This window comes from Papaver somniferum, chromosome 7 (assembly GCF_003573695.1).
Source record: "Papaver somniferum cultivar HN1 chromosome 7, ASM357369v1, whole genome shotgun sequence".
Classification (NCBI taxonomy): Eukaryota; Viridiplantae; Streptophyta; class Magnoliopsida; order Ranunculales; family Papaveraceae; genus Papaver; species Papaver somniferum.
Window position 1 is genome coordinate 238994627 of NC_039364.1, and position 72089 is coordinate 239066715.

A 72089-nucleotide genomic window follows, 5' to 3' on the forward strand; every position below is an offset into this window, starting at 1 on the left:
GTAAATCTTAGAGAAGATAAAACTCAATACGATAGAACAAGTAAGATCCTACTAATGAAGCTATTTTGGAAGATGCGGAATGGTACAGATGAATGGGCAAAAAAATTTCAAGCTAAGTTTCGATATAAAAATGGGGAATTGATATATTATTATAATAAATCTTCCATTTGGCCTAGTATAAAATGGATAATAGAAGATATGCAAGAAAATACAAGGTGGTTGGTGGACGATGGAGCTGACATATCAGTTTGGAATGACAAATGGGCGTTGGAGAAGACATTAAAAGAGCTATATCCAGATAATTCTTATCTTCTGCAGTTCCCACAAATGAAAGTATCTGATTTAATACTTGATGGTGAATGGGTGATCCCAGGTGAGATTTTGACAATGATTGAAATAAATGATCTGTCGGTTATCAGTGAAGGGGATGATAGAAGGATATGGACAGGGACAAACTCTGGAGATTTCTCTGTTGCATCTGTTGTAGAAAAAAATAAGAGAAAGATTTCCTACATTGCAATGGGAAAAAAAGGTATGGCATCCCTCAGTGCACCCTAATATTTCAAGTAATGTTTGGAAACTTGCAAGAAACATATGTGCAACAGATGAGAACATGAAAAAAAAAGAAGGAAAGTACAACTAGCTTCTAGATGTATATTTTGTAAAAAGGAGGAGGATACCAAAGAGTATTTGTTATGGTTCTGTAACTTCAGTGAAATCATATGGAGCTGGTTGGGAGGAGTCTTCAATTTTATCAATGCTAGATCTTTTGAAGAACTTCTAACTTTGGCAAAAAAATAAGAGCCCTGCTGTTAAAGAGATTTGGAAAGTGGATTCTTTCATTACAATGAGTGAACTATGGGACATGAGAAATAGATGTGTGTTTGAGGAGGTCACCTGTTGTGCAGATGTTCTAAAGAAAAACATTGCTAAATTTACTGAAGAAAGTCAAGTAAGGGTGAAATCTCCAATGTGGAATACTACTTTTGATTTGTAGGTGCTGAAATTGTTTGGCCTCAAAAGTAGACAAGGAAGAAATGTAAGAATCAAGGAGGTTTTATTTACTCTGCCTAAACCAAATCAAGTGCTTTTATGATGTGATGGAGCATCCAGAGGGAACCCTGGGATTTCAGGATATGGTTTCATTGGAAGAAGAATTACAGGTGAATTCTTAGTTACAGTTTCAGGAGGATTGGGTGTGTCAACCAATTACTATGCAGAAGTCCTTGCAATTATAAATGCAGGTGAATGGGAAGTAAGTCAAGGCTTTCCTCATTTATGTCTTAGAACAGATCCAAATTCAGTGATCACGGCATTCCAATCCAAGAAAATCCCAAGGTTTGCCACGTCTAGATGGCATAAGATCTGTTCCAGTATACATTCCTGGGAATTCACACATAGCTACAGAGAAGTAAATCACTCTGTTGATAAACTTGCAAAGAAGGGGGCAAGTCTGGCTAGGGGAGAGAAGATCATTTTTGATACAAAACCAACCTTTTTAGGTATTCTGGAAAATCCAGATCAACACTACTTTAGATTTTACTAGAATTAAAAAGTAAAAATGTATTCTTGTTTTTCTTGTGTTTAGATTTTTGAGTTAGTTCCTTTGGAACTATAAAATCTTTTGTAAAGATTTTTGTGATTAATAAAAATGATTGTTTAGCAAAAAAAAAGAACAAGTAAGATCAGTATGCGCAACTACAGAGAAAATAGTTGGATCTGGCTTCACGAATCCAAATGAAGTCTTCAAGTCGATAACCTAATAATGGTTTTAGAAAAACCTAGATTAAAGGAGAATCGACTCTAGTACGTAACTAGGAACACACAGAAGTGTGGGGATTATGTTTTCCCATTGCTGGAGTTTTCCCTTATATAGTCTTTCAAAGAAGGGTTGGTTTCAATCAAATCTAAGATAACTTAGTAACAAAGCATTCAATACTCACCGTTAGATGAAAACCTGATTTAAGATTCAAGATAAGTCTGCTTAAACATAAAGCAATCAATCTCCACCGTTAGATGTTCTTAGCTTGTTACACACAAATGAAATATACCTTCATTTAGATAAGGGTTACCGTACCTAAACGTGTATATTTAGTTGGCTCAATAATAGTTAACCGAAGTTAGCCATATGAACATTTTTGTGTTAGATGTATTCATCTAACACTAGATCAAATATGAAGATCAATCAATCATGAAGAATAATCAAATGAATCTAATTGTGTTTCAAATAGAGTTGTTCAATTGTTCACTATCTCATAGAAAAATATAGGAACAAATTAAATCGGAATCGATTTGATTCGTGATCATACAAAGTACTTATACATGAATCAATTCATGAACATTAAGCCACGGTTTGCAAATATTGCATTCCTTAAATCATAAATGCTTTAGTTCATGAGTATGAGAATCATAAATGACCGATTCTAGAACTTCACCACTGTGTTCGCCAACCAGGTACGCGAACAGTAGCTCCAGACCTTGGCCTAGTCAAACCGTTCGCAGACCCGGTTGTTCCCCGGATCCATCTTAGGTAAACCCGTTCGCATACTAGGTACGCAAACAAGAGTTCCATACCTTCTCAAGTAAATCTGTTCGCATACTAGGTACGCAAACAATAGTTCCGGACCTGAATCATTACAATACAGTTCACATACTAGGTACGCATACCATGTTGTATCCAGACATGGGTAATTTTTCTAAACTTTGATTTCAATCATTCAAATATCTTTAGAAGGCGAAAATAGATGTCTCACACAAACTATTAGCTTCAAGTAATTTTCAAGTGATCGAATGACCAATACGAAACTTCTCAAGCTAACATCAAATGACTGTCTCACACAAATCATTTAAGATGTTCAAGGTAATTTTCACATGATCATCTTTTGATATTATATTTAGTTTCCAACAAACAAATTGTTTCCAAATATACTCATCAAGATATGATGAATATAGATAAAGCAAAAATCTTCCAACACATATTTCGAGAAACAGATAAGCGAGTTAAACTCAAGTCGACCAAATGTGTATAATGTAAAAGTCTATATAGCTATACGACTTAGCCTCATTAGAAGATAGAATAGGATAGACTTATGAGTGATGGATAAGTTTTAGTCTCCACATATCTTTGGTTGATGAAGTTCCTCCAAGCTCCTCCGTAGATCTTCGTCTTCAATTGGTGATCGCCGTGAAGTCTAAAGCTCAACTGCACATTCTATCCTAATCTGAGATATAGCTATAAGTAGACTATAATCAAGTATATAGTTCTCAGCTATATAGAGCACGAACTGAAGATAATGACTCAACAGAGAGCAGTAAGAGATAACTAAATCTTCATGTCTTCAATCTTCAATAGTCTTATGTGCCTTCACAATAAGAAACTTGATTCCTGACTTATGATCGATCATGCACAGAACGGAGTCTGTTAACAATGGATGATCATAAGTCACGTGAAGCTCTTGATCTAGTTCGAGTGACCTTATATCATAATTAAGAGAATATTATCAAGAATAAACAAGCTAGGTGCGGTCAAGAGTTAACAACATTTAGTCTATCAAATCAATAATCGAAAACTAAAATATAGAGCTCCTAGTGATTATTTATAAAATCGAAAACTTCACTATTTATAGACCAAGGTAGTTTGGACACCAAGGAATTTCAATAACTGAAGATGTGAAATAAATCACCTATATTCGGTTTTATGAATTCCAATCAATATCCAGCTGTACAACCGAAATCTTAAGGGACAACCTAATATTAGCTAGAAATTAGCTAATATATGTTTCAATAGATATGTTTTGATTTTTTTTAGCCTAGAAAATACTCTTCCATGAAGAACAAAACATATTAATTTCAAAAATCTCAAAAAGACTCTTTACTAATTTTGATTTGGGATCTCACCTTGAGTGTCAAGGAATATCTTTGAACAATTAAGAAATAAGATTTCAACACATTTTCAAATTACTCACTATGTCAAAATCTCGAATTTTCCTATTTTGCAAACCCAATTTCTAAATCGCACAAACCTTAAAGTGTACGTGACTTATTGAAATCGGTTTTTCTTATCGGGATCGGTTCTACCTTGACTCCCAATATGGGTATGGATCCGGTTCTATCTTGACTTCCAACATAAGCTAGGATCGGTTATACATAAAATCTTCAATGAAAACTAGACCATAATCCTTTTGATTTCCTTTTGAGTATGAAACAAGTGCATACATCTATATCCTTAAACTTATGTAATTAAACATAATATCTTAAGGTATGAAATCAAACCTATGCTCACTACACAATCTAGTAACGAGCTAAATATGTTGCCGATGTCGCAATTATGAAGTTCAAATGATAAGCATTATACTTCGTAAATCAATATAGCAATATAAAGTGCTTATTACTTATTGATATTTTGTTCCTTGACACTTTGATCACAATATGAAAATCAAGTCTATTATGCTAGAGTTTCACATATATAACTTCGCATGTTATATTTTCAATCAGAATGACTTGAAAGAAAACTATATAGAAATGGAAGCAAGTCAGGTCTTGTATTACTAACCTTAAGTGGAAGTATGATATTATCTTCGTTGTCGATACGTCTTTGAAATCTTCAAGTCTTCAGAGTAATACTTGTGTGTATCAACATTTCTAGACTTCCTAGTCTAACCTAACGAAGTTGACTCCAGTTATCTATTCAAGCAACTTATGATTTTTGGTACTAAAATATGACAACAAACCTTGACATACCAACGCTTGGTGGGTTCAACCAAGCAGTGCTCTAACAATCTTCCATTTTCTCAATTTTAGTGACAAAACTCTATTACACATGGAGAATACACGAATTAAAAGATACAGATATTACATTACATAATATTCTCTAAACTCACTCTTCATATGCTTGATTCCAAATTTCAACAGCTTTAATAACCTGCACATATTCAAAATAAATGTTGTTGTTGACGCATTTGAATAACAAAACTTTACTCCCCCTAAAGGAAAGCTAGGTAGATATTCAATTTGAACATATTTGTCAATCCTCTTTTGTAGTATGAAATACTACAAAGCAAGATGATTTGCTTCCCCTCCCCCCCCCCCCCCCCCTAGTATGTGTTATACTCTATAGATATATACTTTTCAGCACATATATCCTTTCTTAGTGATTGTAAATCACTCGTATACTCCATATATTTCTCCCCATTTTTGTCACAAAATGACAAAAACATGAAAGAGTAAAAGAGTAAACCGAAAGGATCTCACATGTTCATAAGAACTCATACAACCTATTAGAGTTATGCATGAAGGTCTAACATACCAATTTAGATAAGCAATACTAAAATCGAACCTACCTAAGTAATTTTCTCTAGCACCTTATCAAGTAAACAATTTCCCGAAAGCAATTTTCTCTTTGATTTGATAAGTCAAAAAAGAATAGAAATTAACCATGTTGCTTTTCAGGGTCCAATAATTCACAAATAATTGTACCTCATTTAGACAAGACAAAACTATGATACTAGTTTTCTTATCAAGTATCCTATTGGACTTGAACAATCGTACCTCATTTCAATAAGCCTAAACTAAGATCAAAACTAACTCAATTTTTCTTATCAGGAATCAATTTGACTAAACAATTGAACCTCGTATATCGTTAATAAAAAGCAAGAATAGCCAACTTAATTAGCTATTTTTAACGGGAGAAAACGATTCACAAACATAAATAAATTGTTACCTCTCTCTTCGATATGACAAACTAAGATCCAAATGGATCAAGTTTTCATATCAGGAAAGGATATCAAAAATAACTCTTCCCTCGGTTTCCACAACCACTCTCCCCACAAAGATAAGACACTTAAGCGCCAGATTAGTATATAACTCTCCCCCATGAGTTGTTATTCCATGCACGACAAAAGAATAACAAACAAAACAACCTTTACAGAAAAAGGTCGAAAAAGCCTTAGCTTTTACGTTGCCAATGCAAAAGATTAAAACATGTGAACTATTTAAGAGAGAACCCTCCAACCCACTATTCATGTTGTTGGTCTTCAAGTAGTTGAGCCTCGATCCATGTTGCTTGATGGTCCCTTGGATCTATCGTAGACTGGACTGTGTGCCCGTTGTAATAAAGCATTTGGTATTATAAATCCAACAGTAGGAAACTAGTGATCGGTGCATCTACAAAACGATTAATTAAGATGACAAAAATGAAATATTCAACAGTCATCACTAGTGTTCTTCAACACTTGATCTTATTAGTAAATCTACCTGCTTAATTATTCAACTCCTCAAACTCGAAGTCAATCAAGTCGGTAAAAAGGCTCGAACACAATTCCATCATCAGTAGTAATATCAGTTAGCCAGGAAGATTACGCCATTAAATAACATAACAATTAAACCTGTTCTCCAAAGCAGAATTATAATTTTAAAAATCCGTAGATGAGGAAGATTGATGGTTAAGTTTAGGTTCAAACTGAAAAGAGGATTCAATTAACATAGTCGCATCACAACCTTTTGTCGATGGATCACCAGATTTTAATTCCTTCTTCATCAACTGATCTATTATCTTTGAAATCATACCAAACATGGGCTCTAAACCCTAGCGACTCAGTTTAAAAGTTACCGACATGGGTGGTTTATCGATTTATCAGGGGTATGCAAAATAATTGTTTTTAATAGGGTTGGAAGTTTATCTTAGGGGATAGGCCGATAAAGGGGTATTGTTAGTATTTCCAAGGGTATATAAAGGAATACCCTTTAATAATTAGGTACGAAAAATTTACCGAATTTAAAGAAAGATCTCTAGTTAACAAGTTCTTAGTGGATGGACCTGAGGCCCATTTGCTAAATTTAAAAAAGATCTCCCGTTAATAAGTTTAGAATGATTTTTTTGAGGGGACCATGGTTTTATTAGGCCACCTTCCCTATAGTGATAAGGGGTATCCTAAAACGTTGAAATGACTAACCTACCCTTAACCTAATTTAATTTAAAACCAACCTAATAACCACCTATATATATAACCACCACCTCCTCCCACCACCACCGCCCACCACCGCCGATTATCACCACCACCAACCACCGATTACCACCACCACCACTGCGCACCACCGCCGATTACCACCACCACCTCCTCCCACCGCCACCGCCTATTTAAGAAATGTAACAACATCAATGCAATCACAATTAAGTTCGTTTACATAATAATTTTATCGAGTATAAAAGACACCATCCGCAACCAGATTCTGCCATGGGACCACTCCGGAGGTATTTTCCAACAAACCCTTCACTTTAATTTGATTTTGATTGCTTCAATCGTATAGAAATCATCAAAATAGAGTTTTAATAGGAGTTACAGAGCCATGTTCGGTTAGGCCGATTTTTCAAAAAATCCTAGTTTACTAACCGAACTTCTTGAAAATGAATAAAACGAAGAAAAATTCGGTTCTATTGGATTTAAAACTAAGTCACCGAACTCTCTGTTCGGTTGTTTCGCAAAAAAATTTAAAACTACAAAGTAATCGAACTCCACCCTTAGAACCGAAACAAAACAAATCCAGTCTAACCGAACTGTGTTGTTGTGCTCACTTTGTTGAGTTCCAAAATAACCGAACTTAGCCAATAGAGTTCGCTTTGTTCGCAAAAACTTTTAAAACTACAAAGTAACCAAACTTAGCCAATAGACGCTGAAACTTCACATTTTTTTTGTTTGTTAAGTTCGGTAACTTCACAATTTTATTGCAGAAACCGAACTCAGAGTTCGGTTGGTTAGCTGTTAGGTTCAAGTTTGCGAAATAACCGAACTTTGTAAACTTATATACTCTTATATTACGTAAAGTTCGGTTAGATCAAAAGTGCATGCAGTTTGCGAACCAACCGAACTTTGTACACCAAAGTTCGGTTAGTTGAGAACCAACCGAACATAACGCTGAAACTCCTAGAAATTCTATTATTTGAGAGTTCGGTAACCTGCGTTTTTGGAACAAGTAACCGAACTACACTTTCAGATGAGTTCGGATACTTGTTCATCTAACGGGGCAACCGAACTACAGCTTCAGATGAGTTTTGTTACTTGTTCTTCATATAAAGTAACTGAACTGTTCAAAATCCAGTTCAAATCCGGATCATATTGAAGATTAACAAATATTCTAGGAGAGGATGGAGATGAAGAACCAAATGAGTTTTCATCATTTGAATACTCAAACTTAGTGAATTGGGAAAATAAATTATTTTCCATGTTTTTCTCCTTCATCTTCTCTAACTCTACTCTCTCAATAATTCTACTCAACTAATAATAAATCCATCTTTTAATTTAATCTCACTAATTATTTCTAACTAAATCATTCACTAATCATAACCTAAAATTAATTAAGAGAGTAGATTAGGTATTAAATAAATAACTAGATATGGTATGACCTAAAATTACTTCTAATGCCTTTACCCAAAAAAAAACCATGATCCCCAAAAATCGTTCTAAGTTTAGTGGATGGACCGGACATTAAGTAGGGCCCATAATATTAATACATATTGGTAATTCCCAGTTAATTATTTCCATGTGTTAGCCGAGCATACGGACTCTTCAAATCGCCCCATTGCTAAGTGTTTTGGAACCCGGATTTAGCAACAGGGGCGCAGCAGCCGAGTGTGATTGTGAAGCTGTGTACGTAGTTTATCAATAACTCTATACGTACATCGGGTTTCTCCGGAATTAATCACCGAGTGAGAGTAAAATATGGAGCCCACTTTCCCACGCTACTCCCAATGCTAAGCACCCTAATGGAGACCGTCCGATTATGTTTACGGGAGATTTTCCGGTGAAAAGTCACAGTGCGTGTAGCACCATTTTATCAGATTAGAATTAAAGCACACTGATTTTGCAATAGCATAAAAGGAAGATGAAACTGATGGCAGAATTTGGTCAGGAACTACAAGCACATTACCAAAGCATGAAATATCAAAATCGTAAATGGCCACAATACATAAAGCAAATTATTTTGATAAATCATATCAGAGCAATAATTAGGTCGTCCGGGGTTGAAGACGGATCGGAAGCCCTTTAGCTGGCAACGGAAAGGGGTTGACTTTTATTTTTTCATCACCAGGAAGCAATTTTTCCCATCTGTACCTTCGCACGACGTGGTGCATGAAAATAAGCATTTGTATTCTAGAATACTCTCTTCCAGGACACATTCCAGGTCCTCCTCCGAATGCCACAAACGTGTATGGAGCAGGTCCTTTCCCTTGGAATCTTGAAGGATCAAACTTATCTGGATCTGGAAAATATTCTGGATTCTTGTGCGTCGAAGTTGCGCTCCAATATAACTGTGTAGAGTATGATTTAAAAATAAGTTATCAACCCTATTACTTAATACAAATTACATATGTAATTAATTTATTTTCGTTACCTTCCATCCCTTGGGAATGAAATAGCCTGCGTAAGTAAAGTCGGTCAATGCTTGAGTGAAAGCACCCTGGAGCGGTGGTGCAAGTCTTAATACTTCACATAGCACGTTCCATGAGTATTTCATTTTATGTATGTCACCCAGATTCAGCAGCTCTCCTGGTGCTTTGGAATTCGCGATCTTATTCTGCTCTGTTATCATCAAATGAACAAACTGGCGTTAATGTTTCAATAACAAGTACTATAAACATCACCTAGGACCATGTATATATGGATTATTTGAGGACTTACCACTTAAGACCTTGTCGAGGACATCCGGTAGCTCGACAAGATACTTCATCAGGACTGTAACAACAGCACTTGGGGTGTGATAGCTAGCGACAATCATAGAAAGAATCATATCCGCGATGTATGTTGCATTCATGAATTTCTTGGTTTTCTTAGTATCGCTATTATTATTAGTGTCAGCACAGGTGCCGTGGTCACCTTCATGATAGTTAATCTCATCACTGGATAGAATCATTTGTGACAGCATGTCTTTTATAGGTGGTTGTAGTATTGGAGTCGAGGAGGTTGAATTATTTTCCATCTTCTCCTTGTTCTCCTTGAACAGCTGCATTTGTTCCATCCTCTGCTCAATTATTCTTGTGAATTCCTTCCGGATAACCTTGGAAGCTTTTATAGCACGATTTAATGGTGTTCCCGGTAAATCAATAGGTATACTTAGGATTCCACCCATTACGAGATTAAAAGGCTTTAGTAACTCATCAACACGAGCTTGATCATCAATGCTCAAGAACAACCAGCAAGCCAATGAGAAATTGTGCATCTTCATTAAAGGTTATACATTAACCTCCTCCTTGTTATCCCAATGAGTATCGAAATGTTTAATCGCCATAGAATCCATCACGCCTACATACTTCCGGAGTATGGCAGGTTTAAGGATTAAAGGATACACTTTATTGCGGAGGTTCTTAGATTGTCTCGGTGCCGAGGGTAAGAATGCATCTTCTGAAGTTGGTATGATCTTGCGAATGGATGGTGGCCACCAAACCTTGACGAGTTTGTATTCATTAGAGAACATGAATTTGTTACCAGCGGCACCACTGAGAACAGTTATAGGCACACCAAGTAATGAAGATTTGAAGACTTTAGAAGAGTATTTTCGAACTCTATCATGAAAGAATTTCTCTGGAACACCTTTAAGACTTGTTTGAATAAATTCCAGAGTTTCTCCTATTATCGGCCAACCGGTTGTTCCAGGTGGCTGGACTCCCTTATCATGCTTTTTTTTGTTCGTGATTATGATTTTGAGACCATAAAAAGATAAAAAGAAGACTAATACTAGAAGAATACCCATACATATCCTCAACAAGTGATCACCCATTTTGTTGCTGTTGCTGCTCTAGCTGGGGTAAGTATGTACAAATGGTTTAGATGCCAGTTAAATTTATATACCAAACAAGAGACCAAACACCTAAGCAGAGACGTAGGTCTTGTTTATTTTAAAAAAGAAACTTCCATAGGTAAGATTCCCGTATGGACAATTTGACATTAAATTAATTAGTCAACTTTTTGGTTTACTCAATATCATCGTCAGAAACTGAGATAGGTTGTGATCGTGGAACGTGAAGACAGGGATCTTGCAGAAAATGTCAACTTTCGCTATCACTAGTAATTTTTAACCCTCCAACTTGTTTGCTATGATCAATTTTTATATTTCCCCGCATTTTAGTTTGAAGCTGGAACTTACACTAGTAGTAATTTCTACCTTCCCTTTAACAGTTATGTTTTTCTTTTTTTCCTTTTGCGACTAAGTTATTTCCGCCTGGCCTTTTCTACCTTCCCTGTAACAGTTATGTTTTTCTTTTTTTCCTTTTGCGACTAAGTTATTTCCGCCTGGCCTTTATGTTACATCCAACTCACCGACTCTTCTTCTTTTAACTTTCATACCAGAAAAAAAAGAATCGAACTTGAAATAAACAACATATATTGAACCCCATTTAAGACGTTTGTTCCTGTCGCATCCGCTTTTCATAAGGTGAAAATTACAGGGAGACCCATTTTTCGGATCTTTCCCACTGTGAAACCCACACTCAGAAAAGTTCAGGCGCGCACCCATTTTCTGGGGTGAAATTTCTCCCACACCCAGAATTTCTAAAATTATTTCTTCGCTTATTCTTCCTTGTTTTTCTTTTATTCTTCTAAATTGATTTGGAGATGAAGAAACTGTTTAGAAGCAGAAATCGAAATAGAGCTACATCAACAATCGATCTTAAAAGATAAATCCTCCTCTTGTTTCTTCACTCTACTCATACAACTTTTAGATCTGGTTATTTTTAAACAAAGTTTTGGAAAGAGTTTACAAAACCCATGAATTGATTTCCTCTTCAACGCAAGTTTTAAAACGAGTTTTGAATGCAGATTTGATTTCAGTGAATCGTATTTCACAAACCCATTGGATAAAGTTTGAAAACATTGGATATCAAAGTTTCGATACTGATTTGGGGATTTCTTCCCACGAACAAAATCTAATGGTTTCACTCTTCGTATGGCAGATATTATCAAAAGTTCTGACCTAATTGATTGCTTGCAGCGAAGAAACCAGACAACTTCTACAATCCCAGCTACAGACAGATTAGTTTCAATACTGATATATTTGATTCAGTTTCTGAATGGATTGAAATATGGAACTTATTTGTTCCACAAATACCATTTGCTAGAATTAGTATTTCATCCAGTTATACCATTGCTGAATTTCTACAAATCATTCCCAAATGTTGGATTATTTGTGTTCTTCACTCTTTATCTTGGGATTGTTAGAGACAGGAATTTCAGTAGATTTTTTAGGTTTAATTCATTACAAGTTATGATTATGGATTTCATGTTTGTTGTTCCTGAATTGATTAGGAAAGTGTTGGTGAGTGCGGATACAATGGAAGAGATTGGGTTTAAGTTTGGATTGCTGAAAATTAGTCATGATGTTACCTTTATGCTGACTGTCGCCGCGTTTGTTTACGCGTTTTGAAAATGTGTTCTTGGTAGGATACCTGAATTTCCTAGTGATACCTGATGAAAAATTGGGGAAGGACATTTTGTTTTAGAAGATAATTTCCACGGCAGGTGTTTGATTTTTGTGAAGGGGATCTGCATTATGTCGAGTTCACACTGTTGTGTGCTACCACTATGCTGTGTTATAGAGACCAGGCAGCCACCTTTGGTTACTGCATTATATGGAATTCACATTGCTGCTGCTACTATTGTGACAGAAGAGGACTTGAAGATGGATAAATGCTTTGTCGTTTTTGTTTTTCTAGATCATCGTATGATATCAACTTGCATCTTGGGATATTTAGAGTAAACTTGGGTCTAATTTATGAAGCTAATGGTATAATGAATCACATCTCTAATTTCTAGTCTCTTTGATTTATTTGAACTGTTATCAGACGTTGTTGTTGCATAACACCTACAATAATATCTACATCATGGTATGCAATCATGAAAGTGGATGCATAACCTGTTATGCATCCGAAAATATGACTGCATAATGCATTATGCATCAAGAAAATTGTTGCATAATCTTTTATTCATCGAGAAAATAGATGCATAACCTGATATGCATCATTTAAATATGGTTGCATAACGCATTATGCATCAATTTTTTATGTGCGAACTAAAATCAACCAAAACAATGGTTACATAACTTGTTATAGATGCATAACTTTGTTATGCAGATACATAACTTTTTATGCAGTCGAAAAAATTGTTGCATAATTCGTTATGCATCTGCATAATATGTTATGCATCTTTTTTGGAGGCTGCATAATGAATATGCAGTCAGTTTTCGAAATTTTTCCCTAAAACGATGATCACCTCCGATTTTTTCGTGAAAAACAAAATTTTGATATTGTTGTTTTTACTCGTTGCGTAGCTCTCTTTAAAAGATTTCCAACGATATAAAATTTATAAAATTCCAAGGCGCAGATTTTTAGATATGTTATATCCAAGTTGTGTTGCCAATTATACCCCTGAAAAATTAGGATGCATAACGAGTTATCCCTGAAAAAACAGTATGCATAACACTAGTGCAGATGCATAAATATTAATTATGGGTGTCACGGAAATAATTATGGGTGTCACGGTACCCAAAATTAATTGTGGGCCTGACAATGAAAATATTATTTTGTTTGGGTCTCCCCCTAATTTTCCCTTTCATAAGCCGATAGCATATGGAGACTCTTTTTAGGACAATCCTCATAGAAATTTGTAGGTTTCTATTTGTAGAAACTATCATCCTAGAAATAATATAATGGAGAAATTTTAGTATTGTTGACCTAGTCAATGTTTGGTCCTTTTTAAAAATATATAATATTGTTTGGTCCTAAGGTGGACAATAGCCACGCGGGATGACGTCATGGGTGATGTAATTAACGTTTGGTAGTAGCAGAAATATCCTTTTGGGACCATATATATTCAATTATTAAGAGAGAAGAAAATTATTTTCGGATTTACTTTCTCTCTTTTCTATAGTTTTCAAAAAATCTACTTTCATTTTTCCTTTTTTTTTCTCTGTTTGCGATGAAGACGATGATGATAAAGAGGATACAATGATGTTTTCTTCTTCTGTTGCTGCTGCTGCAATTACAGAAGACGAAGATGATGATTTTGTTTTTTATGGGGTTACGAATTCAGAGATTAAAAAGAGATTACGAAGAAGTTTTATTTTTGAAGATGATGATTTCTGATGTTACAATTACAAACGACGACGAAGATGATGATTTCATTTTCTGTTGATGTCAAAGAAGATTTATTAAAAGACGACAGAGATTACATGAGGAAGGTTGATTTGAAAGAATGAACTGATTTCGTGTAGATCTATGTTTGTTTTCATCATTTTTTTGATCTTCGATCTGATTTTGATGACTTAGGTTTTGTTGTGTGTGTTCATTTTTACGATGGTTGTTTTCAATGATGTTGTAGTTGTTGGAAAACGATTAATAAAATATGATTTTTAAAGTTTTAATAAAAATTATAAATTACAGTTTTCTTTTGTGAATGAAAAACTTATTAGTCCCACACCGTGGAGTTTCCACTTTTTAGTTGTTTTAAGTTGTATTATTCCATTATTTAAAGAAATTCACTACTTTTGTAAAGAAATCTATAGGAAAGGGGTTGCTCTATATTTTAGAGGGACCCTTAAGGGAAAATATTTTATAGCGTTTCTTAAGCGTTCGCGATTGTCCTTAACGGTTTTTTCGGAGTTGACAAGCTCAAGTTGAGCATCTACTACATATGCTAGTAGTAGGTGTAGTAGGGTGTTTTATCCTGGAGATATCCGTCCTGTGAGGGCTATAACATCACTCTTGAGTGTATCCGGGCGCTAATGTCTTAAGGGAAACGTGTTGAACACGTGACTCACTCTGTTTTTCCAAAGTTTTTCCTGGTTGCTTTTGCAGAGATTTTTGGAGCTCGTCCGTTTCATCAAATCGATCACTTCCACTATAAAGGAGCTAAGTATCAATAACTTTTGCTTATTTGATTTTTTCCTTATTTTTAATTATGGCACCCAACAATCTTAAGACATTAAAATTTGTAATAATCAAGAATGGTTGATTGGTTTGTGAATCATGGATGTTAATGATGGAGTGGAAAAACAGAAAACGATTTTTTGGTCAGTAGTAGATTTTCGGGTTTATCTCTTAACCTAGAAGGAATTTCGGTGAACCCTTTTAACCTAATGTATTAAACATCCTGATAGTTATCCACATAAAATTTCAGAATTTTTGGAGTTGTAAAAGTATTTTTTGATATTTTACAAAACAGAGAAACGTTCCTGAAAAATTCTGACGGGCAGAAATTTGTTGTTGAATAAACTAGTTTTTTATGGGATAACCATGAGTTTTTTGAAATGGTGATTCAAACAAAGTTTGTATATATAGATGTTATCTTCAAAAATCATATCTTAATTTCCGATTCAGAATAGTGGTTTGTGAGATGTGGTGTCTGCAAAAACGTCGTGCATATGGCTGAACACAAATCTTCCAAAGCTGACAAAGGTGAGAACCTCAAACGCAATTCTAAGCGTAGTTCTCATAAGAAAGATATGTTTCGTAAACCTAAATATAGCATTATCTTAATTAAGGATGAGTGTTATCTTTGTTAAATTCCCGTCCACGCGGCAGTAAAAGTGTACACAACATAAACCTTAATAAGTAAAAAGTTAATGCTAATTTAGTCGAAACAAACTAGAACGAGTTCAGTGGAATGATGTCGGAAGTTATTTTAATAACCAATGTGAGAGACTGATGGGTGGACTCTGGAGCCACTAAGAATGTTTGTTGAAACAGAGACCTGTTCACCTCCTATCAGAGGATAGGGGATGTCGAGAAACTCTTTCTGAGTAACTCATCTGCGACAGAGGTTGCATAAAAGGAAAAGGTCGAGCAGAAGCTCATATCTGTAATATTCTCACATTGGATGAAGTTTTCATGTTCCGGGCATATGCAAGAATCATGTATCTTGTTCTCTTGTAGATGGTAAAAGATTTAAGATTTTAATTGAATCTACAAAACTTGTTGTAACTAGGCAGTGATTTCTTAGGCAAGGGTTATAAGACTTTGGGTCTATATAAGCTTAACGGAAAAAACTGATGAAGTGAACATAGTTGATTCTTGTGCTTTCTTTGTGTAATTGAATGTTTTGCATGATATACTTGGAACCGTAAACTTAAAAGTCAATGCTTAGACTGGCCAGCATAGGCTGCGTACCCAAATTTAATTTGGATTTTGAACACAAAAGGGAAATCTGTGTAGAATCAAAATATGTTATAAAACCTTTTAGCACAAATGTTTAGAGTAATTCTAAGCCCTTAGAATTAATTCAGTTAGGCCTAGTTGACATGAGTTCAACCCAAAACCACTGTGGTAAAAGATGGTTTGTAACTTTCGTAGATGATTGTACGAGGTATTATCTTGTATACTTGCTTAGGGATAAGGATGATGCCTTAGAAGCCTTAAGATGTATAAACTTGAAATTGAAAACCAATCAGAAGCCTTGAACATAACAACTGCATCCTTAAGGAGATGAAATTGCCATATTGGTTAGTTCAGGATTACCTGCGGCCTTGTGGGGGGAGGAAGTCCTTTAACTAGTATATCCTGAATAGAGTACCCTTTAAGGATCAGATGAAACTCCATATGATTTATGGAAAGGTAGATGACCTTCTTATGAATGCGTCAAAGTGTGGGGTGTTTGACTAAGATTGTAATTCCTCTTCCTAAAAGAACTAGATTGAAACCAAAAATGTTGATTGTGTCTTCATATAGGGTATGCTGAGTATACTTCTACATATAGATTTTTGGTTGTGTTTCTATTTCACTTTGTGTGATTTTTCTGACTTTGTGTGAATATTATTACATCTAGGGATGCTGAGTTCTTTGAACATGTTTATTCTAAACCTGTACCTCATTAGAGATGTGTTGTTGATCCCCTAGATTTATTTTCAAATAGTCAGAACTTATCTTAAAGGAAGATGAAGTTGATGTTGAGCCTAAGAGAAGTAAAACAATTAGACTTGAGACTTCTTATGAAACCGACTTCATAACATGCCTAGCTTAGTCTAGCCCAGACTTGTAAAGAAGCCTTGATATCTACTGAAACCCCATTCTGGTAAGAAGCTTCATTTAGTGAAATGGACTCAGTCCGTCGGAACCTGACTTGGGAGCTTGCTAGTTTACCTCCAGAGTAAGACCATGGATGTAAATGAGTCTTTAAGAGGAAACGAGGTAGATGGAACTGTGGAAAAATATTAGCTAAGTTGGTAGCTAAAGGCTATAAACTAAAGAAGGTGTAGATTTCCTTGATTCTTATTCACTTGTGACGAGAATTACTTCGTTGAGATGCTAATTGATATTGCTTCATAAACAACTTGGAGATACATCAGATGGATGTTAAGACAGCTTTTCTAAAACGTGAATTAGATAAAGAAATTTACATAGACCAACCTGAGGACTTTGTAGTGAAAGGTTATGAAGACAAAGTTTGTAAGTTGAACAATTTTGTATGGTTTTAAATAAGCACGTAAACAATGACATGGAAAATTTGATCATGTGATAATGTGTAGTGGATTTAAGTTAATGAATCTTACAAGTATATTTACAAGTAACTTGTTAAGGATGCCTGTGTGATTGTATGCTTGTATGTTGATGATATGCTTATACTTGATACAAACATAGATGTGATTAATTCCACTAAAAACATGCACTGAATGAGAACGTTGACTTGAAAGACTTAGGCCTTTGATGTAATCTTAGGGATGAGGATTAGAAGATAATCAACATTTAGTCTTAGTCGTTCTCATTATGTTGAATTTGTGCTTAAGAGATACAATCAGTGTGATTGTAAGCCTGCTGTACTCCATACGATTCTTGTAGTAGACTCAGAAAAATAAGGGTAATGGAGTATCTTAACTTGAATACTCAAGAGTTATAGGATGTCTGATGAATTTAATGAACTGTAAGAGTCCAGACATTGCCTATATGTGAGTAAGTTAAGTATATATACTTGTAGTCCAGAGCAAGAGCTTGGGATGCACTTAGTAGAGTATTATGGTACCTAAAATACTCTATTACCTTTTGTTGATTTATGAAAGGTATCTTGTTGTCCTTGAGGGACTTTGTGATGCAAACTGGATAGTTGACTCAGAGGAGTCTAAGTCTACGAGTGGATATGTTTTCACTCTAGCAGAGGGTTTGTTTTTGGAAGATTTCAACAAACATATATTGCTCAATTCATTATGGAATCTGAGAGTATTGCGTTAGATAAAGCACGAGAGGGGGCCGAGTGCCTAAGATGCTTTTTAGAAGACATTCCTCTCTGGCATAGGCCTGTGCCAGCTATATCTATACATTGTGTTAGCCAAGCTATAATAGCTAAAGCTAAAATAACTAATCTCAATCGGCGTTATTTCCATTGATTGGATAAAGTCCAAGGAGAATATCGCGCAACCTTTGACGAAAGGTTTATCCAAGAGATAGTTAGAAATGCATCGAGGGGGATGGGGCTTAAGCTCATAAATTAAACTTGCCATGAAGGATACTCAACCTTGCTGACTGGAGATCCCAAGATCAAGGTTTCGAATGAGACAACTAATTTGTGGTGGGTAAAGGTAAACACTATCAGAGAATTTTATTCTCTGTCCCTTCCCTATGGTGTAGACGTGATAGTGTGACTGCATGTGAAGGATGACTTTTAAGAAGTCTTAATGAGTTCTATAGTTTCAATTTAAGATTGAAGTGGGGTGTAGCAGTAACACTCTTTATGGAAACTCACCTATCTGAATGAGGAAGTGGGCCGCTTCCTATGAGAATATGAGCTTTGATTCTCTAGAGCATTCTGAGAAACAGGATGTCCAGGGCCAAATTGGACAAAACGGCACGAGCTTGGCAGCAACTTGGAGATATCACCGTGGTTGTTATCGCGAATTACATCAAATGCTAGCAGTTCAAGACATAGTTCACGGTCTCTAGCAAGTAATTCCGGTAATATCTCACTAAGCAAAGGTTCAAGGCCTCATGGACACCTCTGCCTAAAATGGTATTTCCTTCGCTTTTTATGTGATTTTCGTTTTGATGGTTTTGGTATTACTGGAACTTAGGACCTAAGGGTCACTAAGGGTTCACTAGTTCATGCTTTTTCACTTTAGTGAAAGGAACCTTTAGTCTCACTTGTGAGGAACTAAAGATGAAAGCTCTCTATACTATATGATTTTTGCAATCCATAGTATGACCCTGGGGTCAACACACTGTTGTGTGAGGGAGATGACGTTGGAATGGATAGTATGACTTCAACATGCACGATCTATCTGTCTGTGCAGTCAGTTCGGGTCGTGACATTGGGTTGTTGATTTACCAAGATCTATCTGTGTTTTCGTGTTTTATTGAGTTTTCATTCATGTGGGGATTGTTGGAAAACGATTAATAAAATATCATTTTTAAAGTTTTAATAAAAATTATAAATTATTGTTTTATTTTGTGAATGAAAAACTTATTAGTCCCACACCGTGGAGTTTCCACTTTTGAGTTGTTTTAAGAGACTATATAAGCTTTTTAGTCCCACATCGGGGAGTTCATATTTTTAAGTTGTATTATTCCATTATTTAAAGAAATTCACTACTTTTGTAAAAAAATCTATGGGAAAGGGGTTGCTCTATATTTTAGAGGGACCCTTAAGGGAAATATTTTATAGCGTTTCTTAAGCGTTCGCGATTTTCCTTAACGGTTTTTCGGAGTTGCCAAGATCAAGTTGAGCATCTACTACATATGCTAGTAGTAGGTGTAGTAGGGTGTTTTATCCTGGAGATACCCGTCCTGTGAGGGCTATATCATCACTCTTGAGTGTAGCCGGGCGATAATGTCTTAAGGGCAATGTGTTGAACACGTGACTCACTCTGTTTTTCCAAAGTTTTGCCTGGTTGCCTTTGCGGAGATTTGGGGAGCTCGTCCGTTTCATCAAATCGATCACTTCCACTATAAAGGAGCTAAGTATCAATAACTTTTGCTTATTTGATTTTTTTTTCCTTATTTTTGATTATTGCACTCAAAAGTAGTAACATGGTTCGTTGAAGACTTGGGAAAGCAGATTTTTAGACTTAATTTTAAAGCAAAAATATAACAAACTCAAAATTAAAAGTGTCGTGAAAATTATGGAGAGATTGGGGCTAGGATTCCGCTATTTGCCAATTCCAAAGTGATACTAATTATAATCATGCAATTTCACACGTTCAATTTGATTCTCAACTATTGCAAAATTAGATTTTTAGAAACAACAAATGTTAATCCAAAGCATGGGACATCAAAACCCTGGGCTAAGCATGTTCCATCAATAGAAAATACAATTGTTTAACAAAAAGCATTAAATATATTTTAAATCTAGGAAAATAATCATAAATAAAAATTGCACAAATTAAATAATTAAGAGTTACCACTTTTCATTGGCAAGATAGCTTCCTCTGTCGCCCCAAGGATTGGGTTTAGCCCATCATTTTTTAAACTTTCTCAAAATATTAATTCATGCTTAAAAAAGTGTTTACAAAGATGAAATGGAGAGAAAATGATGAAAATCGGGTGTTTGCAACTTTTATAATTGTTCCAAAACACTGTTACAAAGAACGATAACAAATATGCGTCACTGGCACTGTAGCGGTACGACCCTAACAGATCTGTCGTTGACGCTGTTGAAGAACGACGGTTTTTGGCTGTCTGTTCTTCGTCTTCCACAGGAGTAGACAAATATTCTCTGCAACTCGATCAATCTCCTCTCTGCAGCTCTCTATTCTCTTCTCAACTCTATGTACCCCCTTCTCTGATCACAGGCACCCTTTTTATACTCTACAGCTACAAAATATCCCCTCATAACTCCTCCAAATCTTCTCTTTTATTTCTTTGCAAAATACGGGAATAATTTCCCTTTTTAATCTCTTCGCGCGTCTGTTGGAAGCTCCGATCATGCAAACATGAAATACGCACGTAATAGATTGAGCAGAACACTCTCAGGACACATGCAAACTCCAAATATAACTCGAAGAAAATCCCCGAGAATATTTATCCTCTTTGTTTCTTATGTTCGCACATTTTATTCCTTCTTTCTCGAAACAAACCTCGTTACCAAATCTATTTTGCTGCAGTAACTCGATATCTATCCAAATCAAAGAGAAAATCTGACAATATCTTTTCAAAATTTTGACCCAAAAATCACGCAGGAGAATAACTACTTTCCCGCCAAAATCTGCTTTTCAAACGAACAAGGTGAACTTCCCCTTATCCCGTGATGGGTGCCGATAGCATCTGGTAGTGAATAGTAAAGAGGGTTTCCCTTAGCAAATGGGTTGCCCCTTATCCAAAACTGAGAGTCCCAATAACATGTATCCTCTGGGTGCCTTTATCAACTTTTCGAGCCGAATTTCCACACAAGTTTATTTCTCCAAAAACACCTACACATACACAAGAATACCAAAATAAGTACAAAATCGAGCACTAGCATATGGACCATTGAGGACAACTTAGACACAAAAATGTGTCTATCAGACACCACTGTATTAAGTCGTTATAAACACTAGGAAACTATATTGACTTTGGTCTGGAATGTGGTTGAGACAGAATAAACCTTCCAATCTACTCTATTGCAGTTGTGTCCTTATATTGTCTTTTGATCCTCTGAGCAACTTATGCACTTGATTCCCCTAGATAACGTCCTTTATATGCATATGTGTATGAGTTGCATTACAGTACTTTATGTAGACTAGTGCTACCTTACCTCAAACATGCGCCTAAGGTGACATAAATATTTCATTTGATTTCGATGAATCTGATTCACAAGATTATGATTTATATTCGTCAAAACACATAGAGATACATAATCAATCTATAAAACAATATATCAAACTAAATATTTATCTAAGATGATTTCTTGTAGAAAAATTCAATACCGGATTCAAACATAAGCGTTATACTTAATCGAGATTGAAGTTTTCTATCAAATCTAAATTTGATCTATAATTCTTGATTGGCTTTATAGTTGAAGAGAATGAACTTTGAATAAAAAGTTAATAATTATAAATAGGTCAAACTGAGATACATGTTAGAAAACTATCTTAGAAAGATAGGTTGACCTGCTTTTCACGGATCCCTAAGTGAAGTCTTTTTAAAGTCTTACCTTAGATATCGAGGAACCTTTGGTATTTGAGGAAAAAATTCTAAAAAGAGACACCATGTAGAGGATTAAATTTTCTTTGTTGTAGATATGTCCACTATATATGTAACTAGAAACCGATCAAGGTTAGGTTGTTTTAGATGTAAATAATATTCTCTTGCAACCCAAACTTCTAAGTCTAGGATCTTTCCTACGATACAAAATACATTTTTTTGTAGTTAGACCTTGACTTACATTTGAGTTTCTTTCCATAGTTTGAAGTAGTAGAAATATTTAGCATCAAGTAAATTTTATATGAGAATTACTTCCAAAGATATCATCAAACTAATAATAGTATACAATGTTCAAACAATGTTGCAATTGCTTAAAAAAAGATCTAATAACTTGGCTCACAAGTCAAATCAATCCTTGGTAAGAGCTAAAACTTTTCCCGTAAAAAAATTAATTAAGAATGGAAATAGTGTGGACCCAAAAATATAAATTGGTTCATTGTACGCAATTTTAGGTTTGCAAACTCTCAAAGGTAGGTTCGCGAACTCAAGTGAGTTTAGGGTTCAAGAACTTTAAAATCTTATTAAGGTCGTGAACTTACAAAGTAGGTTCACGAGCAAAATGATTCTCGGGTTCAGGAAATTTTAATTTTAATTAGGTTCTCCAAATCAAAATGAAATTAATTATAGTTTAGGAAGTTTGGATTTCAATTAGGTTCTCGAACTCACAAAAATAGGTTCGCAAACTCAAGTGTACTTTAGAGTTTAGAAACTTGCAGCACTAAATAGGTTCATGGACTGATCAATTAGGTATACAAACTCAATTACGCCGTGTTCATAGAACGTTTCTTACTTGGTTGGTTATTCGAAAAGTTTCAAGTCAAGACTCGAATTCAAAACATCACAGGATATTTTCCATTGGCTAGTCTATGATATGATGTATCCTTATTTACAATTAGATGATTTACTAAAAGTTCTCGACTTTTCTACGTAAGATAAATAGATAAGCAGATAGACAAAAAGGAAAAATTTCGGAAACAAATACAGTCTTCGTTATTAAATTTCAATGAAGTTATTCAAAATGATATTTTCGTGTGATCTTTAATGTTCCATTTTCAAGAGTAACTTGGATAATTCTAAGACTTTATCACCTAAAATAATCTAGTAGAAACAGGCTTTAGTATGCTACAAATCAAAAAATGGTGTTGGCATCCAAATTTGATAACAAACTTGATATACCAATACATGTGGGTTACCCCAAGAATTTTATCTCACACATATATTTGAACTAAAGGCAGTAAAAAATACTTCATATTTGAATATTAATGCAAACTTGATTCGTCAACTCTAATAGGCTATTTTAAACCTAAAAAAAGTTCAGGGTATCACCTCAAGTTACTCTTCCAACACCCTAATATGGTTCTTTAGGTTAAATCATCGATCAGTCGGTCAAACTCACAAGTTTTGGTATGTCAAGCTTATTGTTATATTTAGTTGAGCAAAACTATATCATGATTTATAGTCTAGATGAAGACTAATTATCATATTTACTCATATTATGTACCATTCTATCTACTGAGACGTATCTTATGACTTTAGTATTATATATGATGAACATTGCAAAGAAGAATTCAAGCAATAAGGAGAAAACAAGTTAGTTCTTATGTTCACAAACTGATTTAATCAATTCACCAACTTGAACTTATAAAAATAAAGACTTTATAAAGAAACCTCAACTAATTAACTCGCATACACGAACTGATTTGCTTATTTCACGCTGGTCGATTTTGAGATAAACCTAGATATTAAATCTTTCAATATATACATTTCACGAAGGTTGATTTTGAAGGTTTCTTGGATACCTTTTTGCATTAAGATACACAAACTATTTTGGAAAGTTTGCGAACTTGTCAAATACAAACGGCTCTTGAGTTACGAAACTACTATTTGTTCGCAAACTGATTTGGACAGTTCACAAACTGATTTGGTCTTGTTATAGTTACACTCCAATTTAATCTTGTCGGCTCCAGAATTGCTTAACCATTTTCCTTGGCAAACCATTTGGAGCATAACATATAGTTGTGGTTAAACATATCTTCTTTGTGATTCAAATCAAACTTCTTACATGCTTACATGTACAATCTATATGGAGAAATTAAAATTTCTTGGTTACAAAAAAAATCGTAGAAAACACCAATACCATTGTCACAAGAATCATCTTCAACGATGAATTCCTTAAAAAAAATCAGCAAGTGCTAGGACTTGTTTTCTATTTGTTGCTAGTTGAAGTTGTTAAATGCAGAACACCATTAAAATAAATTCTTATTCATAAGGTTTGTGAGAGGTATTTGATGAGGCCAAAATTCTTAACAAACTTTCTATAATAAATTTTGAGGCATAAAACACCAGGTAACTCCTTTAAAGTAGTTGGAAGAGGTTATTCATTCATGCCACAGTTTTAGCAGGATCACAAGTCACTCCATCAAAAGTTATAATATGTCCCAAATTTTTGTATTCTGTTTGACCAAAACAACATATGGAGACTCTGCAGACAGCTTATGTTGTCTCAGCAAAAATGTTGGAATTTCAGCATCTTAACTATCATTTATTATACCAAAACATGATAGAGAGTAACCATATGCCGAAAATAGAACTTAACACTAGTATTGGCATACAACAACACACAAAACAACACCATATGCAGCAAGAACACTACATATAGTCCATACATAATCAGGTTGAGAACAAGGAAATAGACACACACACAAGACACTTAAACTTTCATGACTTATTATCTGAAAAAGCGGGGGTCTAACAACCACACCCAATATTTCGCTTAAGCAATATTTATGGACAAACTCCAATATAATTTCCAAGAGAATCAACTAGACAGTCAGACTCAATCAATGGAAATATATCCAAGAGTTATATCTTTGTTTCTCTATGTAATCAGCAAATGAAACAGATAGAATCCGTGAGCCTGACTATTATGAGAAACAAATTTTACGGTACCAAAGACCAATGTTCAAGTGTAAATCAATTTATATCAACAACCAAAGTTTGATTTATCTAATTGATTGAATTACGCACAACCTGTGATATTTCAATTATATAAACAAATATAATGCGGAAAAGAAATAACACAGACACCAGAAATTTTGTTAACGAGGAAACCTCAAATGCAGAGAAACCCCGGGACCTAGTCCAGAATTGAACACCACATTGTATTAAGCCGCTACAGACACTAGCCTAATGTAAGTTAACTTCGGACTGGAATGTAGTTGAGACCTAACCAATCTCACACTGATCAAGATACAGTCGCGTTCCTTACGCCTCTGAATCCTAGCAGGACTCTACGCACTTGATTCTCTTAGCTGATATCACCCACAACTAAGAGTTTCTACGACCCAAAGTCGAAGAATTGATAAACAAATTTGTCTCACACAGAAAAGTCTATTGATTAGATAAATATGTCTCCCACAGAAATACCTATGAGTTTTGTTCTGTCTTTTGATAAATCAAGGTGAACATGAACCAATTGATATACGGGACTTATATTCCCGAAGAACAGCCTAGTAATATTAATCACCTCACAATAATCTTAATTGTATGGTAGCGAAACAAGATATTGTGGAATTACAAACGATGAGACAAAGATGTTTGTGACTACTTTTTATCTTACCTATCGGAGATTAAATCTCTATCAAATCTTAGGGAATATAGTACTCAATATGATAGGACAAAGCAAGACCAGAACACGAAACTACAGAGAAAATAGTTGGGTATGGCTTCACAATACCAATGAAGTCTTTAAGTCGTTAACCTATAATGGTTTTAGGAAAAACCTAGGTTAAAGGAGAATCGGCTCTAGTCGCAACTAGTATCACATAGGAGGTTTGGGGATTAGGTTTCCCAGTTTCTAGAGTTCTCCCTTATATAGTCTTCAAATCAGGGTTAATTTACAATGAATCTTACCTTGGTAAAAAAGCATTCGATATTCATCGTTAGATGATAACCTGATTAGACTCAAGCTAATATCTTTCAACCGTTACATAGAACTTAATTTGTTACACACAAATGAAAAGTTACTTCATTTAAATATGGGTAACCGTACCTGTTAGAGCACTGCTCAGTCGAACTCGCATGCGTTGCTATCTCAAGCATGTTTGTCAATATTAGTGATCAAAAAACTATATGTCTTGATTTCTAGTTTACTTATGACTAAGTCTCGGTCTAGGATAGTTAAGTGCAGTTGAGCTCCAGACTTCATGGCGTCTAGGATAGTTAAGTGCAGTTGAGCTCCAGACTTCATGGCGATCATCTTACGAAGACGAAGAACTACTCGAGGAACAAGTGGAACTTCATCCGACAAAAAGGTATGTGGAGACTTGAACTTATTTGTCACTCAAAATTCTATTTTATCTCCTAGTCTCGAGACAAAGTTGTATAAGTATGATAGTTTTCATACATACACATTTGCTATTTCGAGCCGAGTTTACTCGCGCATCTTTTTCTCGAAATATGTGTTGGTGAGCTTTTGCTTTAACCATTTTCATATTTACCCGTGACGAAAGTCATGATGACGTTTCAATCTTGAAAATAGCTTTGATGACGATAGTCATGAATAACAATTGTTATAACATTATAGAAGAATGTTTCAATGATTGAAATGTAGAGTTGAGATTACCAACTATGGATATAAGCATATATAGTGTGTTCGCACATTAGTGTATAAATCCATGTGCCGGAAACCAAGTGCGTGCATATGTGTGCATGTGTTATTGTTGAAGGAGACAGGTTGAGTACGCGTACTCGTACGCGTGCCTACGGAAGTTTTCGAACCGAAAATTTCTGCTGAGTTTGTAAGATTGCTAACTAGTAAACCAATCGCCTTAGGTACGCATACCCGTACGTGTACCAACGGAAGTTTTCGAACCGAAAATTTATGCTCAGTTTGTAAACTCAAATCCGGTATCTAAGGTACGCATACCCGTACGCGTACCCAAGCTGGTTATTTCTCAAATCGGTAGTTCATGAGCTTAAAACAATAAATTATGAGGAATGCAATCTTTGCAAACTGTGGCTATAGTGTTCATGAATTGATTCAAGTGAATCAAGCCGATTTTATTTCAATTGTGTCTATGAATAAAGACCTAAGAAATTGAACAACTCTTGAACTAGTTCTTATGAGTCATTTGAACTAGTTATGAGAAAGATGAATACGGTTAATATGAAAGTGCTCATATGGATAACCATTGGTTAACTATTTGTGAAATAAATAAGTGTACACGTTTAGGTACGGTTACTCAAACCTAAATGAATACATTTCATTTATGTGTGACAAGCTAAGTTTCGATCTAACGGTTGAAAGATATTAGCTTGGTTGAATCAGGTTTTTCATCTAACGATGAATATTGAATGCTTTGTTACCAAGGTAACTTGGATTGCAAACCCTGATTTGAAAACTATATAAAGGAGACATCTAGAAATTGGAAAAACTAATCCCATACCTCCTGTGTGATACTAGTTGGTTTTGCTAGAGTCGATTCTCCTTTAAACTTAGGTTTCTTCTCGAGACCCTGTAGGTTAACGACTGAAAGACTTCATTGGTATTGTGAAGTCATACGAAACTACTTTCTTGTAGTTGAGCGATTTGATCTTGCCATTTTCTATCGTACGAGTTCAATCGAATAATTGACTTGAGATTATATCTCCGATAGGGCAAGATAAAAAGAAATCACAAACATCTTTGTCTCATCGTTTGTGATTCTACAATATATAGTTTCGCTACCATAATATTTAGATAATTGTGAGGTGATTGATAATACTAGGCTGTTCTTCGGGAATATAAGGCCGAGTTATCAATTAGTTCTTGTTCACCTTGATTTATCAAAAGACGGAACAAAAACTCATAGGTTTATCTGTAGGAGACAGATTTATCTATCATCATAGATTTTTCTGTGTGACACGGATTTGTTTATTGAAGTCTACGACTTTGGGTCGTAACAACTCTTAGTTGTGGGTGAGATCAGCTAAGGAAATCAAGTGCGTTGTATCCTGCTGGGATCAGAGACGTAAGGAGCGAAACTGTACCTTGAATCAGTGTGAGATTGATTAGGGTTCAACTACAGTCCAGACCGAAGTTAGTTTGTAGTAGGTTAGTGTCTGTAGTGGCTTAATACAGTGTGGTGTTTAATCTGGACTAGGTCCCGGGGTTATCAGCATTTGCGGTTTCCTCGTTAACAAAACTTCTGGTGTCTGTGTTATTTCTATTCCGCATTATATTTTGTTATATAATTGAAATATCACAGGTTATGCGTTAAGATCAATCAATTAGAATATCCAACCTTTGGTTGTTGATTTACATTGATTGACACTTGGATATTGGTCTTTGGTACCATCCAAGTTTATCTCTCTAGTATTTGATAAAGACTCGCATATTTCCATTTGCTTGATTAAATATCAAATCGAGAGATTGAGATATTAACTACTTGACATACTTTTTATTAAGATTGAGTCTGACTGTCTAGTTGATTCTCTTAAAAGTATATTAGAGTTAGTCCATACAGATTGCTAATCGAAATATTGGCTGAGGTTGTTGTACCCCCGCCTTTTCAGTACCTAAATGTGTACACCTTGTTGGCTCAACAATAGTTAACCGAAGTTATCCATATGAACACTTTCATATCAACCTTGTTCTTCTTAACACAACTAGTTCAAATGACTCAAGTGAAACTAGTTATTGAGTTGTTCAATTGTTTATATTCTCATAGAAGTACACAAGACACAATTGAAGCAAAATCGATTTTGATTCACTCGAATCAATTCATGAACATTATAGCCACAGTTTGCAAAAGATTGCATTCCTTATTTTATTAATCTATTAGTTCATGAACAAACCTATTTTAGAACATAACCCACTCAAGTATGCAGATGGATACGCATACCTAAGTAGCCGGACTTGGTATGGGTGCGAACGGGTACGCATACTTGCGTACATGCAAAAAATCAGTTGAATTCCCGGACTTGAACTGTTATGCCGGTACGCATACGGGTATGCATACTAAGTTCCCGGACTTCAACTAACAAACCAGTACGCATATGGGTATGCATACTATGGTTCCCAGACTTGGAATAACTTGCAATAGTTAGCATACAAGTACACATACTGTGTTATATCCAATGATGGTTAATTGTTCTAAACTCCCATTTCAATCATTGAAATATTCTTAGAAGACGACAATAGCTGTCTCACACAAACTATTAGATTCAAAGCAACTTTCAAGTGATCAAATGATCAATACGAAACAAACCGAGTCTACACTAAATGATTGTCTCATACAAATCATATAAGATGTTACTAGGCGATTTTCACATGATCATATTTTCACTTTCGTCAAGAATATAAGATGAACTTGGTTAAAGAGAAAGCTTACCAACACATATTTCGAGAAATATGTAAGCGAGTTAAACTCAGATCGAAATATCAAATGTGTATAATTTAAGTCTATATAGATATACGACTTTTGTCTCAAATAGGAGATATAATAGAAATAGACTTTTGGGTGATAGATGAGTTCAAGTCTCCACATACCTTTTGTTGATGAAGTTCCACAAGCTCCCCTTAGTAGTTCCTCGTCTTCAATTGATGAACGTCTTGGAGTCTAAAGCTCAACTACAAATTTTATCCTAATCTGAGACTTAGCTATAAGTAGACTAGAAATCAAGACTTATAGTTTTGGAAACTATACTAGACAAACGAGCTTGATATAGCAACGCGTGCGAGTTCGACTGAGAAGTGCTCTAACATTATCAACTTATATTTCCTCACATTACTTCATGATGGAATGAAAACAGATTTGATTTTAAAGAAAACTTGTGAGGATAGAAGAAACTCCTAGTCATGCTTGCCACCTGTCACTCCAACCTTTCCATCATGAGTTGGAGGACACATTATAGCTACATTGGATAGCTCATATGACATGTCAAGATAAAGGACATGTCATTCTTAGACTCAACCTTATATAGCATTAACCTTAAGCTAGTCTTTAGAGTAAGATTAATCCATAAACAAACCATAAAACAGATTATAATAAATCATGATTAACTTAAAATAAATATGAATTATTTTAACCATATGGTATTTGTTGCGCAAAACACAAAAAAGTCTAAAATCTCCCACTTGTTTAAGCAACAAAACTTTTGTAAAAAACTTTTTATGCTAGCCGCACACCCGAGTCAAATAGTACGCTAGCCTTCGAATATAGAGACCTACACGTCATTTTTGACTAGAGTCAACTTCGTTTAGGTTAGACTAGAAAGTCTAGGAATGTTGAGACATACAAGTATTATTACTACGAAGCCCTGAAGAAATTGAAGAAGAAGCGAACTACAACGACAACATCATCCTTTCCTCTTGAGGTTAGTAATATTGACCTGAACTGTTTCATTCCTAATGTGTCTTTCAAGTAGTGCTATATTGAAATCATAACTGCGAAGCTGTATATGATACTCCAGCGATGTGACATGGTCATGATTGTATGATCTTAGTATTAGGGAATTAGATTACAAAGAATAACGCTTGTGTTTTACATTTGTTTAAAAGAATTACATTCATGTACTTGTTTTATGAATCGAAAGGGAAATCATTAGGCTTATTGGTATGGCTATTCATTACAAATCTTTGGATTACCAATATGTGTGAGATGGTAGAACCGATCATAACTTTTTTTATGTATCTTGGTATAACTAATCACAATGACTGACTTATGATTTGGTATGACTAGTTTTTATTAATTGGTGTAACCGATCCTAAGTAAACACCATGAGATGGTATGATTAATATTTATAATTGGTGTGACAGATCCTAGTAATTGGTGTGGCCGATCACAGAGTGTAGTGTAATCGATCCTTGTAATTGGTGTAACCGGTCCTGGTAATTGGTGTAACCGATCCTAGTAATTGGTGTAAACGATCCTGGTAACTGGTGTGACCGATCACAAGCAATACCATGAGTATATGATAACCATTCCTGGTAATTGATGTAACCGATCCTGGTAATTGATGTAACCGGTCTTGGTATCGTGTGGCCGATCACAAGTAATTCCATATTAAGGTATAACCGATCCTAGTGATTGGTATAACCGATCCTAGTGATTGGTATAACCGATTGAACCCATGTATGCGATTCAATATTTGGTCAATCACATAGTGATCTTGGAATACAGGTGAACCAATTTTAAACTTGTTTGGAAGTGTGGTATAACCGATTCCAAGAATGTAAATCCATGTAAATATGAATAAGGATTTACAGTGAAAGGATGTCAACATACTTTGAACACGTTCAGTAACTCTTATAATTTATTGTTCAAAGATATTCCTTAGTACTCAAGCAGATCACGTGCCGAAATAAATTGAGAATCTTTTAATTAAGGTTTTTGGTTTTATATGCCTTAATTACCAGCAATTAAATGCGTATCTCTAGAGAATAAAAATTAATAATGTGCATTTACTAATTGGAGATTTTCTATTGAGAGATTTCGGAAATTTTGGACAAGCATTTATTGGAATTAGGAAAAACCGAATTTTGCTATTAATTGCATATCTTGAGAATATTTTCGGTTTGAGAAATTCCTTGGTTTCCAAACATCCTTGGACTATAAATGCCTAAGTTTTAATTTAAATCAAACCATCCTAAGAGCCAGGAAAACTTCATCTTTTTGTTGTTTCTGGTGGAGCCGTCTAATCAGAGAGGAAAGTATCCTAATTAGGTGAAATATCTTACGACCACTTGTTTAAAGACTTTTGTGGGATCAAGAAGCTCTACGAGTACTGTTGGTGGGAAACTAGATAATTGCAGTGTTATTAGTTTTTGATTGATTTGATTGACTAACGATTGTTGAACCTTTGATTGCACCTAGTTTGTTTATTCTTGAGAATCTTCTCTTCTGATATAAGATTCACTCAAACTAGATCGAAGTATCGACGAGATCTTTAGAACTGTTTGTAGATTTAAAGACATCTTTTAATAATCCATTGTTAACAGACTATGTTTTGTGTGTGATTGATCACAAGAGATTCAAGTGGTGTTCTACAGGTGTTTATTGAAGATTAAAAAATATTTGAAGACAAAGCAGATTTCTTATTTGGTTCTCATATCTTTGGGTGTGCACAAACCTTGATCGGCTGGGATCCAACTAGAATCGGATTTATTCGATTGATTAGTTGCGTGAGATCGGCATCACTTTATAATTTCTTGTTGGAATCTATATTGATTGATTTTGAATCTAAATTTGACTACTTTGTAGTTATTGGATAGACTTATCTAACCAGGCAAAGGAGTTTATTAGATTAAACGGAAGAGCCTTTGCGTATGACTTGAGATATCTTTATCTTGAAAGAATCGAAAGAGTTGTTACCAAACATATTTATTGTTACTTTACTGTTTGGAATACGATCCAAAGGTGTTCCAGCGCATGCACTCATCGAAGTCGGAAGCGCAGGGATGCTGAGGGAACTAAGTGAACTAGGGGTAGTTGATTGGTCTCAACTATACAAAGTTGGTTTATATTTTATATAACGGCTTAATTTTGAGAGTATTCAATTCTGGACTAGGTCCCGGGGTTTTTCTGTATTTGTAGTTTTTCTCATTAAAAAAATCTTGTTGTGTGATTTACTTTTGTTTTCCATAATTATATATGTTAACTCCGCATATACTTGATAGTGGTCATATAGAGTTTGGTTAATTCCGAACCTATTATCAAGTATCACACTTTGGTAGTCGTATGTCTCGATCTTGTATCCATATAAACTCACACAAAGTGTAAATACCGATTTATTGCATTGTCTCGACTTTGTCCATAGACGATCACTTTCGGTAAGAGGACTTATAGGTGGATAAATAAAAGATTGTTGTGTATTTGGGTACCCTCGTCTTTTCAACTTTCTCCAAGAATATAGTGAGTTCGTTTCGTTTTCCTTTAAACTCGATATATCTCTTGTAGTTGACTACTAACATATGATACTTGCATTACAACGCTTGTACCATTCTCAGTAAAATGCTTATACCAAGATTTGCAACTCTCATTGATATAAGTCAGAATTACATTTTTGTCCCATTATAGGTAGATACATTTACTTTGTATCATTACTGCTGAAGCCAGAATTACATCTCGGACCTATTCTAGAAAAGATTTATATCTTCTACCATAATTTATGTGTTTTATTTCACATGTTTCAACATACTGATGTTGGTATAATCCAGCACGTCTAACCCTCTTTTCGTCGGGGTGCCTTCCATTGCTAACATTGTCATAGTATCTTATGTTGGGAAGTTTCTTTATCCCAACAGATGTGACACGTTGTTTAAGAGAATCGAATTATGCCTCACAACCAATTACTTTAGGTTGAATAGCTTACAAAATATTGTTCATCTCTTTTTATCATACTCCAAACCATATTGGTTCATTAATATCATCAATGAAGTACAAAATAAAAATAAAAAAGGAAAGTATTTTCTGACCCATAGAAACTTTTGTGAATTTTTTTCCACAAAAATTAAGGTGTTCTTTTAATTACAACATATCATTGTCGAAGTTATTGACTCATTATAGTCTAACAAATGGATTACATCCCACTGAACATTCAAGTTTGGGGAAAAATGAAACCTCCTTCAAAGCATTACATTGTCTGGAGTCAATATATCGTCTTAGAAATGTTGAAGGTATGGCTTCCTCTTTGAACGATGTATCTTCATAAGTTGAAAATTTTTAGGAAGAAAGTATTGTAGCTGTGCACACAAACTTCCATGTCATAGACTCTTTAATGGTGCTCAAGTACTTTTGAGTCCAAAATGTCAAATTCGAGTTGAATTGGTTAGGTCAAAGTCTGGTCAATTATTTGGTCAAGGCCCGGTCCATTGGGTTGACAAGGTCATGGTTAAAAAGTATAAGCATATATGTTCCATTATATATGAAGTATTCAGGTTCATTGATAATATACTTGAAACTATTAGCATATGAGCCCAAAACATATTGTTAACCCTAAAAATCGAAAAAATAATCTTTCAACTATTCTGATCAATAGACAATTGCATAACACTCCAATCGTGATGACATTTTTAAAGTAGATTCATATTAATGTTATTATAAACATATTAAAATTTAAAGATAATCCAACGGTTAGAAAAAACATTATGTATGATGTCATAAGACTATTTCAGATTACGTTTATGTGGACACAGCTGGAAATATCACATACTTTCGATTATTTTCCATGCTTGGATCTTTATGAAATTTTTACAGGCGATCAACAAGAAGAATATGTACACATACCAAAAAGACAGAATAATCTAACGGTTGGAATTCTTAAAACTTAGGGTTTTCGACGCTGTTATAAATTGGGGTTTTCCTGAACGTACACATATTCATTAAAATCCAGTTTTGGAGATTGCATCATATTCCGATTTGATTGAAATTGTAAATTTGTAATTAATCCCTAATTATGTTGAACATATTAAAATTTCATGAAAATCTAATGGTGAAATCTCTATGTTTGACAATCATATATTCGTGGAACCCTAGAAAATACTATGAAAACGAGATTCTTTTGTGGAACGAGAATACCTGGTAACACATCCATAATAGAAATTAATCTTGACCAGAACCACGCTAATATCTTCGTGAAGGAATCCATGATTGATCTCGTGCGATAAAAACTAATAGAAAAAAAAATTGTAGAAACTGGTAGAGTCGTGTTGATAACGTGTTGAAGGAGAAATATAGAGAAGAGAGATCTTATTCATTAGATATCAATGTATCATCATTACATAGGAGTAAGCCTCTATCTATTGGCTAAGATATTAACCCTGGTTACATATAGATGGGCCGCACACACGGGCCAAAGGCCCTATAACATTAAAATATTTTTGGATATTAATACAATATTTTATTTTATTTGTCTTGTAAACTCATGAAAAAGATTTCAGAGGGCTAATGGATCAATTTTGTATTTTCAACTTGGTTTCTAAAAACGTATTGTTTCTCAATTTTAATGCTCATTTTCTTCGCAAGCATTCACTTCAGACCTGCGGTGGTAAGTCATCATTTGTTGTGTTTACAAAATTTTGTTTGGCTTTGTTTCTAAGAAATAAACATTAATAATTCTTTTATTGTTTTTGGAAAAACTGGCTCCACCACCGGTGGGACCAAGACAGACATAATCCGATTATCCGCTTTTTAGGGGATCTGAAAGGGATCTAACTCTAATCTCCATGGACAAACGTTAATGCTAAGGATGTTGATTCCAAAACGCCGATGTATAATTTGTAAATAGAACTAGGATTTAACCTGTGTCGTAATGGTACGGATGTTATATAAATTTCCATATAATTATGTTACATTATTTATTGGAAATTGTGGATTTCTATTCAAATCCTCGAGAGCTTTGAAATCAAAGCTTGAAAACTGGGTATAGATTTCCATATTAGGCCGCAAAAATGTCAAACCATATAGCTCAAAGGCGTTGTGAAATTCACGTATGGGCCCCTCACGACTCGATATCTAAATAGGGTGATGTAGTTAGAACGTCTAGACATGGATCTATAAGACAAAATATTAATCGAGTGTATTTCAAGATTCTAATAATTTTATCATTATACAACACTGAAGTTAAAATTTTATACAACAAAGGAAGTTCACGACACAATTATCATGATTAATTAATAACTGATCAATATTACTTTCATACTACTAATTAGCAATGCAATTCCAAATTCTAAAATCTATCACAGCAAAAAAATGTTATGGATCAATAACTGGTCAGTAATTGCGCCGATACTACTCACACATTGTCGTGGGGCATTTAACCCAAGTAACATCTTTTTGGTACAAATTGTTTAATGTATATAATTGGTCATGCAGGAAAAAATTCTTTTTTGGACACTGAAATTTACTAATATGCTCAAACAAAAAAATGAAAATTTTCGCGTGGAAGTAACTTACTTATTCTGGCTATCAGGTTTTACATTGCGATGTAATTAGGCCGACCGAGCGAAGCAAGGGAGGACTCTATATATGGTGACTTTGTGTCAATGTGAAGCGTGACACTTTTTCCAATTTAACACAAAAAGATTGGATTTGGCTCCACGATGAAAGTACGACACTGCCCCTCTAAATCAAATTTTCCTTTTTTTTTCCTTTAGACATTTTCGTAAATAAACCCAAAAGGAAAGGCAAATAGGTATTAGATATTTTCGTAAATAAATCAAAGAGGAAGGGAAATAACGTATTAGACATTTTCGTAAATAACCCAAAGAGAAAGGGCAAATAGATATAAGAGCCAAATGGTATTATAATTCCTTATGTATCCTATTTTTTAGGGGTATAATTGGTAACCAAACTTTAATATAACATATCAAAAAATCCCGTGCCTTGAAATTTTTCAAATTTTATCTCGTTGGAAGGTTTTAAAAAAATGTACGCAATGAGTACAAACAACAATATCGTATTTAGAGTTTTTACGAAAAATTTGAAGGTATCTATCATTTTAGACACAACTTTCGAAAATAAATGTATAAAGGATACATAAACTTTATGTAACCATATTTTGGTTTATGCATCTAATTTTTCTTTGCAACTAATGAAACGATGTACTCCCTCCGTTTCAAGAAAAGTGATACTTTCACTTTACGCACAAATTTTATTTTACAGTCCAATTGCAGCGGTATTTTCTTTTTCCTTCGGTCTATTCCTTTTTCCTTCGGTCTTCCTCCCACCGTGACAGCGGTCATCTAGTCTTCGTGATGCTATTACTGATTTTAAAGATAGTGGAAAACATAACCCCTTCAGTTTGATACTTCATAGAGTACAAAACTTAGGAAAAAAATCTAATTAACGTTTAATCATTTTATTTTAAACCAAAATATCAGTAACTGCATATATTGATATGGAGGGACTATTTCAAATTGGTTCCTCGAGAAATCAATAAATGCATGGTTTTGATTAAACAGGATAGATGCATCCCCGGTAAGTTTGTTTCTTGAGAGGTTAATCGCCTGATATCCCAAAGATCCTAATGATTCCAGACCAGTGAGTTTACTGCGAGACAAGTAAAGCTCAGGTACACTACCAGTAAATTCCCCGAATGACGAACTCGTGAGTTTGTTCCCGTCGAGATAGATAGTTGTAATATTTTGAAGGTCGGGTACGGGCCCACCGGACGACTAGTTGTAATATTTTGAAGGTCGGGTACGTGCCCATCGAACGACTGGTCATGCCGACGTGCCGGTCCCATGCCTCTCTTTTTTATTTTCCATCTTATTTTACTATATGCCCCATTTCATGGAAACTCTCTTGTTTGAGCAAACTTCTTTATTTGAGCAAAACTTCTAATTTCTCCATATTTCCTCAAACAAAGATGAAAAATAATAATATAAAATAGGAAAGAGAGGCGTGGGGCCTGCCAAGGCATCTCGTGAAACTCCCTCGTTTGAGTAAAAAACCTAATTTTTCCATATTTCTCTAATATTGGTCAAACCTCCAAAAAAAACAAAAAATCAAATGGTCCCATAACATTCCGGACTTCTCACGATAAACTGATGTATTAGTTACAGATATCACTACTAACCAACCAAATGATATGAATCACCTTGTGCTAGCGTGATAATCATCTCCAAACAAACACCGGGGTTCAGAGACTGAGATTCTACTGAACAGAAACCTCGGTTAACGGTCATGTAAATGTCAGAATTAAAATGGAGAGCAAGGATCAGTAAGGTCTCTAGTTGAAAACCTCATTGAGATTTTCCGAAAAGGATTGGCGATCCATAAATTAAAAACCGATTAAAAAACAACACACTTATTATTGAAACCTCATTCATTCAAGTATTTACACAAACAAGTCATGGGATAAGTCTTTAGCTATATCAAACCTTTGTATCCATTCAAAGAATTAATTGGGTCAAAATCATCCTAGTTTAATTGGGGGCCATAACTTCTAATTGGGGGGCCATGGAATTTTGTTTGCCCCCCAAATTTTTCAGGGGTGTAAACATCGGAAGATGAATATATTATTTTACCCTTGATTAATATTTTTTTTCAAGTAACGACCCTTCACCGACATTAACGACAGTTTAGGGTCGTCAGATACATCATGATCAAAACAATAACGACTTTAAACTGTCATACACTAAAGATTCTTTTTAGAGATTAACGACAGTGTATAACGACATTTCTAAAAATTAACGACTGTTTAAGTCGTCAAATGCGTAACCAAAACAGAAACGACGCTTCCAAAGGGTCGTCAGGGAATTTAACATTTTTTGACGACACAAAACTGTCATACATTTCCGCCATTAATGAATCTTCGACAATTTAGAGTCGTCACTTAAACAGTCTAAACACTAACGACTGTTGAGGGTCATCAATGAAAATTTTTAATACCTTGATGATTTTTCATACTATCTGGGCAAAAAAAAAAATTAGACTAAAAATTGCAGACAAAAAATCTGGAAAAAAAAAGTTCAACTCTAATTAAGTAAGATTATCACTAACTAATTAAGATTATCACTAATTAATTAAATTTTAACACTAATCATTTAGGGGAATTTTCGCCATTTAAAAAATATTTTTATAAGAGGTGACCTAAAATTAGGTTCTGGTGACCTTTTTTTGTCCTCTAGTGCATGGCCCCAATTAATTCCGATGGCCCCAAATTAAGCTAGAAAAATCATCTACAAACCCATTACATCTAATTGAGTCAATTTGGCTAGATATTTTCTACAATAACTTCCCATTTAATATGAAATTAAACAATTTAACAAAATTCATCAGAATCTATGTCAACTGGATTGAACATACTCAAATCAAGGAAACTATCTCGGAAGAAAATTCATACCTCAAAGCGATGAGCGATCACTAAGCAAAGCTAAAGCCTCTCAAGCAATTTCCAATAACACCAAAAATCATGCTTCCCTTTCAAATATCAAATGATAAAAGATCAGCAAGAAGGGTTGATGTTGATAGCAAAATAGTCTAAGAACCCCTTGTCTTCAATAAATCTTCTAAATTAATGGCAGCAGCATATCATTCTCAACTTATTTTCGTGCAAATTTTGGTGTGTATAAGAGAAGGGGAATAATATAATCAGAGAATCAAGGGGTTTTTCACTTCTCTCTGAATGGGTTTACTCAATTCTGCAAAAAATACTGAGAAACTCTTCATATAATTTATGGTTTCTATGGAGGACGGAGGAGTGGAAGAATAATAGAACGACAGTAAACCCCTTAAGACGAGTGCAATCCCTGAAAGAGAAATACCCAAACCTAATATCCTAGTTTTTATCATTAAAGTGTCCCTGGCTATTTGACACGTGTTTAGTAGCATGAAATTTAGCAAGGCACTTTCCACATAACAATTGAAGTCGTTCATATTTCGTATTTTGGGCACTACCTCTGCCCAAATGGATCGAGTTAAACCCGATAAAAGGCAGGGACTGTCACACCAATATTGATTGATGAACCAATAAAATATTAATAGCTGGATCAGTGGAAATTTTCAAATGTTGATAGTTGAATCAACATGAAGAATATTGCTCGGTCGAGCAATTTAAATATTGATCTAGTTGAATCAATTTTGCTAGAAGTGATTTCTGGATCACATATTTTGCTAACTTAAGCAATTTAGTGTTGATAGATGAGCAAAGAAAATATTGTTAGTTTAAACAAATATTGCTTGTTTGAGCAAATATTGCTCGATTAATGAATTACTGGTAGTGGAACCAAATAAAATATTAATTAAAAAATACTGACAGTTGGACCGAATATTGTATAATTAATTAGATTATTGATTATTGGATCAACATAAATTATTAGTATTTATACATGTTCATAATTATGCTTTGCAGGGCATTTGGTTTGAAACTCTAATTTTGACTGATTGTTGATCAATGGATGATTTACTGACAATCAACCATGAGTGAGATAGGGACCGGCTACATGCGATGGTGGGATAACCATGTAGCACCCAGATGCTCGAATGAGCATGCACCAAAGTCCTTTGTAGACCAGTTGGTGAAAGGATGATTAAACGCTGCTTTTAATCATTATTAAAATAGTGCTCGTCTGAGCATTAGGTAGTAAAACCTAATTATGGAGAGATGAGGGACCTACCAAGGGTATGTAACCGTCTCTTGGTGGTCGGGGACCAACTAATGGTCGATTGATCAAATTTCAAGTTGTTTGTAAAGAGTTTGAACCCAATATGAACTGTAGAAAATTAATTAGGTCAAAATCATAAAAGGTGTGGGATCGGCTTTTGCAAGCCAAAGGACCGACCTTGGTCAACCAAGGTAGCATGCCCGTGTCACCATGTTGCTCGTGCCTCAATTCTGAGAATTTTGATATTTTCAATGTTGCACGTTCGAGCAACATTTTGGATTTTCAGAAGAGTTTGATCTTGACTGAAACTCTCAATTTTGCTCGAATGTGCAAGTAGGACTTTGCTCATGCGAGCAACATTTTATGAATATTAAAATAATGATATTTTAGTATTTGTCGTGAGAAGTCCGGACTGTCATGGGACCATTTTACTTTTTGGTTTTTTTAGAGGTTTGAGCAATATTAGAGAAATATGGAAAAATTAGGTTTTTTGCTCAAACGAGGGAGTTTCATGAGATGCCTTGGCCGTGGCCGACCCCGCGCTTCTCTTTCCTATTTTATATTATTATTCTTCGTCTTTGTGCGAGGAAATATGGAGAAATTAGGAGTTTTGCTCAAACCAGAAAGTTTGCTCAAACAAGAGAGTTTTCATGAGATGGGGAAAATAATAAAATAAGATGAAAAATAAAAGAGAGAGGTGTGGGACCGGCCACGTCGGCATGACCAGCCGGCCGGTGGTCCCGGACCCGTCTGCGCCTCTTTTTTATTTATTTTATTTTTCTTTCCTATTTTTCATAGGTTTCCTCGTTCATCCATATTTTTGAATGCTCGTTTATGCATTTGGGTGCTCACTTACGCATATTTGGGTACTCGTTCGTACATTATTGTTAAGTACACTCGCACCATGAAAAGACGAGGGTACCCAAATATACCTCAATCTAAAACTTTTCCACCTATAAGTCCTTTCTCCGAAAGTGATTGTCTATGGACTGAGTCGAGACAATACAACTAATCGGTTCACAGTTCGTGTGTTCGTCTATGGATACGAGATCGGGACAATACAACAACGAAGTATGTTTACTTGATAAGAGGTTCGGACTTAACCAAACACAATAGGATTACTACCAAGTAAATATGAATTAACATTTGTGTATTTTACTTCTAATTATAATAAAAACAATTATAATTGCGGAAATAGAAAAGTAAAATACACAGCAAGATTTTGTTAACGAGGAAACCGCAAATGCAGAAAAACCCCGGGACCTTGTCCAGAATTGAATACTCTCAGGATTAAGCCGTTATACAAAATCAAACCAACTTTGTATAGTTGAGACTAAGAAACTAAACATATAGTTCACCTAGTTCCGTATGTATTCCCACGCCTCCAACTTGTAATAAGTCACGTACTTGGAACAATTCATTTGGTTCGTATTCCAAACAGTAAAGGAACAACAAATGTGTTTGGTATCAACTCTTTTCAACCAAGTGATGTGAGTTCGACAAAAGTCTCTTCCGTTTATCTCAATAAACTCCTTTGTCAGGTCCTTAGATCTATCTACTAATAATTACCGAAGTAATAGTCCATATTTTGCAATCAATACTTTGAATCACAAAGAAACGTATTGATGCCGATCTACTCAACTAATCAATCCAATCTACCACAAGGATAAGCTGATTATATTTGGATCTTTTTCCAGCCGAAACAAGTATTGTGCACACCAAAGATTATGAACCCAAACCAGAAATCTTCAAAGTCTTCTTTGTCTTCAAATCTTCTTAGATCTTCAATAAACACCTGCACACAATCAACTTGAATTTCTTGTGATCAATCACGCACAGAACGGAGTCTGTTAACAATGGATTATCACATGACGTATTTAGAACTACAAACAGTCTAAAGATCTCCGTCGAAACTTCGATCTAGTTTGAGTGAATCTTATATCAAAAGAGAAGATTCTCAAGCATAAACAAATTAGGTGCAATCAAAGTTCCACAACCGTTAGTCAATCAAATCAATGGAAAACTAATAATAAACCGAAATTGTCTAGTTTCCCAACAACGGTACTAATAGAGCTTCTCAATCCCAAAGAAGTCTTTAAACCGACCGGCCGTAAGAAATTTCGCTAATTAGGTTACTTTCCTCTCCGAATAGGCGGCTCCACCAGTAACAACACAACTAGGTAGTTTTGCTGGCTCTGAGGATTAGTTTGCTAGAAATTCAAACTTTGATATTTATAGACCAAGGAAGTTTGGACACCAAGGAATTTCCAAAATCGAAAATATTCTCAAGATATGCAATATATTCCAAATTCGGTTTCCAGAATTCCTGGAAATGCTTTGTCCAAACATTGACCGAAAATCTCTTAGAAAATCTCCAATTAGTAAATGCACATTACCAATTTTCATTTTCCAAAAATAAAATTAAAATATTCTCAACTTATTTTTTGATCCGGGATTTTCCTTTAGCTATTAAGGAATATCTTTGAACAGTAAAAAATAAGCGTTACTGCACGTGTTCAAAGTATGTCGACATCTTTACTTTGTAAGTCCTCTTTCATACTTACAATCTTGAAACCGATTTGCCACACTTCCAAACGAGTTTAGAATTGGTTCATATGACTTTCAAGAACTATGTGATTGATTAAGAACACTCAATCACAAATCATGGGTTTCACGGTTCTACCAAAACAAGTTTCGGTTCTACCTCCATGTGAGTATTGTGCATAGTCACACTAGCTTTCCAAAAATTCGGTTGACTAGGTACTAGGATCGGTTCCCCACATACTTATGGTAACTACTTGTATTTGTTTCACATATCCATAGGATCGGTTCCCCTTTCACTAAAAACTTGTTGCACATGTTCATAGGATCGGTTCCCCCATCTACTAAAAACGTGTTGCACCTCTTACAAGAATCGATTCCCCTTTTGTGATCAGTTGCACCTCTTCATAGGATCGGTTCCCCTTTGCCTAGAGTTGGTCATACCAATAACACTAAATCGATCATACCATCTCATGTGATTACTTAAGATCAGTTTCACTAATAAAAGTCATACCAATGCAAAAGTCAGGCCTTGTGAATAGTTTTACCAAGAACATAAACAAGTCATGAGCGTTTGTACTAATCACACATATTGGTAGTTCAAAAGATATGCAATGAATAACAATACCAATAAGCCGGTATGCAAACTTAAAAAGTTCTGCGAACTCCGGAATTTCGGTTTGGTGGAAAGTTTGCAAACTGGTACGCAAGCCTAAAAATATCTGTGAAATCTGGAACTTGGTTTTGGATTAAAGTTTCCAAACCGGTATGCGTACTGTGACTGAACCGACTCACGAACGACAATGGTATTTGTACCTTGTACACCTACTAACCATGTCAATTATATTTTCAAGTGTGTTTAAATTATTTCTACGAGATAATTAGCATTTGATTAATTCTCTATAAACACTACACTTAACTGATCACATGTTGGTGACTCAGAATTAATGTCTTATGTGTTCATGAAAATGATGGTTAATTAAGCTTTTAAGTTCAAACCTGCTAGTTTCGGCTAACCATGTTGAACATAGTCTTTATACACGGTTCAGTTATGGTTTCATCTAACCATAGTGTATATCTTGCTTATGTAAATCAGATTCAAAGATTCATCTAATGGTGGATATTGTTTGCTTGGTTCCAAAGCTATATTAGCTTAAACCTAAAGCAACCTATGCTTTCAATGTCTATAAAAGGGGAACTTTAACCAATTGGGATCTTTGAATCCCGACCTATTTTTTGGTGTGTCCTAGTTGTATCTAGAGTCGTCCTCTTCCTAACCCTTTTAGGGTTTAGCGACTACAAAGACTTCATAGGGATTCGTGAAACCAGGTCCAGTTATCTTTCCTTGATAACTTGAGTATCCTGATCTTGATTGTTTGTAGAGCTTGCTCCATCGATCAAGATAGATAGAAATCATCAAAGTTCCCTTCGTCTCAAGCTTTGTTGATTCCACAAGTTTTATACTTGTGAGGTGAATAATAATCTAGGCTGCACTTCGGGTTGCATCAGTCCGGATTTTGAGGATAGCTAGACTTTGTCAAATTGCTATCGATTTCCATCACCTTGATCATACGTTTGATTTTGATCATACGTTTCGATTGTAATCAGGAAATTAATTATATCTGCTTAATCTTTGGGAGGCAGATTTGGTTTAAAGTCTTCAATTGAGTTGAAGCAACTCTTAGTTAGTGTGACGTCATTTTAGGGAATCAATTGCGCGGAGTCCTGTTGGGATTCAAGAGGCGTAAGGAGCGCGACTGGACCTTAATCGGTACGATACTTTTTAGGGCTCAACTACATTCCAGTCTGAAGTTAATCGGTAGTAGGCTAGTGTATGTAGCGGCTTAATAAAGTTTGGTGTTCAATCAGGACTAGGTCCCGATGTTTTTTTGCATTTGCAGTTTCCTCGTTAACAAAACTTCTGGTGTCTGTATTATTTCTTTTTCCGCATTATATTGCTTATATTTATAATTGAAATATCACCGGTTGCACGTTGATCAATCTTAGTAGATACATCCGACCTAGTTTGTTGGATACGACTAGATTGATTCTTGGACAATTGGTCTTTGGTACCGTCTATGTAATCTTTTTGTGATTAGGTTCACGGACTTGTTTTTGTAAATGTTCTAATCGCAAAAGAGTGAGATATAACTTTAGATACTATTTCTTAATTTAGTTTAACTCTCGGAATTGTATTGAGTTTGTCCATACAGATTTCCTAAGAAAAAAATAGTGGTGTATGTTAGTATCCCGCATTTTTAGCTATATTTAAGCTACAGAGAAAATCATAATACTTGAATTTCGCTACAATTAAGTTATAGCGAAGCAAAATCGCTCACCATAACGCTTGACCTTATACAACACTTTCGAGCCAAATTGTTGACTAATATCCACCGATTATTTTATTTGTATAATCAATTTGCATTTATTGATTTTAAGAGCACCAAAACGGATAAACTGAGATAAAGCTACGCAACAAAAGAGACGAAAGAGAGTGAGACTACAATAGAAGGACACATGAAAAGATAACAGGAGAAACAGGTGACAGCAAGCCACAAAAGAGTAAACAAAATGATGCCAAGACAAAATGTGGCATGCATTTTGTCTCTCGTTGCTCTGATTTTCTTTTTTCTAAAAAAAAAAAACGTGTTCGCAAGCCGTAAAGAACAGTCAGAACTTCTGCGCCAGGTAAGGGTCGAACCTACTACCTACGACTTTCTGCTTCAGACGCTGTCTTCAATTACCCAAGCTTGAGCAGAAGCAGCAACAACATGGATGATCAAACATGTATGGTTATTCTTCTTGTATTAGTCTTCTTTTTATCTCTTTATTACTCGCTCCAAATCATAACTACGAACCAAAAAAAGCATGTTAAGGGAGTATTAGTAGCCGAGCCACCTGGGACAACAGGTTGGCCGATCATAGGAGAAAGTCTGGAATTCATTCGGACAAGTCTAAAAGGTGTTCCAGAGAAATTCTTTGATGATAGAGTTCGAAAATACTCTTCTGAAGTCTTCAAAACTTCATTACTCGGTGTACCTATAACTGTCCTCGGTGGTGCTGCTGGTAACAAATTCTTGTTCTCCAATGAATACAAACTCGTAAAGATTTGGTGGCCTCCATCAATTCGCAAGATTATACCAACTTCAGAAGATGCATTCTTACCCTCGGATCCGTCGCAATCTAAGAACCTCCGTAGTAAGGTGTATCCTTTAATCCTTAAACCAGACATACTCCAAAAATATGTAGGTGTGATGGATTCTTTGGCGATTAAACATTTTGATACTCATTGGGATAACAAGGAGGAGGTTATTGTATATCCTTTAATCAAGATTTACAATTTCTCATTGGCTAGCTGGTTGTTCTTGAGCATTGATGATCAAGCTCGTGTTGATGAGTTACTCAAGCCTTTCAATGTCGTCATCGAACTATACCGATCGATTTACCGGGCACACCATTAAATCGTGCTATCAAAGCTTCCAAAGTTATCCGAAAGGAATTCACAAATATAATTGAGCAGAGGATGGAACAGATGCAGCTGTTCAAGGAGGACGAGGAGAAGAAGATGGAAAATTCGTCTCCAGTACTACAGCCACCTGTAAAAGACATGCTGTCACAAATGATTCTATCCAGTTGCGAAATTAACTATCTCGAAGGTGACCAAGGCATCTGTGCTGACACCACTAATAAGAAAACAAAGAAATTCATGAATGCAACATACATCGCAGATATGATTCTTTCTATGATTGTCGCTGGCTATCACACCCCAAGTGCTGTTATTACAGTCCTGATGAAGTATCTTGCGGAGCTACCAGATGTCCTCCACCAGGTTTTAACGGGTAAGTCCTCAAAAAATCCATATAGACATGGTCCTAGGTGAGCTTTTTTTTTTTTTTGAAGCATGGTTCTGGGTGATGTTTATAGTAATTGTAACTGGAAAATTAACCGTCATTTCGTTGTTTCGGTTAATGACAGAGCAGAATGAGATTGCAAATTCGAAAGCACCAGGAGAGTTGCTAAATTTGGAAGACATTCATAAAATGAAATACTCATGGAATGTGGTTTGTGAAGTACTGAGACTAGCACCACCACTCCAGGGTGCTTTCACTCAAGCATTGACCGACTTCACACCATGTCGTGCGAAGGTACAGATGGGAGAAATTGCTTCCTGGTGATGAGAAAATAAAAGTCAACCCCTTTCCGTTGCCGGCTAAAGGGCTTCCGATCCGTCTCCAACCCCGGACGGCGCAACCTTCATCACTTTCTCTTACAAATCTTCAATGGTGACCCGCACAGACACTTATTATGTGAAAACGAAGTACTTTTGAAACGCTCCATATTCCCTCCGCTTGGTATTTTACCACATAACCTGTTGTATTCCACCTTCAACATATACAAATTGTCCAAATCCTTGATCTCATCAGGGATTCCACCGAAGATTTTGTTATGTGATATATCCAACCAATTTAAATCCTTTGGAAATTTAACATTTGTAAGATCAAACTCAAACTGGTTCCTCGACAAATCAATAAATGTAGTCAAACTATGGTTTGGATTAAAAAGTATGGACGCATCCCCGGTAAGTTTATTTCTTGAGAGGTTAATAGCGCGACATCCCAAAGCTCCTAACGATTTCGGAATCGGACCAGTGAGTTTATTGCGAGACAAGTAAAGCTCAGGTACAGTACCAGTAAATCTCCCGAATGACTCCGGGATCGAACCAGTAAGTTTGTTCCCGTCGAGATAGATAGTTGTAATATTTTTGAGGTCCGAGAGATTGGGCGGAATGGAACCAGAGAATTGATTGTACGAGAGATCCAGGAAATTGAGAGCAGTGAGTTGGTTGAGGAAGTCGGGAACCGGCCCGGACAGACCCAAATAGGGGAGATCCAGCCTTATGAGATGCTTTAACTTTGTGATGGATCGCGGGATCGAACCGGTGATGTTTTTAATGTTCCTGAAAGTTAAAGATACGAGGTGAGGAAGGTCACCTACTGAGGATGAAATTTGGCCAGCGATATCAGCTGCGAAGATACCGAGTTCTTGTACACGGTTGGTTTGGTCATCACAGGCGACTCCGTGCCAGTCGCAGCAGTCTGTATCTTGAACCCATGAAGTTAACTCGTAAGAATTCTCAGGAGGGCTTAGAGACTTCTTGATATTCATCAGAGCTTTGTAGTCACTGGGATTGCATCTTCCTAAATCCCCAAGAGATGGAGATATCAAAGTAGTAGTTGCTAAGAGGAAAAGAAAGAGCGAGCAGTGAAGAAGAAATTGGTGCTGGATTCTCATGGTGTACTTGGTTTTTGACAGACTGAGAGACGAAGTTATATATATACTAGAGTATGGGCACCGGATTTATGCATTATTGGTGGTCACAAGCTCTTGAATTTCTTACGTCTCCTCTTATCCCCTTGTTGGTCCAAGCTATGACTTCAGCCAAACAACAACTGGACAACCTCTGATCTTCTTTAATACTCCATTTTATAACAACTTGCATTTCATATTCATTTGTGCGTAGATATTGGACTAATTTTCCCATTCCCATTATTGGATTTCAAAGTTCAAATGATAGTCCACCTTGATATGTCACACTGCCCATTGCACAGTTAGGCTGATTCAGACCACCGATTAAATAGTCTGGTGTTGACTAGATAACTCGTGAAGCTAGTTAATGCAGTCTATATTGAATGAGATGTGTTAGCAGGCAAAATGAGTCAGCTGCATCTTGTTCACATTAACAGGATAAGCACTATCACCGGGTCTCATTGAGTCAGTCAGAGCAATCAACTATGAAGTATTCTTATGCTATATTTACGGTCTGTTTTTGAGTAGAGTTCTTATTTATACTCGAAAGGTATTGTGAAGCAGTTACATAAGTTGTTACATACTCTATTCAAAAACAGACCGTAAATATAGCCTAAGAATACTTCATAGTTGATTGCTCTGACTGACTCAATGAGACCCGGTGATAGTGCTTATCCTGTTAATGTGAACAAGATGCAGCTGACTCAGTTTGCCTGCTAACATGATGCACAGGAGGACCTTCAAATATGTCAAAAGGAAGACTGGTTAACTTTTCACTACAAACAGTAGATGCACAAGAGGAGGCAAGAAGCGAACCTGCTTATAATCAGTCAAACTTGAGATCGTGTTTCAACGTATCGATAAGCGTCAAACCACCGGTAACGTGCATGAATGCCTGGCGATAATGTGTGAATATTCTTGAAATTCATTTCCTTGAGATTGTAAGAAATAACTTTATTATCCGGTACAACTATAACTAGCGACGAGGGCTCGTCTTTCTCTTCTTCATTTTCAGCTACCAGCAGTATGGAGAAATCAAGAAGATAAAAGTACTCTGAAACATCAACAATGTCCCTAACCATTCCCGGATATGAAGTAGCCAGTCCTTCCAAATTAACGCGGTATCTTACATTCCACCCTGAATAATCAGTTTCCATATGCAAAATATCGAAACTTGTACTGAATGGACCATACATCTCAATAAGATGCATACGACCTTTGTACTCTCCGAAGTATTCGATAATTTCGATCCTCCTCCTATCCCGCTCATTTGGAATCGGCGGCATTGGCAATGTTTTGAACATTTCTTGATTGATATCGTAATAAAGAGATGATTCTCTTAAACTGATCCAGTGCAAGCAACCATTCCAATATACACCAGACCTACCAAATGCATCATCAATGGGTGCAGAGAATACAACTCCAGGAACCCTCCAAGATCCTGTTTTAGACGTGTAGATTTCCGTTTGATATTTATTTGAATCACTTCCCCAAATACGAACAACTTCATAGTGAGGTGATTTGAGAGGATTGAACGCTAAACTAACGTTACAGATAGAATGAAACTCATCTCCTACAACTTGAGATGACCCGCTAATACTCTTGCTACGCCTTGTTGATGGATTGTAGACATAATAAGTGCGCCCATTACTGTTTATTCTGAAGCTACTGCAGATAAGTAGACCGTTGCAAGATTGTTCAATCTTTATACCTGCAGGATCATTTACAAAAGTTAAGGTTTGAAAGGGCACAGTGGATGATCCGCTGAGGTTTTTGTCAAGGAAGATGAATTCAAATTCTGGGTTGACAACGAAGGATAATTTTTGTAAGAAAATTGGGGGAACTGAAGGATAGTTTCGAAGGAAATGATTTTGAATGAAAAGATCCTGCCGAAAGCCATCACCGGAATTGTCACCGACAGACAAGGGCTTACCTGAAGAACCCATCTGATCGAACCAGAAAAAATGAACCAGAAATGAAGATTATGATATGGGTGGTGGAATTGGTAGAGCAGTTGACCAGGTGAACAACATTTAAGGTTTATTAGTTCTGGTAAGCAAACAGACAAACCTACCCTCTTGGAAATTATATTATCCTAATACTTTTATATTCCATTCCAGGACCTCCCAGTTTGTTTTTAATGTATTATACTGTTTTGGTGAAAGCTGAAAGAATAAAACATAAAAGAAAAAAGGATGTATAAAAGTGTGAAGCTTCGCCAGCATTCCATGTGATTAAAGAATCTTGTGATTGCTATAACTAGTACAAAAAATGAGCCTCCCCTGCCAAGATAAACTATTATCACCTTGAAATGCGAAGGAGATAGTGGGATCCTACGTCTCAATGGCAGGTTCCCATGGCTCAATGGTGGGACAAACCGGCTTGAAAGCTGTAGGCTGTTATAAAGGCATTCTTCTGTCCATGAGCAAAATATCTTTCCATGCTTCATAAAACATCCAGGTAATACCAGAGGATGGCATGACTTTCAAACAACTTGCACCCCAACCTCTGTAGAGCCCTTTAAACCCTTGTTCTTGTATGACTTCTGCTATGGCAGCTGCCATGTTTGGTGGACACTTTCCTTGTAGTGCTCCAACCATCAGCCTTTTCCTCGCCACTTCTAACGGGAAGCTGATAGTGCTTGCTGTAAAACCTACAATTTGAGACAAAATAGCAATTCTTTCATCAGGAAACGAGATCATCATATTTTGGCATTGTTTTGCTGCAGTGGGTTAGGGTATATTGTACTATTGTTTAAGACATTCATCATGTTAACAGCTCACCTGACACAGCACCTATCAAAAGCATCTCTGGGCGGCTTAAAGACTTCTTCTTTTGTTTTTCACAATAATTATTCTTTAACTTCTCATACATGAAATAGTAACAAGTGCTGTATGGAAGCATGCCTATCAGTGTTGGGGACAAGCCAGAATATAATGCACCAATCCCACCTTCCTTGTAGATTTTGGTTAGACCCAGAATAATACTAGGATAAGCCTCACGATTGACCGTCAATCTATCCTGTAAATAGAAAGAAGGAACAAAAATGAGGTTTACTTTCTCTTTTTGGTCAATTTAGGCATTAGACCAAACTACTCTTATGAAGTTGTGATTAGCAGGCAAAAACAGAAAAAAGGAAGAAAAAAAAAATCCAGGATAAAGAATGTAACAGTAGCTCAAAAGAAAAGAGAGACTCCTTGACAAGATTAAACAAAAAATATTTCCATGCGATGCAATACAGACAGGTATAAAATTAGTGCCCCATAAATGCCATTACCTTTAAGACTTCAAGTGGGTGACACGCAAGGGTACTGACAATACCAGCCGCAGCACCACCAACTGCAGTTGGAGATAACCATGAAAACGAAAAGGTCAGCCTCACTCGGCCAATTTGAACTTTCAGGCACCCGTTCTTCTCCCAGTCCTCCTTAGCCGATGTCACTGCTCTCTTAACACACTCAAACGTGCCAAGCTCGATCGCCTGAGTTGGAACTATACGAAGCATATTGACAGTGTTGCCAGCCCACAGACCTTGCCAACCCCGTTGCTCCATGACTTCAATGAAACTTCCTGCAATATGTTTGGATCCCACACCAACCACCATTCTTGTCCTGCATTATTCCAGAATACGATATATCTTAGCAGCTGAATAGAATATGCTGAAGAAAAGCTAATCACTTGGAACTCTCGTATCCACTCACCCTGTTTTCATCAGACAGATTATTTAGCGAAAAGGCAGAACTTAACTAAAGCTGAGCTTTGAGTGTGTTTTCACGATTTGGTAACATAGCAACATGGAACGAGAAATTCAGACCTTATGGTTTCAAGGGGAGCAAGAACAGCTTTAGTCATAGCTCCTGCTAAGGCTCCACTGAGAAACTCCCCAACCTCTCGAGTCCTTACAAAACCCTGCACCACAAATAAAATCCTGACCAATTTAATACTCAAAACCTGGTGGAAACCCCTAAATATTGATCAAAAAGAAGCACAGTCGTTTTTCAATTCCAATCCAGTCTACAAAGAGATTAAGACTATCTAATGTTGGATAACCAGCCAATCCTTAAAAGCAGAAGATGCAAGTATTAGGCATTTGAAGCGGGCAACTGAAACTAAAAGTCATTTGTTTCTGCCTCGAATCTCAACAGAGACTAGTAGAGAGCTATCAATTACGCCTCACTCTGAAGACTGCTTTAAGCCTCATGGTGAAAAGGCCTAAAAAATGAAACCAAAAAGGCAATCGTTTTCTTATTCTTTCTTTCTTTATCTTTTCCCAAAATTCCCCTACGTGCTTCCTAATTAAGACATGAGAGAACATACTCCACCAAAATTTAGCCTAACATTTGGATGAAGAACCTTTCAGAATCTCCATCTCTTCTATTCTCTTCTTAATCAAACACGGCAATCCAATCCCCCACATAAAATAGATTCTCATTCATAATCACATCAAAAGGGGGTCAATTAAATCAAACTTTCAGCAAAACCCAGAATGCGATTCAAACAGTTCTCATACCATAAATCAAGAAAGAAAAAAGAAAAAAAAAACTTACAGTCATGGCACGTCCAACATCAGGAAACTGAAACTGAAGCTGCCCAATACCATTATTACCACTGGAACTACTAGTACTAGTAGTAGAAGTAGTTTCTTTTTCGAGGTCGATTCCATTAGATACTACCACCATTTGTCCATAAACATCCTCCATTACACAGAAATTCTTGTTCTGTGATTTATACGCCATTTCCAATCAATCAAAAAAAAAAAACAGGGGAAAATTCAGAAATTAAAAAATGAAACTTGAAAATAAAAATAGTAATGGAACTGAACGTTTTATATAACTCCAGGGAAAGAGATTGAGAGTGATGTGCATACCTGTGTAGGAGGAGTTTTTTGGATCATAGAGAAAAGATATTTTAGGGTTTTTCCTCTTTTTTTTCTTCTTAGGGTTTGGGTTTGGGTTTTGGACAGAAAGAAAGTGAAAGAAATTTGGGGAATCTGACTAATTAAATTTTAAATGAGGTTTCTGTCTGTTTCCTCTTTTCTTTGTCTGGGGGCAATAAATACTTTTCATAATACTAAATGCACACCAACTTTGGGTACCCCAATTATGATGAAAAAAGAAAAATTGCGTTAGATAGGAGTTCACTTATCTATATATGTCAATAATTATTGAAATTGGTGTTTGGTAAAAAAAAAATTAAAGTGTTTTTTATTCAAAACACTTCCCAAATTTCTCAATTTTCAAAAGCAAGAGAGGATGAGCTTTTAAAAGCTAGAAAAACATAAGTTTTGGTCCCACCAAAATTTAATGCTTGATTTATCCTTTTTGTCCCTATTTTATTTTGTAAATGACAAAAATTACTCATATATATATAATTAATTTTTTATTTCATATATTTTATTCTTTAAATATTTTTAAATTTTATTTTCAAACTGTTTTATGATAACATTTCATTAATAAAAATAAAAACAAATATTAAAATTACTTAATTTTATTTTGATTTTTGGTTTGAAAATTATATATATATAATAAAAAGTGGTTAAGTAAAATATTTTTTTTAACAATCATAAGAATAGTACAATTTACTCTTAATATTTAATATATTTATATTTAATAATAAAAAAAATAATTATTTTTAAACCCAATAAAATTGAATAAAACTATTTTTAAAAATATGTCTGTTTTTGTCATTTGCCACAACAACAATGGTTGAAACTCATATTTTACCAAACACACTTTGATTATTTTTTTAATCAACTTTAACTTTAATTAATATTTTACCAAACGTCCAACTGCTTTTTCCCAAAGCACAGCACATCAACGCACAGCAGAAAAATGCTTTTATAAAAGCCGCAGGAATACCAAACTAAGCCTAAGGCTAAGTCCTATGGTCTTCTAATCTAGCAGCTAGATTAGCAGTCCACGTCAGCTGGGACCACTGTCCAACGTTGTTTGGTTCAGCGCTTTAAATTTCAGCCGTCAGATCAAATTTTGTGATTTTTGTGATCCGTGTGATTTTTGTGATCGCTGAACGGTTCAGCGCTAAGGTCACTTATTGAACGCTGAACCATTCAGAGCTTCAATCTCGCTGCTAGTTGAATTGCGAGCACATGCTAGGAGAGAGAACTAGTGTTAACTTTTAGGCCACACTTTTTTTTTTTGAATTGCAACACTTAACTGTCCATAAGACTTAGCCTAAAGAAGCCTATTATTGTGGCGTCACATTCCAATAGAGAGACTTCACCTAATAAGACAAAAACGGGTCACCTATAAGTAATTTCAAAAATCCTTTATCTAAAATAATTTTATAATGATTAAACAACCCTTAAGTGGTTAGTGCTAATAATCTAATTAACTACTCCCTCTGTCCCCATTATAAAGGCGGAGAACTAAAATTCTTTAGTCCCTATAAACAGGCATAAAACCAATTCTGATGTGGTTTCTTCCATGTTTACCCTTATTAAAGAACATGATATTAACAAACTTAGTTAATGCCTTTAGTAATTCCCAAGAACAATTACACTTTCGAATGGATAAAAACTCTTAATAAATTGATATTTTCCATACATCCTAGATAAATATATTGGAATTGATGAGGGTAAATCAGGGAACATAAAGAAAATTTATAAAAACCAAAAACTTCCTTATTCTAAGAGAATTTCACTTTTCCGCCTATATATAGGGGACGGAGGGAGTAATAATTAGATTGACAAGATTTTTTAAATAATTAGTGATACAAAATCATATTAAGTGATTTTGGTGGGAAGAAAAATTTGAAAAAAATGAGAAACTCTGGAGATTTTTTCTAACTATAACCCTACATTTTAAATCATCAACCAATGTTCTTTTTATTTCTCAAAATTGACGAAAATAAGTAAAAAAAAATTGAATTTTTTAACTTTTCAGAGCGGTTTACGGTTGGGTTCCTTCGTAGCCAACCGTAATATAAATTTACGGTTAGGTAATGATGAACTCCTAACCGTAACTAGGTAAAATTAGGAAAACTCAATTTTAAACCAGTTACGGCTGGATTTTCTTTGTCGAACCCAACTGTAAAACAGTTACGGCTGGTGTTAGAGCATAGCTCGGTCGACCTCGCATGCGTTGCTATCTCAAGCATGTTTGTCAATGTTAGTGATCAAAACTATGAGTCTTGATTTCTAGTCTACACAGCTAAGTCTCGGACTAGGATAGAAAAGTGTAGTTTAGCTCAAGGACTTCGTGGCGATTCATCATACAACGACGAAGATCTACGCAAGGAACCGTGGAACTTCATCAACAAAAAGGTGTGTGGAGACTTGAACTTATTTATCACTCAAAAGTATATCTCTTCTATCTCCTACTTCTTATGAGACAAAAGTCGTACGCTATATAGACTGGATCATACACATTTGATATTTCGAGCCGAGTATATCTCGCCTATCTATATCTCGAAATCATGTGTTGGTAAAGCGTTTCTCTTTGATTGGGTTTATCTTCACCTAATGACGAAAGTCATAATTTTTCAATTACTTTGAAAATCGCTTTACGAGAAATAGTGTAACAACTGTATAACGTCCTCTAAGAATGTTTCAATGGTTGGAATGAGAGTTTAGTTCTATATAACCAATGATGGATATAAGCATTGTGTGGAAACACATATGTGCATAAGTCCTATTCCTTAATCCGTAGTTTGCGAACTTTGTTGATTAAGAGAAACCGGAGGAATTGGCTTTGCCAAGTCCGCGAACTGACGGAAGTTCTCTTGCCGAGAATTTCTGCTGGGACAAAAACTCGTTTGCGTGTTTAGTCCGCGAACTGGCGGAAGTCTCCTTGCCGAGATTTTCTGCTGAGTTTGGAAAACTCTGTCGGTTGTCTTAAGTCCGCGAACTTGTTTGCGTACTTGAGTGGGTTATGATCTAAAGATTTGCTCCGAACATGAAGATTAAATTACTAAGGAATGCAGTATGCAAACCGTGGCTATAAAGTTCATGAGCCGATTCAATTGAATCGAATCATCTTTGTTTCAATTGTGTATTGTGTAGTTACATAAGATCTCATAGGAATTGAACAACTCTATAACTAGTTCATTTGAGTCAATTGAACTAGTTATGGTGAAGAAGAACAATGTTAATATGAAATGCTCATATGGTTGACCTTTTGGGTTACTATGTTGAACCAACATACACGTACACGTTTGGGCACGGTTTTCACAAACCCAGTAAACGTATATCTCAAGTGTGTGTGACAAGCTAAGTTTTCAATGTAACGTTGAGAAATATTAGCTTGAATCTAAATCAGGTTTTCATCTGACGGTGAATATTGATTGCTTTGTAACTAAGGCAAAACCCTGATTTGAAGACTATATACAGGAGACATATAGCTATGCATCTTCTTTTTGGAGTAGTTGGAAGAATAACTAGCGTTTTGAATAGCGAAGATTGTGTCTACACATAGCTATTTTGTTTTCATCTTCTTATGTTTATTTTTAGGTTTATTGGTTTTAAATTCTAAAAATATTTGGAGGATGATGTTATTGCAGTATTAATCTTTATGATTTTTTGATATTGCAATATTTTTATGGGATATGTATTGTTTGCGTCCGTGAACTTGAAGGTCCCATATGTTGTCAAAAGTAAAGTCGTTCATGAATTGGTTTTCGTATTGATGAAAGGACAAATGGACTTTTGACAAATACAAAAGTTATGCCTATGCAATCATTTATTTGATGGAAAATAGGATAAAATCTTTTGTTTGACAAGGATAAAGTCTATTATGTCATTATGCATATAGTCATGGAAAGATAGAATAGATCCTTGTATGTACTCCATGGTATTGATCTTCATTGATCCATTCTTTTTGTATTACCGTGAAGGCTCCATTGTGTGTCTTATGTTGAGCACGATACAACTAAGTCGATTATTCTCATTGGCTTTGTTGGTTGTTCCATAAGATGCTATATATTGAGCATTATGAACTAAATTAATCATCTTGGTTGGTTATTTAGTTATTTGCTTCGAAAGTCTTCTTTTGTCGAGAAAAACTTTTGACAATTAAATTGATTACCTTCGTGATTAGTTTGGTTGTTTGTATTCCAATTAGATTAATTATGGGTTCTCTTGTAATTAGTCTAGTTGATTTTCACATATTCCACAAGCTCTTGTGTTGAGTATATGAACGACTATACTAACTATGTTCTATTGGTTGATGTAGTCGTATATTCCGTAAGGTTTTCCTTATGTTGAGTATGTGAACGATTAAGTTAGTCATCTCCGTATGATTACCTTAGTCGCAGCTCCGTAAGTTTACTTATGTATCAATTAAATTGATCACTTTTGTGGTTTGATTTAGTTGTGTATTCCAATTAAATTAATCATGGGTTTACTTGTGATTAATTTGATTGAGTTTTGGATATAGAAAATCATTTTACTATGGTTTTTGGTGTCCAATTAAAAATCCTTCTTTTCTTTCGAAATTAAGGTCGCTCTTGTTGTTCTCTCGGGAATGAAATCAAATGGGAGAGAGTTCTTTTGAACTTGTGCTTAATGGTAATATCTTGCGGGGTATGCGGCTATGGAATTTTATAGGGGTTATCTTGTATCTTAAAACTCCTTGATGAATGCATTTAGCTTCGGCTTTATGATTGCATCTAAATTAAGTTGGTATGTATTTCTTCTTTTAGTCTATGAAACGTCTCTTCTCGGAAATTTCATTAGGAACCCGTTCTTGTACCTTTGCCAATTTTATTGACAAAAAGGGGGAGAATTAATGTGTAGTTCTACTACATATACATATGGTTTTCGGATCATTATGCAAGGGGGAGTAGTTTCCATGTGAGATGGAGTATTGACTAAGGGGGAGTGATACATATCACCGTAGTATTATTGTTAAAGTTGTGATGCAATTGGACTTTGATGTTACATAATAATACTATGTCACTGTATAATGATGATCGAGAATCTCGATTTCTCTCATTGTTATAGCTACGGATCTTCAACCTTTGGGATCATTGGAGTACTTGGAAGGACGAAGATTTCAGGGAACGTTGAGGATTAGACTATGGAATAGGAGCCACTAAAGTTTATCTTTTTATTATTCCATATGTATTAGTAGTTTTGTCACTAAAATTGACAAAGGGGGAGATTGTTAGAGCATAGCTCGGTCGACCTCGCATGCGTTGCTATCTCAAGCATGTTTGTCAATGTTAGTGATCAAAACTATGAGTCTTGATTTCTAGTCTACATAGTTAAGTCTCGGACTAGGATAGAAAAGTGTGGTTGAGCTCAAGGACTTCATGGCGATTCATCATACAACGAAGAAGATCTACTCAAGGAACCGTGGAACTTCATCAAAAAAAATGTATGTGGAGACTTGAACTTATCTATCACTCAAAATTCTATCTCTTATATCTCCTACTTCTTATGAGACAAAAGTCGTATGCTATATAGACTGGATCATACACATTTGATATTTCGAGCCGAGTATATCTCGCCTATCTATATATCGAAATCATGTGTTGATAAAACATTTCGCTTTGATCGGGTTTATCTTCACCTAATGAGGAAAGTAATAATGTTTCAATCACTTTGAAAATCGCTTTGACGAGAAATAGTGTAACAGCTATATAACGTCCTCTAAGAATGTTTCAGTGGTTGGAATGAGAGTTTAGGTCTATATAACCAATGATGGATATAAGCATTGTGTGGAAACACATATGTGCATAAGTCTTATTCCTTAATCCGAAGTTTGCGAACTTTGTTGATTAAGAGAAACCGGAGGAATTGGCTTTGCCAAGTCCGCGAACTGACGGAAGTTCTCTTGCCCAGAATTTCTGCTGGGATTTTCCAAAAACTCGTTTGCGTGTTTAGTCTGCGAACTCATTCCGCGAACTGGCGGAAGTCTCCTTGCCGAGATTTTCTGCTGAGTTTGGAAAACTCTGCTGGTTGTCTTAAGTCTGCGAACTTGTTTGCGTACTTGAGTGGGTTATGATCTAAAGATGTGCTATGAACATGAAACTTAAATTACTAAGGAATGCAGTATGCAAACCGTGGCTATAAAGTTCATGAGCCGATTCAATCGAATCGAATCATCTTTTTTTCAATTGTGTCTTGTGTAGTTACATAAGATCTCATAGCAATTGAACAACTCTCTAACTAGTTAATTTGAGTCAATTGAACTAGTTATGGTGAAGAAGAACAAGGTTAATATGAAATGCTCATATGGTTGACCTTTTGGGTTACTATGTTGAACCAAAATACACGTACACGTTTGGGAACGATTTTCACAAACCCAGTAAACGTATATCTCAAGTGTGTGTGACAAGCTAAGTTTTCGATCTAATGGTTGAAAAATATTAGCTTGAATCTAAATCAGGTTTTCATCTAACGGGGAATATTGATTTTTTTGTAACTAAGGAAAAACCCTGATTTGAAGACTATATATAGGAGACATCTATCATTGGGAAAAACTAATCCCCACACGTCTGTGTGATACTAGTGCGCTCGCTAGAGTCGATTCTCCTCTAACCTTTGATTTTCGTCTCTAAAACCAGGTTAACGACTTAAAGACTTCATTGGGATTGTGAAGCCAGACAGATACTACTTTTATCGTAGTTGTGTGATCTGATCTTGCGTCTTCTATCGTACGAGTACAATATTTGATTGGCTTGAGATCGTGAGAGTTCTCCTATAGGCAAGATAAAGAAGTCACAAACATCTTCGTCTCACTGTTTGTGATTCCTCGACGTCCTCTTGTGTATTCAAGTAAGATTGTTGAGAGGTGATTGATTAATCTAGGTTGTTCCTCGGGAATATAAGACCGGATTATCAATTGGTTCCTGTTCACCTTGATTTCATATCTTAAGACGGAACAAAAACCTAGGGTTTTTCTGTTTGAGACAGATTTATCCTTTGATATACTTTTCTATGTGTGACAGATTTGTTTATTATCAAGTCTGCGATTTTGGGTTGCAACAACTCTTGGTTGTGGGTGAGATCAGCTAAGGGAATCAAGTGCGCAGTATCCTGCTGGGATCAGAGGCGTAGGAGTACAACTGTATCTTGAATTAGTGGGAGACTGATTGGGGTTCAACTACAGTCCATTCCGAAGTTAACTTGGAGTAGGATAGTGTTTGTAGCGGCTTAATACAGTGTGTATTCAATCTGGACTAGGTCCCGGGTTTTTTTTGCATCCGTGGTTTCCTCGTTAACAAAATTTCTGGTGTCTGTGTTATTTCATTTTCCGCATTATATTGTTTATCTTTATAATTGAAATAATGCAGGTTGTGCATTAAAGTTTAATCGATTAGAGATCCGACCTTGTGGTTGTTGATTTCATTGATTAACACTTGGACATTGGTCTTTGGTACCGTCCAAGTTATTCCTTGTATTTGATAAAGACTCGCTATTGTTTTTAGCTTGAGTAAAAATCAAATCAAGAGAGAGATATTAACTCCTTGAGATAATTTTATCTAGATTGAGTCTGACTGTCTAGTTGATTCTCTAGCAAAGTATTTCAGAGTTAGTCCATACAGATTGCTAAGGAAAATATTGGGTGGTGTTGTTAGACCTCCGCTTTTTCAGCTGGGTTTTTTATGATCGAACCTAACTGTAAATCAGTTACCGCTAGTTTTTTTTGGTCGAACCCAATTATAAAACAGTTACGGTTGGGTTTTTTTGAGGAAAACCCAACTGTGAAACAGTTATGGTTGGGTTTTTTTGAGGAAAACCCAACCGTAACTGGTTCTGAAACCTAATTTTTTCTGCGGTTCCAATCAATCTAACCATTTCAGATGCAATTGGTTTATTGATTACCATCACTTCTATCAATATGCTTCTTCCGCACCTTTAATAGAGAATTCAATCGACGATTATAAGTTTTTCGAACCGTCGACTGATCGAAGTTGGTGAAATGATTTTGATTGAAAAAAAAAGGAGGGAATGATTTATGGTTGATGAAGGAGAAGAAGAAGAAGAAGAAGAAGAAGAAGAAGAAGAAGAAGAAGAAGAAGAAGAGGAAGAGAAGAAAATCTTTGAATGAGAATTAGGTTTTGATTTTAGTTTTAGTTTTTAGGTTTTTGTTTTAGTTGAAGGTTATTTTAGACATTTGGTGTTGAATCAAAAATGCCCCATAACCAATTATTTGATCACTAGAAATCCAAATGAACCCCCTCTATTGGAATGTGACGCCCCAATAATATATTTCTATCTAAATCTAACAGGACATTGGTTCATATTTGGATATCTATAATCTATTATTCTACCTCGCTAAGGTCAAAATATATTTCACTTTTTTTAATCAGCAAAGAATATATGGTAGCGACGAATTTTAAATTTGGACTATCGGTATTATCACGTAGAGAATTTTAGATTCATGCCAAATGGTTTTCATGTTATGTATGTATGGTGAGAATATAAGTGGAGGAACTAGGGCTGCACAACCGGTAGGGTGGGTAGGATATGGCCTATACCCGCCACCCTACCCGTTTACTGGCGGTTAAGGAAATTTTTACCCGCCACCCTACCCACCAAATAATGGATAGGGTAGGATACGGTTAAAAAACTGGCGGGTAGGGTAGGGTTGGCGGGTATGAGTAGGGTATGTGCACTCCTAGGTAGGATGGGTAGGATATGGCATATACCCGTCACCCTACCCGTTTACTAGCGGTTAAGAAAATCTTTACCCGCCACCCTACCCGCCAAATAGTGGATAGGGTAGGATACGGTTAGAAAACTGGCGGGTAGGATAGGGTTGACGGGTATGGATAGGGTATGTGCACCCCTAGGAGGAACTATATGAGGAGTCGTAATGAGTGTGCTTAACGGAATGTGCACGTAATATTTTAATCTCACTTTCTTTACTTTGAAATTGGGAGTTAAACAAATAAAGATGAAATTCTTAGCAGATGCAACAATTGAATTATTAGTTAATTACTTAGAACAAGGTGTATGTGATCGAGAGCTTCGACCAAAGCGAAATAGTCTATCAAAACAGATCAAATTTGTTACTATTGTAGGTAGAAAGGAATGAGTTTTCTCTCAAACTCGTCCGATCGAACGAGTGGTCCAAAGTCTGATCTAATGTATGTAGACAATAGAATTAAAACGGCAATATCATCTGTCCAAAGTCTGAATTCCGTTTTTGCTCTTTTTTTTTTTTTTTTTTTTTTTTATTCTTTTTCTTTTCTTGTATCTATGTAAAATCGTTGATCTTATATAAACCTTGTTTTTAATCAATCAAATGAACATGTCAATAAAAAATACTTTTTAAAGGAGCCTGCACAACTTGATTGCTCTTCAGACTTGGTGTAGAACAGCATAAAAATGGTCTTCTTAAAAAAATAAAAAAATAGTGTCACCGTCCAATGATGTCGTGTACCTCTGACTATTCACCTCCGTTGGCAATTCGTGATCTATTATTATTTCTTGGCTAAATATACTTATATACCATTTTGCTTATTCCAATTTTGTTGTCAGATTTTTTTAGAGTTCATCCAAATAAAATTGGGGTCAAAGTCTGTTTTGGCTTTTGAAAATTCAAGTTAATGTGTCTTCAAGTTCTTCAAGTTTTTTAGTGGTCCTAGTTCTAATACATACCTTTCTTCGAAACACAAAATTGGTTAAAAAGACCAAAATCAATAATTTTTGGGTGAAATAGACAGTTAGATTTTGATACTGTTTAAATGGACAAAAATGGAAAAATAGGCAGGATGTAACCAATTTCATCGTGCCCATTTTCAAATATTTTTTCTTATTTTTAATTTACACAGGATATATCCAGTTTCATCATTGCTATTTTTTAAATTTAAACTAGGATGAAACCAGTTTCAACGTTACTATTTTTTTTTGGCCATTTCACCCAAACTATTTTTTACTCGTCCATTTGAACCGTGATTTGAAAATATTTGGACAAATGACCCATTTTCCGTCTTCGAAAAGAAGGATCCAAACTATGGCAAAGATATTGCCTTTTATCATGAGAGATACCTCCACATTTCAAAAAGTGAATGACGATGACTATCTATAATTCAAATTCCCAAAGAAAGCTCAATCTTTTTGACCATAATATTGTTTTTGGTGGATGATTTTTTTCCTTTGTAATGCACGTTTTAGGTGACCGGTACAGTGAACTCGTACATGCAGGGTACTTGTAGTCTGTATGTTCCTTTCTTCCAAACGTGAAACCCATGTTACAAGTTGTCAATTCGAACAGGCAAGTCATCTTGATAAAACGCAAAGAGTTCAAACGAGTTGAATAACTATCTAACGTATCTGTTGGTACCTAATTCGACAGGGAAAGAGATTTAAATCTTGTTGGAGGTAGTTTTTTTCCCATAAAAAACATTTCCTAACAAATTTTCAAATAGACTTACCAAAAAAAATTGTTTAGTAAAAGCAAATTAAAAGTGTTTTTAGTACACAATAATGAGATATGTCGTACATCTTATTTATTTTTATTTATTTTTTTGAAACATGAAATTTATTAAATTATTAAGAGCAACTTTAGTGTTGAGGTTCTATATTCTCAAATTGTTATCCCGTATATGGTTTTTTATTTGGAAATTTTATTGTGTGACGTACTGGGAGACCGAATTCTATTCAACAAAGTAGTTTAAAACTGAGTATGTCTGTAAAAGTAATTATTAACTCCTTCTGATTGAAACTCGTTTTATAAAAGCATTTTATAAACGCAGTTTTAATAACCGCCCACACTAGACGGGTTTATAAATCACTTTACAGTCTGAAAACGTAATTAAAAAATGCGTTAGTGATGGACGTTGTTTAAGATTGTGTTTCACATTCGACGAACTTTATAATAACGTGATGCTATATTTGAGAATTGCCAAAAAAAAAATTCTCATCTATAGAAATTTCATTTGACAATATAGGATTTTGGCAACAAATATAGCTTTTGGCAACCAACACTGTGCTTTGTTTTGTTGCCAAATATGACTTTTTAGAACAACGATGCAGTTGCTCTAAGGGACTATTACAAGAGGGTATATAATACTCCAAGATTCATCAACTACAATAAGATTGGTAAGCCATGAATCTACAGCAACATGATATTAGAGCAGAGTAGCAGATTTTGAATCATGGTTGCATCGGGGGCAGATGTTGGTGTCGAAGGTCGAAAAGCCTTCGGTCAATGCTTTCCACAAGAAAAATTATATTTTTGATGGACACTGCAGTGTCCAGAGGAACTCAGATGGAGGTAGAGGTGCTTGCGCAATTGATTGAGGTTGCTAATCATGCCTTTGTATCTTGATGATGCAGTAAACTTCCCGAATGATTTTTGTTTACTCCTTTGTTTTTCGGCTTGATCAATAACTTTCAGTTGAGATTTTAGCTTTGATTGAGTCTTGAGGTAGAATCCAATTTGCCCTTGAGGAGAAGTGCTAAAGCTAGTAATACTATTACAGACACTACTAAAACTGTAACTAAGAAACAAACGAATTACAGATTCAAACAAGATTACACTAATGTCTTAGAAAAGAAACGAAATACAATTTGCTTGCAAAATAACATAAAACAAAAACTGAAGAAAATGGTAAGTAAATGCGTCAAGTTCACCGGCCAATTCACATTTCAAATAGGATTTGCTTGCCGCTGAGAGATAAGAGAATGTAGTTGTGATAGCATCCTAGAAAATTAGTATTTCATTATTTCCATCGTGCGACGATTGTGATTATGCTCAGGATTCATAACTAGTGCACCATAGACGATAGTAGATATCGGTTGGGTATCCCAAATCTCGGTGCAGGCGAGAGCTAATGTTGTAGGGTGAAAGCTTGGATGCTGAATTATTAGGTTGAGCATTTTAAATCTCCAAAAACTGGTGTCCCAGGCCAATTTGAATATAACCGTAACAAGGATAAACTTTTAGTTGGACCCAAAATTTGATGCAAAAAAACAGTTCCAAGGATAAAAGAAGCTTCTTGGACTACAATACAGCACAAACATGAGCAAATCAAGCGTTTGCAACTAAAAACCGAAATCATGATTAAAGAAAAAAAGTACAAAAGATCTATGCAACCCAATGCAACATAAACCAGGGGAAAACAAGTATGGGGTTGAACAAAAAGAACAGGACAAACACCCAAATATCAAACCACCTAAGAACTGAGATTAAACTGGTGGTTAAACAACAGTAACCAGAAACCTATACTACAAAAATAGGCATACAAACTTCATAAAAGGAAAAAAGGAATTGAGGAGAAAATTAACAATTGCAAAAGATTATGGATCGGGTTAAAGATAGTAAGAGGATTATTATTGGGTTTTTCAGTGAGATGAATGGGAATCAAAAGGGTTCACATGGATAAAAAGGAAAGACGGGTAAATCAAAAAAAAAATCTGGTACAAAAATCCTGAGATTACCTCATTGAACAAGGTTTGATAGGCTATTGCGTCTGAAAACCAAAGCCAGAAGTTGGAAACCAAACCATGAGTAAATCAGAGATAATCCCAAACCCAGCAGCAACTTAGAAATCAGATGAAAACTCCATGGATAAGATTGGGTATCACAAATTTACAGCAAGTACCTAATTCATGCAGAACGGCTAGTGAATCGAGATTTAGCTGATGAGATCTGCTAAATTCGTGGTGTTTAAATTAGGGTTTGAAGAAGATGTTGACGTTTTGATATTTAGTTGTTTTTTTTTTTTTGTTCTTCTTCTTGAGCTAAATTCGATCTTACTAACTTAATCTAAACTAAAACTTGTTGATTGAAACTGACACTGTTCAGATCTAAGAAGATCTGAGTAGTTTCGGTTGTCGGGAAAAAAAAAAGGTTTCTCCCTGCCGGAAATCGCTTTGAAGAGAGGTGAGAGAGGAAAAAAAGTGGACTGTAATTTCTTTCTGTACATCTTATTCGTGATAGTTGCACCAGTGGCATATTCGGCGTATCTTATACCAACTGTGAAGATATACATCCCTTGAAAATAGCATGACATTTTTATCTTGTATGTAGTCCCTCTTGCAATCTATGTCAGTATTGAAATAATAATGTAAGCAGTCAAATAGTTATCTAGCTTAGGATTTATCGGATCTAATAGTTAGGAATGGTACATAACGTTTATAAACTTGCAACTATATAAATAAACTCCTATAATAACAAGTCCAATGGGACTGGTATATTAGTTTATTTGCCGGTTTACCACCTACAGTGGGATTGGTAAACAATTATAATGGATATATAAACCTTCGAATAAAAGGTTTTGTTCATCGCGTCTCAGGTTGAGTCGATCGACTCAATCTGGGACGGTCGGTTTTATTTGCGCCGATCGGCTCACATTGAGACGAGCCTCCATTCCAGCAGAGCCTTTGGTCATCCCAGATTGAGTCGGTCGGTCTTTCCTGAACCGGCAAAGACAAGTTTCATCCAACGGTTACCAATTCCCTCCTTATAAATTCAGTTGATTTCAACTCAAAAATCACACCTTCTCCTCCTTCTACACTTAGAAAATTCTTATAATTCAACACCAACAAAGATTTATTATTTCACTTCGCTCACACCTTTTACACCTATCTTATAATTTCATTTACAATCGATCCAATCAATAGTGTTCAATAAGCACATCATACACTTTGGAAAATTATTTTTACACAATTATGCCAGGAACCGGGAATCCAAAAGACTGTGATGCTTCCAGGTTGTCACGGCGTTTTAATGCAATCAACAAAGACATGAACAATTGGGTTGCTTTGATAGTGAAGATGAAACGAAAAAGAACAAGTGGTGATACTGATGTCGATGTGGTAAGTTGCACTTACATAATATTTAATTAATTTTCAAATCTTTTATCAATTTTTTGCAATAGCCAATTTATATATTGTTGAAACTGCAACAACAAAAAACAAGAGAGGACTGGCAAAAAATCAGAACTTCGAGTTTCAAGCACGAAGCATGCTTCCACATCCTCAGAATGCTCAACCGATACAACCCTGATCTGTTGGATGAATATGTTGCACCAAAGGAATCCCCTTATGAGTCTGGTGGATCCTAATATGGCAGTCAATCCCAGGATGGTGGATCCCAACATAGTTCTAGGCCAGGTTTTCCTTATTCTTCACCAGAAACAAACTCATACTCTCAACCCAACACTGGTGCATCAGTACATGGTAATTATAATCTGAATGTTAATGTAAATGTTAATATATGGGACGCAGTGGGTGTGAAAAAAAAAACAAAAAAAACTCAGAAGACAGCTCAAGATGCTGCACAATCATTGACTTCTGATAATTTCAATCTTCAAGATTATTTTGAAAAACAATAAAAGAATGATATGGTTAAGTTAGTTCAACGTAAGAAAATGGCTTCAGAAATGAAGAAAGGTCGTAAGGCAGTTGAAAAGAACATTTTTAATGCACACATGCGAGGAATATTGGGAATGGACACTTCTAAGATGAATTAGGTACAAATGCGGTGTTGGCAATATAAATTTGATGCAATTCAAGCACAGAAGGGCCAGCAACGACCACTAGTTGATGGGAATTCTTCTGGGAAGAAGACGTCTTAGAAGAGGATATCAATAATGTCATTAGACTAGCTTAGTTTAAATTATCGACTTAGTTGTTAGTTTAAATTATCGTTTTAATCCTTTGTCTTACTAATGTAATCCTTTTTGAAAATGCAGGGGTATAACAACCACACCCAATATTTCATTCGGCAATCTCTATGGTGTAAACACCAATATAATTTTGAGAGCATCAACTTAAAAGTGAGACTCAATCAAGAAAAATATCAAAGAGCTTTATCTCTTTCTCAGTACAATCAGCAAATCAAACAAATAGAAATCAGCGAGCCTGATTGATGTGAGAATAACTTGGACGGTACCAAAGACCAATGCCCAAGTGTCAATCAATATCTATCCAACAAAAAAGGTCAGATTTATCAATTTTGATTGAACTACGCACAGCCTGTGATATTTCAATTATATAAACAAATATAACGCGGAAAAGAAATAACATAGACACCAGAAATTTTGTTAACGAGGAAACCGCAAATGCAGAAAAACCCCGGGACCTAGTTCAGCTTTGAATACCACACTGTATTAAGACGCTACAGACTCTGGCCTACTACAAGTTAACTTCAGGCTGGAATGTAGTTGAGCCCTAACCAGGTCTCACACCAATTAAGGTACAGTCACATTCCTTACGCCTCTTGAATCCCAGCAGGACTCTGCGCACGTGATTCCATTAGCTGATCTCACCCACAACTAAGAGTTGCTACGACCCAAAGTCGAAGACTTATAAACAAATCTGTCTCCCACATATATGTATTCTGGTTTTGTTTCCGTCTTTAGATAAATCAAGGTGAACATGATACTCAACTAATAATCCGGTCTTATATTACCGAAGAGTATCCTAGAAATATTAGCCACTTCACAATAACCTAACTGATTAACAGAAGAAGTTATTGCGGAATCACAAGAGTCTGAGACGAAGAACTGTTGTGATTACTTTTTATATCTTACCAATCGGAGATGAATCTCGAGTAAATCTTAGAGAAGATAAAACTCAATATGATAGAACAAGTAAGATTAGAATACGCAACTACAGAGAAAATAGTTGGATCTGGATTCACGAATCCCAAATGAAGTCTTCAAGTCGTTAACCTAATAATGGTTTTTGAAAACCTAGGTTAAAGGAGAATCGACTCTAGTTTGCAACTAGGACACACGAAAGTGTCGGGATTAGGTTTCCCAGATGCTAGAGTTCTCCCTTATATAGTCTTTCAAATCAGGGTTGCTTACAATCAATGCTAAGATATCTTAGTACAATTTATATTCACCATTATATGAACTCCTGACTTAAGATTCAAGCTAAGTCTGCTTAGAAACTAAGCAATCAACCTCCACCGTAGGATGGTATTAGCTTTGTTAAAGCACTGCTCGGTCGAACTCGCAAGCGTTGCTATCTCAAGCTTGTTTATCAAGTTTAGTTGCCAAAACTATAAGTCTTGATTTCTAGTCTACTTATAACTAAATCTCAGATTATGATAGAAAGTGTAGTTGAGCATTAGAATTCACGGCGTTAATCAATTGAAGACGAAGAACTACTAAGGGGAGCTTGTGGAACTTGATCAACAAAATGTATGTATAGGCTTGAACTCATCTATCACTCAAAAGTCTATCTACTCTATCTCCTATTTGAGACAAAAGTTGTATAGCTATATAGACTTTGATTATACACATTTGATATTTCGAGCTGACTTTAACTTGCTTACATATTTCTCGAAATATGTGTTGGTAAGCTTTCGCTTTAACCAAGTTCATCTTATATTCTTGACGAAAGTCAAAAGATGATCATGTGAAAATCGCTTGGTAACATCTTACATGATGTGTGTGAGACAGACATTTGATGTAGACTTGGAATGTTTCGTATTGATCATTCGATCACTTGAAAAATTCTTTGAAACTAATAGTTTGTGTGAGACAGCTATTCACGTCTTCCAAGAATGTTTCAATGATTGAAATGGGAGTTTAGAATAATTAACCATGATTGGATATAGCACAGTATGCGTACTCGTATGCTAACTGTTGCAAGTTATTCCAAGTCCGGAAACCATAGTATGCATACCCATATGCGTACTGGTTGGTTTAGTGAAAGTCCGGGAACTTAGTATGCATACCCGTATACGTACTGGCGTAAGCTCAGTTCCGGGAAATTCAACTGATTTTGGAAGTTATGCGTACCCGTTTGCATACTGGCAAACCCAAACTTCGTCTGGCCACTTAGGTATGCGTACTCGTTTGCATACTTGTGTAGGTTATATTCTAAAATCGGTTTGTTCATGAACTAATACATTTATATAATAAGGAATGCAATCTTTTGCAAACTGTGGCTATAATGTTCATGAATTGATTCGAGTGAATCAAAATCGATTTTGCTTAAATTATGTCTTGTATACTTCTATGAGAATATAAACAATTGAACAACTCTAGAACTAGTTTCATTTGAGTCATTTGAACTAGTTATGGTTAAGATGAATAAGGTTGATACGAAAGTGTTCATATGGCTAACTTCAGTTAACTATTGTTGAGCCAACAAAGGTGTACACGTTTAGGTACGGTTACTCATATCCAAATGAAGTCACTTTTCATTTGTGTGTAACATGCTAAGTTCGATCTAACGGTTGAAAGATATTAACTTGAGTCTAATCAGGATTTCATCTAACAATGAATATTGAATGCTTTGTTACCAAGGTAACATTAATTGTAAACCCTGATTTGAAGACTATATAAGGGATAACTCTAGCAACTGGGAAACCTAATCCTCACACCTCATGTGTGATATTAGTTACGACTAGAGTCGATTCTCCTTTAACCTTATGTTTTCTCCAAAACCCTGTAGGTTAACGACTGAAAAACTTCATTGGGATTGTGAAGCCAGACCCAACTATTTTCTCTGTAGTTGCGTGTTCTTATCTTGTCGTTTTCTATCGTATTGAGTACTATCTTCTCTAAGATTTGCTCGAGATTTAATCTGTGATAGGCAAGATAAAAAGTAGTCACAAACATCTTCATCTCATCGTTTGTGATTCCACAATATCTTGTTTCACTACCATACGATTAATATTATTGTGAGGTGATTGATATCACTAGGATGTTCTTCGGGAATATAAGTCCGGTGTATCAATTGGTTCCTATTCACCTTGATTAATCAAAATACGGAATAAAACTCATAGGTATATCTATGGGAGACAGATTTATATATTCAATAGATTTTTCCGTGTGAGACAGATTGGTTTATCAAGTCTTCGACTTTGGGTCGTAGAAACTCTTAGTTGTGGGTGAGATCAGCTAAAAGAATCAAGTGCACAGAATCCGACGTGGTTCTAGAGGCGTAAGGAACGCCACTGTACCTTGATCCGTGTGAGATTGGTTAGGGCTCAACTACATTTCAGTCCGAAGTTAACTTGGAGTCGGCTAGTGTCTGTAGCGACTTAATACAGTGTGGTATTCAAATCTGGACTAGGTCTAGGGGTTTTTCTGCATTTGCGGTTTCTTCGTTAACAAAACTTCTTGTTAGAGCACTGCTCGGTCGAACTCGCAAGTGTTTTTATCTCAAGCTTGTTTGTCAATGTTAGTGATCAAAACCATAAGTTTTGATTTATAGTATGCTTATAGTGATGTCTCGGACTAGGATAGATTGTGTAATTGAGCATTAGACTTCACAACGTTCATCAATTAAAGACGAAGAACTACTAAGGAGAGTTTGTGGAATATCATCAACAAAAGGTATGTGGAGACTAAAACTCATTTATCACTTGAAAAGTCTATTTGTACTCTATCTTCTATATTGAGACAAAAGTCATATTATTATATAGTTGTCGATTATACACATTTCAGATTTCGAGCTGAGATTAACTCGCTTACATATTTCTCGAAATATGTGATGCTAAGATTTCGCTTCGACCAAGTTCATCTTATATTCTTGACGAAAGTCAAAAGATGATCACGTGAAAATCGCCGAGTAACATCTTACATGGTTTGTGTGATACAATCATTTGGGGTAGACTTGGAATGTTTCGTGATGATTATTTCAATAACTTGAAAATTTCTTTGATGCTAATAATATGTGAAAACGGATATTGTCATCCCCTAAGAAAGTTTCAATGATTGAAATAAGAGTTTAGAACACTTAACCATTATTGGATTATAAACATGTTGTGCACTCTTGCACATATGTAATCCATGTCCGGGAACCATACTATGCATACCCGTATGCGTACCTGCTGGTTAGTGAAGTTCGGGGCATAAGGTTCAAGTCCCGAAAAATTCTGTTGAGGTTGGTGGTACGCGTACCCGTTCGCATATTGGCGAAACCCAAACTCAGTCCGGGTATTTCAAGTATGCGTACCAGTTTGCATACTTGAAGGTTAAAGTTCTGAAATCGGTTGTGTACATGAACTAATACATTTATATAATAAGGAATGCAATCTTTGCAAACCGTGGCTATAATGTTCATAAATTGATTCGAGCGAATCAAACCGATTTTGCTTCAATTGTGTTCTTGTATACTTCTAT

The 72089-nt window shown here is 35.5% G+C and overlaps 5 protein-coding genes, 1 long non-coding RNA gene and 1 pseudogene across 6 annotated transcripts; 1 reads left to right on the top strand and 6 right to left on the bottom strand.

The window, feature by feature from the left end:
- Positions 1-8931: 8931 nt before the first annotated feature.
- LOC113293553 (beta-amyrin 28-monooxygenase-like) lies at positions 8932-10566 on the bottom strand. The gene is made up of 3 exons (XM_026542159.1): positions 9675-10566; positions 9388-9575; positions 8932-9304 (listed from the first exon to the last, which is right to left on the bottom strand). The coding sequence occupies exons 1-3, from the start codon at positions 10216-10218 to the stop codon at positions 9002-9004; spliced, it is 1035 nt and encodes a 344-aa protein (XP_026397944.1). The 5' UTR covers positions 10219-10566; the 3' UTR covers positions 8932-9001.
- LOC113296234 (beta-amyrin 28-monooxygenase-like) lies at positions 10225-10770 on the bottom strand. Its single transcript, XM_026544552.1, has one exon. It carries the CDS (start codon positions 10768-10770, stop codon positions 10225-10227), a length of 546 nt encoding a protein of 181 aa, XP_026400337.1.
- A 34485-nt stretch (positions 10771-45255) lies between these two features.
- On the top strand, positions 45256-46673 carry LOC113299950 (annotated as a pseudogene).
- Positions 46674-46789: 116 nt separating this feature from the next.
- Positions 46790-53072, bottom strand: LOC113299949 (probable mitochondrial adenine nucleotide transporter BTL1). The gene is made up of 7 exons (XM_026549081.1): positions 52951-53072; positions 52631-52801; positions 51898-51992; positions 51361-51694; positions 50867-51104; positions 48900-50736; positions 46790-48370 (listed from the first exon to the last, which is right to left on the bottom strand). Exons 1-6 carry the CDS (start codon positions 52975-52977, stop codon positions 50483-50485), a joined length of 1119 nt encoding a protein of 372 aa, XP_026404866.1. The 5' UTR covers positions 52978-53072; the 3' UTR covers positions 46790-48370; positions 48900-50482.
- On the bottom strand, positions 47034-48068 carry LOC113296235 (polygalacturonase inhibitor-like). Its single transcript, XM_026544553.1, has one exon. It carries the CDS (start codon positions 48066-48068, stop codon positions 47034-47036), a length of 1035 nt encoding a protein of 344 aa, XP_026400338.1.
- Positions 48914-50029, bottom strand: LOC113296236 (F-box protein At5g07610-like). The gene has a single exon (XM_026544554.1). It carries the CDS (start codon positions 50027-50029, stop codon positions 48914-48916), a length of 1116 nt encoding a protein of 371 aa, XP_026400339.1.
- An 11409-nt stretch (positions 53073-64481) lies between the features above and the next one.
- On the bottom strand, positions 64482-65971 carry LOC113299951. Its single transcript, XR_003335293.1, has 2 exons — positions 65437-65971; positions 64482-64999 (listed from the first exon to the last, which is right to left on the bottom strand). It is a non-coding gene; the product is annotated as an uncharacterized LOC113299951 (long non-coding RNA).
- Positions 65972-72089: the final 6118 nt, after the last annotated feature.

Excerpts from the sequence above, each read along its gene's own strand:
- LOC113293553 (XM_026542159.1), bottom strand. The coding sequence starts at position 10,218 with ATGAAGATGCACAATTTCTCATTGGCTTGCTGGTTGTTCTTGAGCATT. Across the intron at positions 9,576-9,674 it reads CCTCGACAAGGTCTTAAGTG|AGCAGAATAAGATCGCGAAT; the intron begins GTAAGTCCTCAA and ends TGATGATAACAG. Across the intron at positions 9,305-9,387 it reads TCATTCCCAAGGGATGGAAG|TTATATTGGAGCGCAACTTC; the intron begins GTAACGAAAATA and ends TACTCTACACAG.
- LOC113296234 (XM_026544552.1), bottom strand. The coding sequence starts at position 10,770 with ATGGGTGATCACTTGTTGAGGATATGTATGGGTATTCTTCTAGTATTA.
- LOC113296235 (XM_026544553.1), bottom strand. The coding sequence starts at position 48,068 with ATGAGAATCCAGCACCAATTTCTTCTTCACTGCTCGCTCTTTCTTTTC.
- LOC113296236 (XM_026544554.1), bottom strand. The coding sequence starts at position 50,029 with ATGGGTTCTTCAGGTAAGCCCTTGTCTGTCGGTGACAATTCCGGTGAT.
- LOC113299949 (XM_026549081.1), bottom strand. The coding sequence starts at position 52,977 with ATGATCCAAAAAACTCCTCCTACACAG. Across the intron at positions 51,993-52,630 it reads ATGTTGGACGTGCCATGACT|GGTTTTGTAAGGACTCGAGA; the intron begins GTAAGTTTTTTT and ends TTTGTGGTGCAG. Across the intron at positions 51,105-51,360 it reads ACCCACTTGAAGTCTTAAAG|GATAGATTGACGGTCAATCG; the intron begins GTAATGGCATTT and ends TTCTATTTACAG.